The sequence below is a fragment of the Aulonocara stuartgranti genome (genome assembly GCF_965226115.1).
Source record: "Aulonocara stuartgranti genome assembly, chromosome: 6".
Classification (NCBI taxonomy): Eukaryota; Metazoa; Chordata; class Actinopteri; order Cichliformes; family Cichlidae; genus Aulonocara; species Aulonocara stuartgranti.
This window is the reverse complement of record NC_138944.1, coordinates 32409366-32481454: the sequence shown is the minus strand read 5'-3', so window position 1 is coordinate 32481454 and position 72089 is coordinate 32409366. Positions and strand designations below refer to the sequence as shown.

Sequence of the window (72089 nt, the reverse complement as noted above, 5' to 3'; positions counted from 1 at the left end):
GCTATAGAAAGCTTTGCAGACCTACATCTATGTTTTATAGCGGTCTATGCTCACATAGGGGCATTGTCATGAATATATGGAATTACTGGTAATGTGGGCTGTTTATGCTCATGTGTGTGCTGTTGTTGGTCAAGACTTTTTTTCCCACTTTCTTCTCTGTAGGTGAAATTTTTACTTGTCAGCTAATAAATATTCAGCCTATGAGAAGCAAAAGCTGTTGGCTGTGTTTGTTGAATTTTCACAGCTCTTTGCAAATAGCACCATAAATCTCTAACAGTTTGATTAGTGTTAAAGTGAGGGGCTTGGGTTGAGTCACCTAAGGTTTTGGAGCCAAGTGTTGCTTTAAGCCCGGTGGCCCTGTGTGGAGGTCCTGGCAGAAACAGAATAGAGGTGAGAGCCGGCCCGTCTGTCAGGCTGCTTGTCTGATTAAAGTTGTCAGGGTCATGAATTGCCTTGACCTGACTGTTTACCTTGACAGGGTCTACTGGGGCTTGGTCCTTTCTCTCAGATTGAAATTGACCCATACTTTTGTAATGACTGTCTGGTAAACAAGCACAAATATCTCTACACACACACAGATAGACACAGTTAAATGTGTTATGGCCTTTTTGGCTTTCCATTTTAGAATTCAATTTAAAATCTTATTGTTTGCTTTTAAAATTTTACACAGCCTGGCAAATGGGAAACTTTATGGGATGTACACAAATTATCCCACAAAGATCTCTCAGATCAGGTGAACACCACTCCTCGTGGTGCCCATGTGGAGACTGAAACACCGAGGGAAGCGAATTTTGGCTTTTGTGGTCCACAAATTATGGAGTGAGTTGCCCCTTCATGTTAGGCTCTCCATCAGGTTTTTAAATCACATTTAAAAACACACATTTTCTCCATGGCATTTTAGGAGTAGTGAGTTAGCTGTCTCTAATCAGTTTTTGTCCATTTTTATCACTTTTAATAAAAAAAATGTATTATTAGTTTTATTTACTGTACATTTTATTGTCTATTTAATTTGTGGTTTTCTAGTTTTAAGCTTTGCTGTTATTTTATTTTTATTTTTACAGTTTTATTAATGTTAAGTTTAATAAATATTTCTTATATTTTATTGCAATATTATAACTAGAATGTATTTTGGTAAACTATGCTGTTATTTAAGGTATTCTTTATATAAAGTTTTCATTTTTCCATTCACAAAGTAATAATTTACAGAGAAAGTTAAATGAATGAGAAAGAGCACATGTGATAAGTCAGGCCTCAGTGCACTGATAGGGCACTCTAAAGTTTTTGTTTTCCAGTGGAGAGCATCACTAAAAAATATGCATTCTTAAAGTGCAAGGTCTTTCCCAACTTTTCCTTAATATCAGTCTATCTCCTGCCAATCCCTGTTTGTGACTGATCAGAGTCTATTGACACCACCCTTTTCATGTGAACACAATCAGCTTTGTGTGACTACTTAGCCTGATTGCCACTGTTAGGCTAACTAAAGTCAGACAGCAAAAAGCTGTCCTTAGTATTTCAAACTCCCTCCATAATACAAGGTCACCAAGGCCAAATAACAAACAAAAAAGGTGCTATTTCTAAAAAGACGAAAGATGAAGTCCTTCCTCACACGGGGTTTGAGGTCTGATTGTTGGGGTTGAATCTCTATTATTGTTGACTGTTGCTGTGATTTGGTGCTACTGAAATAAAATTGAAGTGAACTGAACTGAATTACCTAAGCAACAGTTAAAGACTCTGTACTCCCTGGCTATCCAAAACACAGTGGGAAGGGTAATTCAGAATGACATATCAGAAACTCCCTAATGAGCATCCTTTATGTTGCAGGCAGATTTAAACAAATACAAAAGAAAAACAGGAGCACATGGATCGCAAGCAGCATTCATTTTGATTGATGTAAAAATTGTCAAATAAGTTTTTGAAAAGTTTTTTTTGAAAAGTTTTGGGGTTTTTATTTATATTATTGACAGTTTGTAAAGCTTTTACTTTACAGATATTGGAATACAATTAGTCATATACATCATATTTTCAGACTTTATGACCTTTCTCCAACTGTGAGACCTGAATGGACTCTTAATGTAGAATGCATTAAGATCCACTTGTTTTACCAAACTAAAGAGAAAAGAAAAGTGATGTTTTTGAATTAATTTAAATATTATACTAGTACTAATACTATACTAATTTAAAGACTATATAGTCACTGAATATAATTATAACTTAATTATAACTTCTTTGTACATGTGCTGAGATTTGACAAAGCATATTAACATGTAATTCTGACTCACCACCCCATAATCAGGCAACAGATTACATCATTTAATGCAAGAAATGAGAGTTTACGTATCAGTCTTAACTTGTACTAGTATATGTTTAGTTTTTCAGGAAACCAGAAATACATGTTTCACCGAGTGTTTGCGTGCAGAAAATATACTCATATACTACGATAAAACAACGGAAAGAAAAATGTTACAAGCCTTGAAAAGCTAAAAACTGTACAGCTGTACATTGTAGAAACTGTATATCATTTCAAAAGATCCACACCAAAGAATCCAGTGTGTGTCCACGTGAGAATGATTGAATGGTAAACAAGACTGCAGCGAGGCAGAAACTGTAGCTTTTACTGCTACTGTTGAGCAGTAAAAGTTATGTGATCACATGCAATAAATAATGAGCAATAATTCCATATTCCAAGTAACTTTGCCCACAGGATTGTGGAATTTTTGCAGCTGACCCATAAATAACCATGAAAAGGGGACAACTGTGTATTCAGTAATTTAGCCTTCTTGTTTTCTCTGCAGCTTTTTTTCTCCTCAGTTTTGTTCTTGTGACTTCCCTCCCTTCTCGCCCACTTTAAATTACAGACAGATGATGTCTCTCCCCTCGGGCTCTAACAGTGGTGAGCCTTGAAGAGAGCTGTTTATGTTTATTTATACAGCAAAACTGCAGAGACGCACATGCACACTCATATTCAGAGCTCATTTTAACCTCTTTCTTTAAGCTCTTTTAATATGCTTAACATGATTTACTGGAAGCTCTCTAGTCTTGAACGGCTGCAGAGGTTTAGGAGGGAAAAATTCAGAGGAAATTTCTACAGGGGGAAAACGCCCAACCCAGAGAAGGCATAAAAGACTTTTGGACTTGAAGAACATAGAAATGTGAGTTTTGGGTTATGGACTATAAATTGAAGAGGAACATGTGTCAGATCCAGGAATTGTTTCGTCATCTCTGTGCAAAATCTTCCTTGAGATGAAATAAATTTTGCCAAGAGCTGTGGATCACCGTGCTGGGCTACTGTAAATTACACCTTAGATTTACAGCAGGAACACTCAGTGGAAAACCATTTCATCGACAGCAATTTTCAGTGCACTCCTTCTTTCCAGATTATTAAGCCAAGTAAGGTTTTCCTTCATGCTTAAACAGCCTTTGTGCTTTCACTCTTGAGTCACTGTGGTGTTGCGCAGCAGCAGTTCTTTAAACACAGCTTATTTAAGAAAAAAATTGAATACACTAAATGCACAGATAAAACTCAACTATAATTTCCATATCTATCATTTCAAGTGGTTTAGTGTCAGTTGAAAGAAACATCGTTGTAATGGGAAAAAATTCGCGGCTGGTCAGTGATTGAATTTTTAGTTCACAGTTGCAGTGACCAGCTGGTCTTCCCGAGGTTGAACTTGCGACACCCTCAACATCTGGGTCAACTGGTGGGAGGCAAACTGTCTCCCAACTGTCATAGTCCAACTCACTAGGGTCACTCTCAGACATACAGAGCCATCTAATGTTTAAATGCATCAGTGAGTGGATCTCTAAACCAACTAGTTGCCAACTGTTACATTCTGGTTATACTCTTACATAAAAGCAAGGTTACTAAGCAGTTATACCTGCTTTAGTTAGCCCTCCTATCAACTGAGATCTGTGCAGGCCACAGAGGTATATGTTTTTGTCATATCTCAGAGTTTAACGCAGCTGTGAGACATGACAACATTCATCATAATCAATTATTTAGTTTACGGCTATGTCGGCCAGTTTGTTCCTAATGCTACAACATCATTGTGTCACGGTCTGCGGAGACAGGCCGTGCGGTGGTGTGTGTGATGGACCCAGGTGCGTACACAAGTGAGTAGACGGGAGTGAACTTAACAGAAAGCGAGCCTTTATTATGGCCGAAGACAAAGTGTACAAACAAAGCAGGGATAGCGTGACTAAACTAGAATATAACTAAAGTGGGAAAACGAATACTGTGACAAACTAAGAAGACTCAGAGACTATGATGATCACTGCAAAGACTGACCGTGAAAACATGGAGGTGAGAACACAGACGACGCGACACTGAACACAGCAAGACTGAGGACTAAATACACACATGAGGTGATCAGGGGAAGTGGAGACACATGAGGACACAGCTGACTAGAATGAAACATAATTACAGCCAGTGTTGGTCAAGTTACTTGAAAAAAGTAATCAGTAACTAATTACTGATTACTTCCCCCAAAAAGTAATCCCGTTACTTTACTGATTACTTATTTTCAAAAGTAATTAATTACTTAGTTACTAAGTTACTTAGTTACTTTTTAAAAACACGATTTACAACCTGAAGAGGTGATAAAGCGATAGAGCTTTCAGCCCAATTCTACTTTTTCTACATAATCCATCATACAAAATGTAATCAAATGGAAAAGTCTCTTTTTTTTAACTTGTTTTATCAGTTTTAATCTTTTAACTTTATGCATCAAGCAAAAATTTAATTATATGCAACATTCTCTGACTTGAATAAATTAGTTTAACATTGAAACCTATTTTCTACACATTCCAGCACATAAAATAAAATATTTTTTGTGTTTACACTCACTCTTTCAAATAGATGCAAGTAAAACACAGCAGAAAATAAATAAAGTCAAAGACTTAGCGGTCCTGTTGCTCTATTTTCACCTGTAAAGCAGTACTAGGGTAGGCGGAGGTTTACTCTGGTGTAGGTGTGCCGCGGTCAGTTGAAGAATCCGCGAGTTTCTCTGTGAATTTCCCATTACGTCGTTGCGCACTCGGTGCTTGCTCGGAAGTTTAAGGGTTTTTTTCGCTGTAAAAAGAAGTTTTCTTCCCACGCACGATGGACGCTAACGTTTTTGTCACTTTTTATGGAATCAAACTCAAAGTAAGGTCAGTACTTCCACGCTTTAAACGCTGCACGCTCATACTCTCTCCCGCACTCGATATATGATCCATTGTTGATCTGCACACAGCTGTTGTCACTAACGGCGCACTCGCTTACGTCACTGTCGTGAGACATTCTCTCAAAAAATCACGGTTTTAGTAACGCAGTAACGCAGCGTTCCTAGTAACGGTAATCTAATTACCGTTTTTGCAATAGTAATCCCTTACTTTACTCGTTACTTGAAAAAAGTAATCAGATTACAGTAACGCGTTACTGCCCATCTCTGATTACAGCACAGGGGAGAGTAAACCTAAATGCAGTGAACAAAGAACACCAGACTCTTTCAAAATAAAACAGGAAACCCAGAGACATGAAGATAAATCATGACATGAACTTAACATAACCACACAGACATGAAACATGACAGGTAGACGCACGAATCAGGGAGACTGAGTACAGGGGGAGATGACAGAAACGACTAAGAAATAAAGGACTAAATAGCCACCTAGAAATTAACTAAAAAATGGATACAAAAATACACAAAACTCAAACACTGGGTCACACGACCCAGCCCATGACACATTGTTTTCTATTGCTGCTTTGATTAGTGCTTTATAAAAATACAAATGTTTTGGAGTCAAAAGCACCCAAGTCTGCCTCTGCAGTTTTAAAAAAGAATTGGTATTTCTACATTTAATGTTTGCCATAATGCACTAAGTTAAAGTAACACAAGGGGGGAAAGGGATATTCTGTCAGTCATCATAAAGAAGAAAGACTCAGATGCTATCACTGCCTTCATCATTTGGATGGGGAACTTCCCATTTTGGCAGTTATCGGAATATTAGAGACGCCTACCTGAGGCAGGTGGGGCATTCCCTGTATGCCACACATGAAGAGGAGAGCTGATACAGCTATATCTGAGCAATGAACCTCCTGGGAGTGAAAACTCCATCTGCTGACGTGACCATCCGATACCCAACTGGAAGATCTACTTGAGAAGGTGCTACCTTTGCTTCTGAAACACAGACACACAGAAAAAAGCATCTGTTTGTTCCTCCTGTCACATACCAGAGTGCTCTGAGAATTACATTGGCTAGTTGTGTGCAATAACTGCATGCAGTATATTTCATTTTAGTTGATTTTAGTTGTTTTGTGTGTCTCTACAACCATAGACAGAGCTAGATCTACATTACGTCAGAATGCTGGGTGCTGCTCAGTACCAGGGCTGCACTTTTTCACCTATTCTCTTTATATTGTTCACAGACAGAGGCCACAGCAGGGGGTTGGAGAGTGTCTGGTTTGTTGGTTTCAGAATCTCATCTCTGCTTTTTGTAAATGATGTGGTTTTCTTGACTTCATTAATTCCTGACCTCCAGCTCACACTGAAGCAGCTGGGAGAGAGGAGAGGAAATTGACATATGAATTTGTGCAGCATTTGCATTAAGAAGGACACTGTGGCAGTCTGGTGTGATGACGAGACTTGAGTGTGGAAGTGAAGCTGAAGGTTTACAGGTCCTACCCTTAGCCATGGTCACAAGCTGTGGGTAGTGAGAGAAAGAATAAGATTGCAGATACAAGCAGTGGGAATGAGCTTCTTCTTAAGAGTGTCTGAGTGATAAAGATCTCTGTCATTTGGGAGGAACTCAAAGTAGAGCTGCTTCTCCTTTGCATCAAATAGAGCCACTTAAGGTCATTCAGGATGGAGGTATTTTGGTCATGACCTACTGCGGCCCCGGGGCAGACAGGATGGGCTGGAGAGATTACATTTCTGGGCTGACTGGTTACATGTTTCTTTCAGTGGTTTTATATTAGGATTAAAATGACACAACCATTCTCTTAATGAAGCAACCATTTCAAAGGTTTATTGTATGTTTATTGTAGATGGTGACAAACATTTTGCTCATGCCAACAACTGTTTTCCCAAGCATGTCTGTAGCATAACGCTATATAAGAAATACTTGAGTCTCTGAGTCCGGTGTCTCTACGTATTCCTGCCTCCCTTATGTTCCCTTGTCTGGTCAGGTGAAATGGTTGGTTCTTTGTTTTGTCTTGTATGCCTTCGTGTTGCATTCGTTGTAATTCTTCGGTGTTTAATCCCCTTGTTATCCCTTTCTCTCTGTGTTCAGTGCTTTCAGTTTTTGGCCTTCTTAGTTTTACTTTTACTGAGGTTCTGTTGTCAGTTAAAGTTTGCTCTATTCTATCCACCATATTGTGCTTCCTCTGTGTTTGTCACGTTTTTGTCTGTGATGCCATGTTTAGTTACGTCCAGTTTTAATTTGTTAGCCCTTTGTCTTGCATGCTCTGTGTTTAGTTTTTTTCCCCCCTAATTAGTGTCCACCGTGTTCCCAACTGTTTCCATTCTCCTGGTTGACTTCTGAGTATTTATTGTCTGTGACACCCTCTGTTCATTGTCAAGTCCTCTGTCATTGCTGTGTGTTTCCTTGCTCCATGTGCTCCCTTGCTCTGTGGTTTTCCCTAGATTCCCCCAGATCCCTAGTGTTTGTATTCCTGGCTCCTACGCTTTCTTTATTTTGTATCTTGTGATTTTGAAAAGTCTTATACATCAAAGCAGTTTTTGTTTTCACGTCTTGCCTCTCGAGTCCCACATACTGGGTCTTCAAAACATGCCTGCTGCACAGTGTTACATGATAGATGCGTTACAATAGCCTAGCTTTCCTATCTTCTCAGAGAAATATTTAAAGCAATAAAACATCCAGTTCATAATCACTGACTTGCTGACTGCTGCTTGCTGTCTTCGGTCAGAGGTTTAGGCCATTAGTACCGTTTCTTAATCACAGGGTGGTTATAAACGATGGGCCACCGTGATGTCATCCATTGGTTTTTAGCAATGTTCTCTAAATCGTCAGCTAGTCTAGCAAGTCACATCTATAAACTGTGATTTTCTAACACAGAGACACACACATCTAATGAACAAAATACACAAGTTTCGCCCACCAGCTTTGGTGAGTGAAATTCACCAATTTTTGGTGGGTGGAAAGCCAAATCATTTGCAAGGCAAATCAGAGTAAAACCCAAAAATTAAGCCTAAAAAAACAGACAGGTGACATATTTAAAATATTCACCCTCATGTTTTGACTTTATTTCCTAACTGCCATGGAGACGAAAGAAGGAACTTCACGGGTCAGAGTTGAGTGTCTTTTTGGGTCTCACCATTCTGAACCATGTTTCGGTTACAGGGTGCTTTCTTACCTTTAGACTATTATTAGGTCACACAGAGTTTAAACTTAGGTTTGTTTTGTCCAGAATTCTTTTTTTTTTTTTCATTTTCAGTTACATATATACTGTACTTTCATATGACCTGGAAACAATTAGGAACAGATAATCATGTGTCACCTAATAAGAATGCATCATCCATCTGGCTGAACAGTACCTGTTCCAACTTCCTTTGTTTTTTCTGGCAAAAAGCTGCATAGCTCCAGCTTTCTCCCGTGAAAGCCTGCATGCATTAATTAAGACCTGCAAAGGCTTCTGACGCCCACACAATGATTGCTGATCCCCTCCTGGATAGTGGGAACGCTGGACTGATTTGACAAGCTTAGAAGGAATACAGAGAAAGTGAAGGTAAGAGAGAAGGGGAACTATAATGTAATTTTCAAAAGGGAGTTTGATTTTATCCTGCAGGTATTTGGAAGGGACCAAGAGGCAGTCTCCAGGGATAAAGGCTCTCCTTTGTGCATACTTTCCGCTGTATGAAAAAAAGATTGACAAAGGGGAGGGAGAACTACTTTAATTTGTGTTTGAGAAGGAGTCGGGGCAAAGTCGGGGGCAAAAGCTGGGCATGGTTTTCATTAAATGTTATGAGGTATTGTAGGGAGAGCTGCCAGAGTGTTTGCACATTGGTAATTCTGGATGTCAGTCAGCACTCAGTCGAGTCGTACCTCAGAGAGGGAAAGACATTAAATGAGAAAAGCAGATTGGAGCTTTAGCTAAGGAAACATGATGCATGCAATGAATTCATTGGTGAATTTTAAGCAACACTGGTGGAACTGTTGAGCAACTGTTGAGCTTATATGTAACTTTTTAGATTATCCAATGCTAAAAAAACAAACAAAAAGAAAAACAAAGAAACACTCCAAAATGTGCTGGATACCTATACTGATATAGATTGGGTAACTGGAATGACAGGATGTTGCATTATTTGACTGAAGAGAGAGTTATCAACCCACAGAGGGCTGATAGATAGATGCTAAGTTATTATACTTCAAATGGACAAGATACAGAAATAATTCACACTGTATACATTAACTATATATAAAAGAAGAGGAATAAGCTATAAAGGCCTATTTTTTGTTTCTGTTATGAAATTGGATGTTTTATAAAGGGTGTCTGCAGGGATTTATTCACTTTTGCAATCGGCCTCATTAAAGGAGCCACAGTTTTGCTGCTTCTGCATTGGCTGCATTTAAAAAAAAACCCTCATCATCATTAGATTTTTGTTTTCTTTCCTTAACGTGGAGGACTAGTTTCCAAAGGATTTGATAAGATTTGTTGACATAGACCAGCAGTCTCTTCAGCTGTTTCCATCCAAAACACCACTTTGGTGACAGTCAGTGTGTCGACAATGAAAAATGGCAAGTTGAGGAACAATGGCCACTTTTTAATGTTTTTGGATAAAGAATAGTGATTCAACATTGCATGGAGGTGGACGAGAATGAGTCACCAAATTAAATCCGCTCCTGTTGAAGGGATTAGTTGAGAGATTATGGTTTGGAGCTTCACTCCTCTGAAGAAAGTAACAGTCAGTATACAGTATCCAAAATCTGAATTGACCCAGTGAGAGGCCGAGGAAGAAAGAAAGGAACTTTATTCAAGACTGAAAGCAGGACAGAGAGTGTAAGACGAGAGCACAGGCAAGACAAATGAGTCAGCTGGGGTTTTGTTTTATGTTCACTGATATTCAAACGAGCTCTCGGCCGCATGAGATTGCGTCATGGCATTTGGGAGTTGGACCAGGGGTTTTATGAGCGTGTGTTGTGCAACACCAGCTCATGTTTTTCTGTAATCCATCTATTCATAATGTCATTTCAACTATATTAAATGTTGCATAATGCACCTTTTATAATAAATACTGGCCAAGTGTGGAATAAAAAAAAAGGTAATTGTCACATTTGTCATTCGCTAAGACTGTGAAATCAGAAAGTTCCACTAAGAAGACTGGGAGAATATTCGCAGCAACAAAGTCTCCTTATCCCTTTCCTTTTAAGAAAAGGGAAATAGAATTTTGTTATTTAATAATTACTGGACAAAAAGCCAACATATCCCAGCTGTCTTAAACCTGTTTTTTAATTTGAATATATGATCATTATTACATGAAGCATGGACTTTCTCACAACGCCATCATAAAGCCAAAATATGTTGGATTTATATTTTTAATGTACATTTTTCTGTGGTTTATCATTTAAGTTTGAAATCTGTGATCACAAGTCTGAACGGGTTTCTGGATTCACAAAAAAGAAAATCATTCACAGAGTTTTAAAATCAGATTACAAAAAGCAGCAATTGCGTTACAACAAATCAAATAAGCCCCATGAGTCATTCCAATAACATCTCCCTGCACCAGTATTTTGAACACTGAATTCAACCAGAGACCCATTTGCAAAGAAAACACCAAAACGTAATTTTCATTTATATATTTTTGACAGTATCAAACCCAGATTTAAACATTTAAAGGAAAATAAACAGATCACACTGTGAAAAAAATGTTTTAGCATTTAATTTAGAGACTCTGTGGCACCAGGACGAGTAAGGAACTGCTTTACAGGAGCTGTCTTGGACTCAAAAAATCACAAACTCATGCGTGCGCGTTGCATGCAGCTTCATGATTGTGCAGAAGTGGTCGGACAGGCTGACTTTCAAAGAAGAAGCGGGAGCTTTGTCAAAAGCCTGAAGATTAAGTTGTCATCGCAGGTCTAGTTTTAGCCTCTGCTGGAACTTACTTGTGTTTTTCCTGTTTGACTGCTGCAGCTTCTTCCACTGTCTGTCACAGCTAATGCACACATGTCTGACATTTTGAATGACAGGCTTATGAACAGTGGAAATTTTTCCTCAGAGACACTTAACTGTGTTTATATGAGTCTCAGCAAGTTGGGGCTTTAAAAGGGGTGCTCAAGATTAAACAAATACAAACCCCTGTATGAGGTTAAACTATAATTATTAAATAGATTATTGAAAATGCAGACATTTAATCTACTGTCAGTTTTTAAGGAATGATGACAGCTAAATTATAAAGGAAGGATAATTACTCACATATTAAAAAAGACTTATAGACGTGTTTGTTTTGAACAAACATGTTCAGTAAATTCTGTCTGTGATGCACTCATAATGCAGTGTCTACTCTCTCAAACACCTCTGCTCCATGTCCTGTTTTTGTTGCTGGTCACCTCCAGGGATCCTATCAACACGCTGCGGTAATTTCTCAGTGTTTCCTTCTCTCATATCTCCTCTCAACGGGCTCCATATGACCTGCAGCTGAGTTTTAATATTCGATCTCCCGCCAGCGAGCTTTTCAGTGATCACACAGCTCACTGCTGGTCTCACACAATCATAATCTCCCTGTAAGATAGAACAAGGAGGACAACAGTGTGTGTGTCTGTGTGCGTGTGTGTTTGTATTATGTTTGGCACAGCAGTTGCAGTGCGGGGAGTTCCAACTGTTTTTATGAAGTTAAAATTAAAATAACAGAAGCGCTTTTAAGCGTGTGTGTGTGTGTGTGTGTGTGTGTGTGTGTGTGTGTGTGTGTGTGTGTGTGTGTGTGTGTGTGTGTGTGTGTGTGTCCTTTCTATGTGGAGCTTGCATGCTCTCTCTGTGTCTGCTTGGGTTTTCTCCAGGTATTCTGGTTTCCTCACACTGTGGTTCAGATAACTGGTGGTGGAAAGGTGTGAATGGACGCTCTCTGTGTTAGCCTGGTGACCCGTCCAAGGTATACCCTGCCTCTCACCTTATGGCAGCTGAGATAGCTGTTCTAAAGTGTTTGATGAAAAGTTTCTAAAACATTTTTGGCATGAGATTAATTATGTAAGGGTAGCACTATCAGTTCAACAGATTGCTGAAGTTCTAACACTGGATTTTAGCTAAACTCCCAAAAATGATTCGATAATTTGTAAATTCTATATAAGTGTGCTGCTCTTACAGAGAAACAACTTGTTACCCTGTGCGAGTAGACATTTGAATATGTGCAGCAAAATTCAGGAGACATGAAAAAATATTGTGATTCTTTGTCTCTAACATAAAAATAACATAACTTTCCAGTGAATGTGTTTCAGGCATTTACTGGTGTGTGAAATGTATGAAATGATGTATGATGAAATCACAAGGATAGCCCCTCAGATTTGAACCACAACTTGTAAAGCATAACCTACATTGATATACATAACCAAGGAGAAAAAGCAATTGTTATGGTTGGCACCTTATATTTTGTCGTAAAAATATTTCTATTTGCATTTAATTTCTAACATTTACCAGATGACCTCCTCTACCTCTAGAGCAATAGCCACACTGCTGTCTTCCAGGTTGCCTCTAAATGCCAACTTGAAGGCACGTAAACATACTATAGTCAGAAGATTTACTTTCCAAGTTTTAAAACAGATCCATCCATGAGGCATGAGTGCACAGAGGCTTACACAGTGTACTTGTTGGTTTTCATAAAGAAAATAATATAAGTTATTAATTTACCCTCCATGTTTTGTTTTTGCTTTTGTTTTTTACTTTTTGTCATTATTTCTGTCTGACTGATTACATTTTTCTTTTCTTTTTTTCTGTGACAAATTGAGCCTTGCTCTAAAATTGAGTTAATCCTCACAAACCAAATGAAAATCAATGAATATGCGTACAGCCTGGTACAAACAACAGTTAGGCATTTACAGCTAGTTTTACTCTGATTTTTCATCCAGCCCAACAGATGAAATAGTTTTAATGCTTAATTTTGTGTATTATTAGCGGTGTCCATCTTTTATCTACAGTTTATCACTTTTAACATTGCAACTGTATTTTCAGATGGAAGTTAGTAATTACTTTCCAGAATCACAATAAGCCTCATCCAGCCACTCGTCAGCTTGACCAACTTTGGATGTGTGGCATTAATCCTAACAAAGATCGCTTATTAACATCTGAATGGTTTGACGTGTTACATGATTTTATGAGCGTTGCTTGACAGCCTTTGGGAACATGCAGTCTAGCCTGTGTCCATGGGTTTCTCTCAGAATGGGCGCATAGCTGACCTTGTCTGTCTGGTCTCCGAGGTGAAGACATTGTGTCTTCTCTCTGCTGCACCTGCTGATCAAGTCCGTTCTACACGCAGAGTGTAACAAGATTAAAGATTTCATCACACTCACAGTTATTTGAGTCGAAGGAGACACAATAATGTCTTTTGTTGGCGGAGCAAAACCTCATATCTGAGAGTGGAGGTCAGTCTTTTGTTTAGAGACTCTTGGGGACTTATCTGTGTGAAAGGAAATGAACTGGTGTTTGTCAGTCAACAAGCTCCAGGCAGCCAAATATGAAATACAAAAGCTACAAAAAATGTATATAAAACTCAAAGAGTCTGTTATATCAACACTGTGGATAGCTTAGACACGCAGCATTTGGCTGCAGTTCATCTAACATGGAAGGATTCCTTATAGGAGAGAACAGATTTATCTCTGCTGACAACTGAAAAACTATTTCAAATCTAATGAAGAGAAGTAAAAGGGCTTAATATGCTTATAAAAGTGCAGAAACAATATGGGTTTTATGAAATATTGGAGACTTGAGACAGACTACACCCTATATGAAGCCTAATGTTTCCTGCTCTTGCTAACTGTAAAGTTGCAAACAGTCTGCTCACAGTTCATATTGCTGACCTATGATTCATACTCCACAGAATTTAGAAAAATGTCACTCATTTGGTTTCCTTTTTCTTCCTCACCTTCATAAACCGTCACTCACCAGAGTCACAAAAACAGGCTTAACCACTTTTGGTAGGAAACAGTGAATGTGAATGCAGAGAGGGCATGCTCAGAGGCGGGCTGCCAAAACCGCAATGGAAAAAAACCAACATAATTCTCCTTGAGTTAAAAACATATAAAGGTTATGATGACTGCCCATCTCAACAAGCGTTCATAAGCTCCTTTTTTCATTTATCTGCTGCTGTTGAAAGAACTTGAAAAAAAGGTCTACATATGTTTGCACTGAAATCCAAAAAGTGCCTCCAAATCGTACCAACACATTCATTATATCTTGATTATAATTTCTCGTATTTAACTGGTAAAAAATGGAAAGCTGTGGTTTCACAGAGAACTTTGTGCTTGACTATTTGGCTGAGAGCAGAGACTTCCAGGAGTCTCTGTTGATTACCTGTAACTGTATCCGTCCAAGAAATAATCCACCTTAATAAATGTACCACATATTGTCATATTTCATGCTTCTGTTTTTGTGCAGATTAAATCAGAGCTACAACATGTACTTACCGGCCGCTTTTTTAGGTATTATATCTTGAACGGATTGTTAACACAGAGTTGTTCTGCTAGGATGTTCTCATACAACTATCTCTAAGGTTTATGGAGAATTGCTAGAAAAGGTGAAAATATCCATTCAGCAGCAGTTCTCTGGTTAAAATGCATTGTTGATGCCAGATGGCCAGCCTTCTTCCAAAAGAAACTTCAATAACCACTTATTACAATCGAGGTATGCAGAAGAGCACCTTTGCATGCACAACAGCTTGAACCTTGAAGCAGCAGAAGACCACACCAGGTGCCACTCCTGTCAGCTAAGACCAGGAAACCGAGGCTACACTTCACGCAGGCTCATGAAGATTAGACAATAGAAGATGAGAAAAACATTGAGTGGTGTGATGAGTCTCAGTTTCTGCTGCAAAATTTAAGATGATAATGTTGTTGCTAACCATGTCCATCCCTTTACAGCCATCTTCTGATGGCTCTTTCTACCATCATAGCACTCCAGGTTACAAATCTACAAATACAAAATTAGGGAAAACGTGACTACTTTGTGTTCTTGTATCAATTAATGGCATTTTTAGTTTCAGTGTTAATGACTGGAAACAGTAAAAGAAGAAAAATGTTTCATATCTGGTCTTAACTGGCAGAGGGAGAAATGAGGGACCTACTGTATGAGCCTCTAACAGGGAAATATAAAAAATGCAAAGTTTCCGTGAATACTTAACTGGCTTGTATGTTTCTTTTTTTTCTTTCTCTTCTCTCCCATTTGTCCTCCAGAAAGTCTGATGGGAGTTGGAATTTGAGAGTTAAGGCCACTAACATGTAAAAAATGGCTTTATATGTATTTTCAACTACAAGGTTACAATTTTGTTAGAGCAGAGCTACAATTATCTGATTCTTGCTGCTGCATCCCACTTTCCAAAAACATCTAATCACCATGGTTCCATTGTGGAACTCTTACAAATGTACTGTATTTATTAAAATGAATAAATGCCATGTCACGAGGCATTAACATGTCCAAATTTGTCGGCATATATTCTCTTCTCCCACCTCCAGTTCACTGCTCTCTTTTCCCTCCAATTTCTCCCACCCCCTTCCTGTTCTCCTTCCTGCCAGGTCATGTTAAAACCTGCTTCACATCTGTCCTGACAAACACCAACCAAACAAGGCTCTTTGTTACCCGGGTGGCAGTTCAATAACTCAATTGGTATCAATTTGAGGAGAGGAGGAGAAAAGCCCAGAGGCTTGCAAGTAAATTCTTTAAAATGGGAAGGAACAAACAGAGGCAGGAAGAAGGATAAGATAATGACAGCTGACAGGTTAAAGCAAAGAGTTGCTAGAAAAGAGCTTGGATGTAACTTATGGGTCATGCTGTAGTTGAGAGCCTGGATGGCAAGAAGACAGAAAGGGAGGCAAAGAGGAAGGAGAACGATAATAAGCAAGTAATTAAAGTTGACAAGTAGATGAGACGTGTTACTGAAAATAGCCAAATACTCTAAACACACCCTTTCATATATGAGTGGCTTTAAAGAGCTTGGTTATGCCCTATTTTTGCCCAGGGTGAAAGGTCACCTGTTAAGAGGTGAAAGGTCAAGGGGAACAAGCCCTGCAGCAGTAAAGTGTTTATATAGGTGCTTTCTGCGGGAAAGCTGAGTGGCAGCAATGGTAGAGTAGATCTGAGTGTAGCAGCTGGAAACCAAATTATTAAGAATTGCACAAATAAACTCTTGGTTCATTATCTTGCCTAAAAATACTTCCGCATGCAGACTGGATCAGCCAGGGATCAAACCACCAACCTTGTGGATTAGTAAATGACCTGCTCTACCTCCTGAACCACAGCCGCCCCAAAAAGAACGTTGCTTGCTTTCTCTACATACTTCAAGTTTCCCCCAAAGTCTAAAGACATGTTAGATTAACTTCCCTTAGGACTGAATAGCTGTTGGTCTCTCTGTGTTAGCCCTGCGACAAACTGGTGACCTTTCCAAGGTCTACCCTTTCTCTGACATCTGGGATAGACTCCAGTCCAACTTCAACCCTTAATTAGATACATGGATGCATGGATGCATTGATAGATGGATGAATGGATGGATTTCAGTCAAGCTTTGTCAGCGCTGCATCTGCTCTCTGCATGAGCACATGTGAATAGGCCGTTCTCAGAGAGAAAACTAAAATTCAGTACAAGATCTCTCAGTAAGATTTCTTCTTTGTCCACTCTTTTTCTTCAAGACATCAAGCAATATATGAAAAAGTGATACTTCTTAAAAGTTCCTCTTAAAGCCATTCAGTCATGTCTGAATTATAAACAGATTTTCCTTGCAAACAACAAGGGTGCATGACAAAACTTTCTTTGGAGTTCCCATCCTCCTGTCTGATTTATGCCTCTTTCACAATGTATGCATGTTTGCAGCATGTATTTTACAGCCAGTTAGTGCACTATGGTGTGGAATATTAGCGTGCTATTAGTCTTGCTTGTTATGCTTCACCGTGAAGGCCTAAAAAGTGCAAGCCTCTTCTAATCTCTCCTCTGTGCAGTCATGTCATCTCCTATCACAACATGACCCTGCCTGGCCCAGAGGGCCTATTGTTGTGCCGAGAAGTAGCTGCACTGGAGCCCAATAAAACCTCAGCTGCTGCCCCAAGGCTCTGAAGTCCTCCCCTCATACTGTCTACCTGGAAGCTGCCTATGCTGAGTGCACGTTCTTCCCTTTTGCTTCTCTCTGTCCATGGTGGTTAACTTTTCTCTTTAATCTTCTATGGATCCAGCAACTGATGTACCAAATGAAAGAAAGAAAAAAAACAACAATTTCTGATTTCATTTGACAAGACAATAATTTATTGGCACACAAATTCAAATTCCTTTCCCTTTCTGCTCTCTTTTCTGCTTTCTTTGTCATCATCACTTCATTGCATTTATTAGTTACAGCAGAGATGGCAAGATCTCCAGTTTGCATACTTTTACAAAAATGTTTTTAGCTAGCAGATCCAGCTCTCTGTGCCATGTCGGGTGGTCCTGTGATATGCAGTGTTAAAGACTTAAATTTTAACTTCTGCCTTAAAGAACATGGAAATCATTAGGGGCCCTGGGTAAGAGGAGACCTTTGGGTTCTATGAGCAGATGAATGGCAATTAAAGCTAATTCAATTAAATGTTGTATTGCATTTCAGAGAGGGTAAGAGCTATTCACAGCTTTATCCACTTTGTTTTGCTCATGAGAAAAGGAACTTGAGCTTTTAACCAAGGCAGTGTGGGAAGCCATTTTGAAGGCAACTACAAAGTGAACCAGCATTGCATCTCTTTAAGTGATGCATTTTATCGAATAGCAGTGCTGTAAACACTGTTACCATCAGTCTGTTCCCCATGAAAAAGGTAAGTTTCCTTAGAAATAAGGAGAGACTGTTTTTAGTATAAGCAGTCAATTTTTATTTTTGCTGCTTCAAAAAAGTTTGTTACAAGTTCATTACAGATATTATGTTCCTCTGAGGAAGATATCTGTTACCTTCAGTGAACAGATTTGCATTCATGTATGCCAGCATGGATGCTGTGTGCCTACATGCATGTCCGAGTGCCAAGAGTTAAATGTCAGGTATATGCAGGTATGCTGACATCTGAAACTATGGCAGGACAAATGGAAATCATTGTCAATTTAATGCTCAATTTAATGTAATATTAAATAAAATACATCCTTGATTAGCAAGTGATTAAACAACTTCAGGTGTGAAACAACTTCAGGTGTGAAACACAAATATTAGCTTGCTAATATTTGTTTTCTTAGAGCAAACACACCCAGGGCAGAGCACTGCATGGGTTTCACTAATTCTGAAAAGCTGGCCAATGCAAATTCATCAAGTTTCACCTGATCAAATGTATTTATTCAGTTCAGACCTGAAGCACAGTGGATTTTAGTTTGGAATTTATTTTTCTTGTTTTGTTTGATTTAGTTTTTTACATTTGCTTTACATTAAAGCCTACAAAATTCAGAGATTGTAATAATTATTTTTAATTTTTGGAGTGCATTGTATCAGTGGGACTAGGCATTTTAGCAACTTGGTCCCTAATGATGTGAAAAAACAATTAAAGCAAAACTAGGGTGTTCCTGAGAGGTTAAACACACTGAAACCTAGAAATAAAAAATAAAAGCTTTTTTTTAAAAAAAAAAAAAAACCAAAAAAACCCCAAAAAAACAAACAGTGGAAGTGACTTGGGGGACACAATGTGACAAAACAGTTTCTGAAGTGACCGATAGCAATTCCATTCTGAGTACTTTTGCAGCATTTTCGCAGTGCAGGTTACAGTGCATTTGCCCTGTCAGAGCCACTGTACATTTGCTTAACCAAAAGGATTGTCTGAGTCTATCCCCCAGAGCCAACCTGCCATTTCTAACATGATCACCTCCTACACTACAGTACATTCTCTTCTCCTCTTTCATCATGGCCATTTCTTTGTGAGTTATTTGTTCACATAGGACTGGCATCCTCCAAGTCCCCACACTATTCCCACTGGCACACCTGTATCTCCTTGGCAGTTACACCAGCTGTGATAAAACACCAGTCCTTCGTCACACTCATCACCACATTGTTTCACTAATTAAATGCTAGGCTTGCTTGGGCTCTTTAGCTGCTTGACTTCAATGTGCTTATACTTCATGTATTGGACTTAATCTTTCACTCTCCTCTGCAGAAACTCTGACTGTTGGATCACATTTTTACTTTTACCCCCATTGCACGGTTAAAGAAATAAACTTTTGAATTTACTGTATAAACCCAACAGAAAAAGGGAAAAGTAAGTAACAACTAAATACAACAAACATCATGAGGTCATGTAATGCCAACAAAGGTCAATAGAAGAAAAATGACCAAAAAAGTTTGCTTGAAGTGGTTTGCTTGTAAATATATTTAGCTGTAAGAGAATGGATTTGGGGTTGCAGAGCAGTCTGGTACATGTCTTGTTTCACATGTTGAAACTGGTGAGCTAATTTAAGTCCAAATTTCCAGTCTTAAACTCTACATCTCGTGCTTGAGGGCATCAAAGATTAGTCCTAGAATATTTTCCGATTTAAATGCCACAGCATTAATGTGGCTGCCTTAAATAACAGAATGGCAATTTAACAGTAATGTTATGAGTAATGACAGACAACAGCTGGGTCTTTTTATTTTTTTGTTATCTGTCAAACTAGTCAATAACCAACCAATCACACAGTGGAGTTGGTAAGGCAGGTGAATTGGTAACCAAGACATTTGTTTAATAAACTGCAGCTCTGCCTAAGGGAACTCCAGTGTGGATAATCAGCAGTCTCTGGCCTGGCTACAAACCCTAAGACATAAAGTTGAAGTTGCAAATTTCCCTTCAAAGATTAGAAATGCATTCCAGAAAAAGACCACAGATCTCTGATAAGAATTCTTGCCAAAGTGTTTAGCGCATTCAAAACAGATTTTAAAACCTATGAAGCGTGTGAATCTTTTTGAACTGAGATATGTAAGCTTGTTTGTGCCAGAATTTTCTTTGTCCTAAAGATATAAAGCAGTGTCCAAGCAGCAGTAGTAAACATCTCTCTATCTCTGTGTGGTACTTACTTATATATTACACAGGTATGTGAGTACTGATAGGAAGATATATTGCAGCACAAATGAGCTGCGTGTGGTATTCATGGTTGGAAGTTATGTGCAGTATCTACACATAAGTATGCATGCACATTGAAGCAGTGAGTTGAGGGATTTCTGGGGTCTGTTCAAAACATTATCAAGACCAGCGATCTGTCTGCAGTTGGATTTCACTTCATTCACTCTTCCCTCACCTCTCTTTTCACCGCTCACTCCATCTATCCACCCCCAGCAAGTCATGACTGCTTTCATTACAACCAGACTGTTCAAATAAATCAAGCCTCTCCCCCATTCCCCGCCTTCTTCGTTCTCTCTGAACACCAAGCACATTAAAAAACTAATGAGGGTGACAGACTCTGAGGTTAAGGTTTGTTTTAATCTAAGGACTTTTAGTAACCTTAGTTAATATTTTGTATGGACTGGCTGTTAACATTAACTGGTTTTACTGGTTCATTTTAGTAAAAAACATAGATACCAGATAGGGCTGGGTGATATGACCCAAAATTCATATCTCAATATTCTTTAGCTGGATAGTAATATACGATATATATCTTGATATTTTTTTTAAAAAGCCATAAAGTAAGAACAAAAAGAGAGTTCTTAGTCAAAGCTGTGTCCCAGATCTCACACAGGCACTTTTATTAACATACAGTGTAGATGTACAAAAATTACTCAGAAACGAATTATCGGCATTTATTAAATAATAATGCTCCATAAATAAAATAACATTTTTTATTTTTGTGCATAACAAAAAGCTCAAAATGTAAACTAAAAGACGCTGAGCATAATAACAAAGACAGACTGATTTTGCAGCTGCTCTGTTCCCAAGTTCTACTGCGTGACTGACAGCCTGGAGTTTGAAATCCACTTCGTAAACATGTCTCTTAACAGGTGCCATTTGTGGTCCTTATACACACACAATACGGTAAATTACATTGAAGCAAAGTATGTATTACTCCACGAGGCTCCCGACTTTGGTAGCCGTCATGCTCCAACAATGCATCAAGTGGTGCGCTTTGTAGCTTACCAAAGTTGTACGAAAACATTTTTTGACAGATTACTGAGCGCCGTGTACCACATAAAATCGGTTCGCGGTCAGTAAGCACAACCAGAATTCCACGGGGCGACCGTGGCTCAGGGGCTTGGGAAGCGTATCTGTAACCGGAAGGTCGCCGGTTCGATCCCTGGGCTCTCTGTCCTGGTCGTTGTGTCCTTGGGCAAGACACTTTACCCTACTGATGTTGGCCAGAGGGGCCGATGGCGCGATATGGCAGCCTCGCTTCTGTCAGTCTGCCCCAGGGCAGCTGTAGCTACAACTGTAGCTGCCTCCACCAGTGTGTGAATGTGAGAGTGAATGAATGTAAAGCGCTTTGGGTGCCTTGAAAAGCGTTATATAAATCCAATCCATTATTATACATAAGGCGCACTGTTGATTTTTGAGAAAATGAAAGGATTTTAGGCCGTGGTGTCAATTAGGGCTGGGTATCGTCACTAATTTCTAGAATCGATTCGATTCCGATTCACAAGGTCCCGAATCAATTCGATCCACGATTCGATTCAATTCGATTCGATTTGAATCGGGGAAATTTTGCCTCAGACAGTCAGAAATATTATAACTCAGATCATGCATCAGTACATTTCCATATTTTTATATCCCTAAAAAGAAATCTGACCCTTGCGAGACATAATCAAAGGTGTAAGCATCACAGCAGATGCCTTTGTGACAAAGTAACTGAGGATAAAACACAGGAAAACATGATGGTGATTTTCCTGGCCTGGGATTTTATAAAAATATTCTGCAGTAGATCAAAAACAAAAGAAAACCATTAATGAACATGTGAACATTACCTGAGACTGCTGAAGTGAAGCAGAGCAAAGTTACAGAGGTTTTATTAGAGACACGGCTAAGCGTTTTGCAATTTTGCATAATTCTAAAAAGTTTAAATTTGTTCAGTAGCCTATTGAACAGCAGAAATGAGGCTTTCTTTTAGGAAGTAAGTAAAAGGAAACAAACAGCGGCCGACAGCGCTGCAACGGTAGACTTGTGCGTAACAAGCAAACAAATAATGCAGAAAAAAAGATTTTTAGACGGGAAACTGTTCTTGAAGTATACAGAGAGAGCAAGAGAGAGAGAGAGAGCTGTGCGTGAAGTGCGATTTTATCGTAGTGGAAGCAAAACAGCAAAACTAAGAGTGAATTCATGACAATGTGTCATGATCCTGGGCCATGTTGGCCCAGTATTCTTAGTTCTCATGTGTCCTGTTTAGGCTCTGTTTCCTGAGTTGCCCTGTTGTGGTGTTCCCTGAGTGCTTTCCCTTTGTGACTCTCACCCCCTGTGTGCCCCTCTGTGTATTCATGAGCCCTCGTCCCCTTTCGTGTTTATTCCGTGTCTCCCCTGCCCGTTATGTTGGTGTTCTACTCGTGCTCTCTCTCCTCCTGTCTGAACCTCTGTACTTGTGTTCACTCCTGCCATGTCTCGTGATTATTATCAGTGTCACCTGTGTTCCCCATGTGCTCCCACTCCGCTCGTTAACCCTTGGTGTATTTATGTCTGCGTCTCCCTCAGTTCTGTGTCGCGTTCTCCCTCATGCTGCGTGGATTTCCCCGTGTTCCTTGGTGAGCTTTATGTTAGTTTTTCCCAGTCTAGTTTTGTATCGCCTATCATCTTCTGTTAAGCAATAAAGCTGCCTTTTGAGTTCATCCCTTGAGTCCGTGAGTTTTTGCGATTGGGTCCTCATCCTGCCTGCCACACAGCCGTATCATGACACAATGTTTATGTGAAGCGTAGTTTGCTGCTTCTTTTGCTGCTGGTTTACTAAATATTGTTTGGAGAGAGATAAAACCTGCAGCTTCAGAATCATCGCAAAAAGGACGTAAACACAAAGCACGGACCCGCCAAAACTTCAGAATCAGTGAGCTGTCGGCTTTCAGCCCCGACCGTGTCCGTGTCGTCGGGTGAGAAAGTCACATCTCACTGATTCTGATGCGTCGGCGGGTCCGTGCTTTGTGTTCACGTCTTTGTGCAGAATCCGTGTTCAGTTTTTTACTGTTTTAGCTGTTTGGTGGTTGTTGAAATTTTGTGAGGTTTAACCTGAGATTCTGGCATTTCGGTCAAAATAAATTTATATTGAAAAATCGATTCAGGATTTTAATGAATTGATATCGCGTTATCCAAATGAGAATCGATTTTAATCGATGTCTGTGAAGGTTCTCAGTCATCCAGGTCATCGTAGTCAAAGGAGCTTGCAAAGAAAAGCGTCTGGACTTCTTTAAGTAGCTTGAAGATTTTAATCGATAAATCGATAATCAAAACCCACCCCTAGTGTCAATGCTGTTGTAGTAAGGAAACCTCTGGCAGTTACTTGAAGGTTCTGTAACTGGCTCGTAGCCGGCAACCAGCTTACTATACAGGTCAACTCCGCTAGCAAAAAGATCGAAGGAGGCGTAGGAAACTGCTTTACCGAACTTTATTTCTTCTCCAAGGCACGAACACCGCGTACAGTGGGCTGAAACAGTTTACTCACAGCGAGCATCGCCGACACAACTCTGGCTGTCGAGGGAGTTATTATATTCCTTTTATTTATTCTGTTTCCGTCTCTTCTGTAGCTAACCGTTACTTTTCCCCTTCCCCGCTCTCTCTCTACACACACACACCAGGGCAGTCCCACTACACACATCCCGAATACATTTCCCATCAGGCTTCACCCTTAAAGGGCCATGCCTGTAACAATGCGTTAGCCCGGTTAGCTCATTAACACGTTGACGCCGTCCTGCCGGCAGTTTCAGAAAACTGAAGGCTCTCTCTCCCATCTAGGAACAACAAGTAGGCCTGCAGAGCGAGAGCGAAGATTTAACAGGGAGCCAATGAAGGGAAGCCAATACAGGAGAAGTCTGCTCTCTCTTTCTAGTCCCTGTCAGGACTCTTGCTGCAGCATTTTGGATTAATTGAAGGCTTTTCAGGGAGTTTTTAGGACTTCCTGATAATAATGAATTACAGTAGTCCAGCCTGGAAGTAATAAGTGCATGAAGTAGTTTTTCAGCATCACTTATTTAAAACAACATATAAAAGCACAATCATAAATATCAATGTACAAATATGCTAAAAAAAAAAAAAGGGTATTCAGAGCCGAGGCTTAGCAGTGGAGGGGCAGGGATGCAACGCACAAACTCAAAAAAAGAGAAAAGAAAACACACTAATACACAAGTGCAGCACACTATCACACACTCACACTAATAAACAAAAAGAAGACAGGTGTGTAACACTCAAAAGTTCCCACCACCAAGGCACCCCCAGTCTCCTCCACGTCAGCTCTCCACATCTGAATAAAAGAAAAAAGAAAATTATAATATATTACAACAAAACTTACATGCAGTGCTGGGGGGGGGGGTAACCCAACTGCAGGACCACACTGGTGATCTGCAGCTAGAAAAAGGGCCTCCCACCAGTGGTAACAAAAATCAAAACTACAAATCAAAACAACAGAAAACAACATACAATCTAAATAAAACTTTAAAATCTGGAGCAGACGGAATCGCCGTATTATTCCAACTTTCCGTCTGCCCGACTATAAGTTAATCATCCAGTCAATCAATGTGCACGCCAGCCGACTTCCGTAGCCAGCATGCATATGGCTGCTGTCCACGCCGATGTCCACTTTAAAAGGCTGGCAGCAGCAGGAAAAGAAACCTTGCAACAGGAACAGACAGTAAAAGCAAAGGCCCACACTTCCTGCAAAGTATAATAAGCATTTACTATAAAAGAACAATAAAAGGCAGAGATCGTAACAAACTGAATTACGTACCGAGTAAACAGCGTCACGAATCATGAGGACAGTGGCTCATTGGAGGCTTCCACAGCTACAACTTAAAAATAATATCTGTTTACCACCAAGTAAGGTAATGTACGCACTACACTGAGTAAACACCTACCAGCTGCGATGGAGGCTTCAGAAGAGTGACCCGCAGATGATCTCTGCAATACCAAGGGAAGTCAGGTGACCAAAAAGGAGATCACAGGTAAGCAATCCAGGAATGCTCAAATGCGGGGCGGATCTAGAGAAATTTTCTTAGGGTGGCAAAGAAATCAAATGGGGTGGCAAAATCAAAGCACCCCCCCCCCCCCCCCCCCCCAAAAAAAAAAAACAAAAACACATATGCAGGTGGTTACATATGGTTAAAATGATTCAAATGCGGTAAGTATACACGTTTTTCATATAAATATTTTCTATAATTTAATTATTCTCTGTAGCCCACATAATTACACACTTTAGTTAGAATCAAAACACATGTTTTATGTATGTACTGTATAGCCTGTATAATAAATAAATATTTAGCCCAATAAGTATAAAATCCAGAAAGCTACACAACACAGGGCGGTTCATTTAAAAACACAAGTCTAACTTAAGTTTCACACTGTTTTTTGTTAGAAAACAATCAACTCATATGGCTCCTACAGTTGCGTAGAGACAAAAGTGGACAAAAGAGGGGCAAACTTGTGGCTCCACAAATATAATTATAACGTAACATATACTATATCAATATAAACAATATTGTCACATCTCATATCTCGTATAACAATATATCAATATATATTTAAAGACTCGATATATCGCCCAGTCCTAACACCAGACATAAAAAAGTAAGACTAGGTGTTTTCATGGTCCCTGTGCCTCGCTGGCAACATGTTTGTTTTGGTTTTCGCTCTCTCCCTCCTCCCTCTCCCCCTCTCGCTCTCTCTCTGTCGCTGCGGCGATGCTCATTGCGGGCTCCCGCTGCTGGCCCACACACCTGCTCTCATCACCACACCGGCCGCTGATCCCAACTGATTGCAGTACTACTGAAGATGGCGAATCTACGTTAGTCTTCGCTGGATCGTTGAGCTATCAGCGTCAGTCAACCTGTGCATCTGCAAATCTGAATCTGTAAGCTTTTGTAACTATCCCGCTAACCTGACCTTTTTGTGTGTAGATTGTTTCTGGAACCCGATTACGAGAGGAGTGGCAGAGGAGGAGGAGGACTTGGAGCTTTTGTACAGAGAGTGTACCTTTTCCCTGATCCCTGTTTCCCCACGGACCCTGGCTACCTGGACCCCCTTTCCCCTGCACATTGTATATAGCCACTTGGTGTTGTGTTCACTGTAAATAAACGCACTGTCTTTCGCATATGGGAAACAACTGGCCTGCGCCTGAGTCCCTGCTCGCTGCTGAAGTCAAAGTAAACTTTATTGTCATCTCCGCTACATACAGTCCAGTACATAGAGAGACGAGACGATGAGGCTCCAGTTACAGCAGTGCAAGTAAACAAACAATAAATATAAGAAGAGTAAGAAAATAAATATGCACTTTAGGACTCGGGGTAAAGGGATCAATAACAATTTAAAATTTATATTTTATATTTTGATGATTTAAAGTCTCACACACAACCCATGGAAAGGGGAGGGAGAGGGGGGCACCAGAGGGAGTCTTCGCCCAGGGCGCCAAACAGGCTAGGACCGCCACTGCATCAAAACATCACATATTTGCAAAAGTGCTCTAACGTTTTCGGAGATGCCTGTTGCCCACAAGATGACCGCACAACATTTTTATTCTTGCTTGTTTTAACGGTATAAACAGTGAAAGGTGGTGGATTAGCCACTTGGTCATGATCAACTCTGGGCTGGACCAATTACAATACAGCCATATTGAGGTGAAAAGGAACACGATTCGTCTCGTACTTCAGCTAGAATGAAAAAAAGACACAAAGCTGACGTTATTCTGTGTTTTTGCTGCACAACTGGCTGTTCTTCTCTCATTCTCTCTCCCTCCCTCTCCTGTTGCTACTTCAATCATGAAACTGATCAATGATCAGCTGATCGGCTTTCCTCTCTTGTTTGTTTATCGCCCACTTTGCGCCAGATATATAACGGTGTACACAAAGAGTTGAACGCACGGGCAGAAATGTTGAGAGCGCAAGCAACACATTGCGAGCAAGCACAAGTGCAAAAACTGAGCGAGAGGGGCTGCTATTGTGTGTGTTTATGGATAATAGCAAACACTGAAATACATTTTTTGCACACAGCAATGAATTTTGTTCACTCAAATTTAGTTTTTCTTCACTCAAAATAAATTTCTTCTCAAAATGCAACACTTGCACCTGCAAATGTTTTTTTTTACGTGCGCTCAGAATAGTGGCACAAAAATAACACCATATTTGTCAGGCTAAAACAAACTGAGAATAAAGGTGTTTGTTGTTTCTTAGCTTCCACTGACTCTCCTCTGTCAGAGTCTGTTAGAAAATGCCCTTGAAAATTTGCCTTCTTTGTAAGTTCATCGCTGAATTTTACAGGTTTTACTGTTGATCAGACATTCCCAAACTCCCTTCCCACAGCTTATTTTGGTCTTCCAGCTCATGTTGCTCTTTTTATTAGGTTAATTGAGTGACTTCTAAAAAAGCAACCCATCTTTTCTTACCACAGCTATAGAATGCCATAGAAGGGTTCACCCATCAAAAGTAGTTGCAGCAAACACACTAAACACCCAAAAAAAAAAGTTTACCCTCCTAGTAATTTTCTGTGGAATTTAGAATGATAATCTATAAAAGCCTGCTCCCCAAGCCACAGTGGCTTCTGTCAGTTCTCCAGCTCTTTCAAAGAAATCTCCTTAATGTTAATCTCTTCCATGTTTTAGATTCCAAAAGGCTATAATCTTTACCATGAATATATAATTAGGTATTTGCATTTTTATAGAGACTCCCTGCCTTTATGTTCAGCGGGTCAACCCTTCATGCAAAACTTTCACGCAGTGAAAGTGTATTTAGTTTCAGTCTTGCTTTTAGTTCTTCTCTTTTAAACTGTATCCAAACAGAGCAGTTTGTAAATGTGTAACTTGTCCCACAAAAATTGGATAAGCAGAGTAGGAAAGATCCAGTCAGTGATATCACAAAGCTAAAAATAGCAGAATAAGTCTAATTAATAGCATTTCGGCATTTTGTTCCAAGACCATGGCATTTTTGCATGAGACATCTGAAAGATAACTCATGTTTCATGAAGAACATACCTGAAGAGTGAGGTCAAGATTGTTGCTGTTTGCTTGGATCAGCAGGCTTTTTGTTTACCTGACCTAATAATCTAAACTTCCACATGGTTATTATTAATACCTTGGCTACCTGGATTTTCGTCAATTGCTTGGACAACCGGGATACTAAATTGTCCATGAATAGCAAGTCCTCAAAGGTGCAGTTTTTTTTTAATTGTACATATAAACATACATTGTTTCGTTTTTAACTGTCTTCCAACAAATTACTGCATTTTTGTAAATGTAATTAATCCATTAAAAATACATAGGAATGGGACGCCGGATTGCACACGCTGCCATGTTGCCTCTCCATCAATACTTTGGCCGAGATGAACAATGCCCTCTTGCCCAATTGCAGTTTATGTATATGGATAGAAACAGTCCACAGTACATAGTACAACAAAGTGGAAAAAAAATGTGAAGAAAAGCAATAATGTGACCCTCATCTGGATAAAATCTCTTCCTCCTCTTCTCCTGAACTGAAGTCGGGGCTCTTACACATGAAAATGGGCATTAACATGCCTCCTACAGAGTTAAGAGCCATGGACGTTCCTTGAGCTGCCATACACTCCTATTTTAAAATATTCAACTCTGCAGCTGAAAGAAAACACATTTCCAGCTGTCTGAGAGAAGTGAACAGGGGTGATATTTTCATAACTTAAAGCCAGTGTGAGTGTTTGAGAGATGCTGACAAGACAAGGTCAGTCAATGGCACTTTGTCGTCATGTTTGTCATTTTGTGCTTTCTGTAGCATGTTCGAATGCTCGAGATTTGGTGAACAAAATGGTCATTTACTTGTGTGGGACCGCAAATTAGCCTCTGTGGAGTCTGTGTGAGACACCCATACATAGTATAGCTGAGGTTTGCTAACAAAGCCTGCTAGTGTTAGCTGATAAACTTGAATGTCTGCTCCAATATCTATGAAGTAGCAGAGTCACTTAACATCTGATTCGAAACCTGTTTGTTAGTGTGTAAAATTTTCCACTGGCATCTGTTCTTCGCTATTAGGGGAAAAATACTTAAAAAGACTTCCATCCACAAACCAACACAACGTCACAAAGTAATCATGTTGTGGTTTAGGTTAGCTTAAGCGTGTGCATGTGTGTAATGAGGTAATAAGGAGTTACAGGCTGCGTGTAATCAGCTCCTGTTGTTAATGGAAACCCTTTTCCCAGTTGTTTACCATATTTCTATGACGACACTCGCGTTCATTTAAAACTAACATAAAGCCTCAAAATGAGCTCGAATTCTTCTAAACCACACTGGCAGGATACACTGCAGTGAAAGATCATATAAAAGTATCTTCAGGCCTCAGCCAACACCTCTTGATCAAACACAAAACCACAGTCGTGTTATCATCAGAGCATTTTAATACTGTTCGTTTTCTCAGCATTGCTTTCATGGCAAAAAAAAATGTACACAGAAATGCTATTGACAGACAGAAGAAAAACATACAACAATGACAAAAATACAAGTTTCCCTAAATAAACAGGGAAAGTAGTGTAACAAGCATGTTGAAAATATTTCAAACATTTCCTTCTCCTACGACTGTCCAAAGCAACACAGCGAGTGTTTCAGCTGATATGTTGGGATAAGGGGAAAACATGAACATCTGTGGCTTTGTTTGGACTGGAGAATTGACAAAATAAAACAGTGAAAACTGAAAATGGGTGCTTGATTTTGGACACTTTGGGAGTATTATATAAGGACAATATGGGGTTGGAAGCATAAAAAAGGGGACACAAAAACAGCCGTGAAAACACACACATATACACATCTGAACAATCAAACTCATGTAAGTTACTGCTGTTAGATAACTATGAATCAAATAAGGCCTTTTTTTTGTCAAAATCCTCACAAAAATTGATTGCATGGTGCTTCATTTTTAGTTTGTAATTTGATGCAATGCCATATGTTGTGAGACAAAATAAAGGCTCTATTGTTCTCGAAATCCACATCAGCATGTAATATGACACTAAAAGATGTCGGTAAGGCTCGGGAGCAATGTTGCTTAGGCATTTCTCTGTAAACCTATTATACTCAGTGATAGAGTATGAATCCTTTTTTTTAAGGAAGAAGATATAAAAAACTGCAAAAAATTATTTAATCTCTACCCCAGACAGGAGAAAAAAAAATAAAACAGATACATTTCATTGCTTTTAGCATTTACATTTCACAGTCTGGTTGGCAGTAAACAAGCAAAACTACACAAACCAATAATAGTCACTGACCAAAAACACACAATGATGATGATTAAAGTCAAGTGGCAGACAAGTAAGAGGGTAATAGCAAACAAAAAGCTAAAGGGGCCACTGTCTAGACGATATCACTGGAACGATACAGTCAGCAGCCCCAGGAGAAAACTAGTGCCTAAAACTCTAAATCTTTGAACTTCCTTTCTTGGCACGTGTGTGCTGCTTTATAGGAGTGAGCTCTGAGGCTGAAGGCCTTTGAACAGTTTAGGGATCTTTACTGTTCAAAAACAGTCTGAGCCTTGTTTAACTATGTCTTTGTGGAGTGGAGGCAGACCTGGCAGAGAGACTAAAGTATCTGACACTGAACTTTTACATTCAGTTTAAATTTTGGAAAAAACAAAAAGCAGTCTGTATTTTATGTAAGAATGGCTGAGTTTTAATTAAAGTAGTTTTATGAATCAGCTTTTAGTAGATATTTAATTACTCCTCGCTGCTTTTGGATCTCATCTTTGGAGAACTTTAGCTTTGATTTACTTCTCCATTTACTTCTCCACTCAGGACAGTCAAAAATCCACCATTTATGCATGGGTTTATAGGCAGGGACAATTACTGTTTAAACTCATGTTAGCAATACTGCAAAAAAAAACAAAAAAAACAAAAGACATGCTAAAAATACAAAAATACATGACAAAAATGGAATACCATAATATCAACTAAACACTAATAATCTGCCTCTGATGGCACAGAACAATGCAGGCAAAGTCCGTTCCCATTTACCTTTCACAGCAAATATATTTCCCACAAAAAACAAATGATGTGGCAGAATTATGGTTGATGGGTCAGAAGAATCCAAATCTGCACAAGACACTTGCATGTTTTTGTTTCAGATACTGTCCACAACATAATATAGAGTTCACACAGCTCATATGGTCTTCAGCTTAATGCTGATTTTCAAAATATTTTTATTAATTCCACTTCCTTTTGAGCATTAACCTTGTGACAGTCTATAAGTGGAACATTTGAAAGGAAAATCCAAATGTTTTTTTCAGTGCAAGATCTTTTTATAATCCTTATGGTGCGGTCAGAGTTGGTTGAAACTCCAGTTTGTATTGGGACGTGTGGTCCAGATGTTTTCATATACACCAGTGACGTGATCCAGTTCTGTAGCTCAAACACTCAGGCACTTTCCCCATACCATATCTACTAAATCCAGCAACAGGATTACAACTCAGTCACATTGTTTCTGTTTTATAAACAAAAACATTTTAAAAAAGAACTGTCAGTTACAGCTGCGTCAATGCAAAAGGCACTTCCGTTTTCAGTTCGCTAAGACCTTTCTAGTAAATTGCACTCAGTTAGGTTTCACCACCATCTAATCCTGCTTGATGACTTTTAAACCACTTACCATTCATTTTGCAAATTTCCAATATGATGTCATCGTAATTTTACCATTCACTGACTCTGAAATAAATCATCCACTTTGTTGTGCCACCTTTTGACCTTGAAAGGATAGTAAGTGCCACTTTTTGAATTTTGGATGTTTGGACTGAAAATTCGATTTCAATCACTAAGTGAGCGATATCAGGATCAGAAACTATGGAAGGGGAGTCTTTACAAAATCTTCCCAACAGTTAGAAATAAGATGGTTTTAGTGACGTAACATTGTTATTTGAAGGGCAGTGGCCTTGCACTAAGAGTGCTACATAGTCCAACCCCCCGTTTTGTTGCATGTATGGAAGTGGCTGAGGAGTAAAACAATGATCGATCTCCGGCTGTTTGAGGGGTGTTGTACCGTTTCCTCCATTCTCCAGACAAGGTTTCCCCTCCAGTTCCATGGGATCAGGATCAGTGGGGCCCAGTTCAGGCTCCAATCCAGAATTGGCCTGCTTCCTTTTCCTTAGACAGATGATTGTCCCAGCCACCACAGCAAATCCCAGCACCAGTGCAAGAGCAGCTAAAGCAGGTATGAGAGTATATGTCATAGATGGCTGTGTCTCCACCCAGGGCTCTGAGGATGTCACTGGAATCCCTTCGGTACGAGCCTCTGTACATGACCCCATTTCAGCAGAGTTGTTGGCCCGAGAGCTGATTTTCTCTCCCAAAGGACTAGCACAGACTGAATAGGTACAGTTTGGTCTCAGACCACGTAAAGTGTATTCAGGATAGTTGGGTGGAACATTCAGTGTAATGGATCGGCGATCAGGCCCTGAGAGGTTACGGTAGGTCAACTTGATGCCACGAATATGCGGCTGTGACTTGATAAACCGATGCAAGTCAAGAAGGATTGATGTGGAGGTCACCTGACGTGAACTGATGGCATCAAGTTTATCAGGCATCTCGGTGGTAACTATAGAATCTTCAGTTGCTGGTGGTTGAGGAACATCATCCATATTTTCACAGTAGAGGCCAAATGTCCCTGACAGACACAAACAGCCGAGTTCTCCCACTGGGTCAAAATAACAAGTGCCACCATTAAGGCAGATGTTTGGTGGACAAAAGTGCTCATATTGCCCACTGGTGGAGCTTGGGAAGACTGGAGGTTCTGTTTTTGGAGAAATAGTTTCTTCACTAGGTGGTGGAGGAGGAGGAATAGCATTGGTATGGGTTGTTCTTGGAGATGTGTATGGCAACTGTGGAACAGAAGTACTTCCAATGGGAGAGCCCATTTGCAATGTTGTGGTTGATGGACATCCAAAATCTTTGTGATCCAGTTCTGAAAGCATCTTCCCAGCATTAACTAGAGGAAAGTGGCATCTGGTCTCTTCATGTCTCTCAAGAATCACTTTCTTCTCTTTTAGCCAGACAGGGAACCAGGCTAATGGGCACAAACAGTCAAATGGATTCTTAGCTGCTGTCAGGGTTCTCAACTTGGGGAAAGTGTGAAAAAAATGTGGTGGGAATCCCTGGAGATTTAGACTACTGAGATCCAGTTCTTGAAGCCCAGATAATTTATCAAAGTCCTCCACCCTCAGATCCCCCAATGGGTTGCCAGCCAAGCTCAGCTTGGTCAGCCCTTTTAGGAAATCATGTTTTAGGGCCCTGGGCACCTCAGCTAACTGGTTTGATGAAATGTCTAGCTCATGAAGATTCTTCAGGGAGGCTACGAGATCCTCATGTAAAGTAGTAAGCTTTAGAGAGGCCACCTTAAGTGTCTCCAGGTGGGGAGTCTGTAGGTCTGAGGGACTCAAAGTTGGAATATTGTTGTTGCTGAGGTCTAAAAGGAGAAGACTGGGGAACTGAAGTGATGGGAGCGAGGTTAGCTGATTCCCTTGCAGTTTTAGTTCTAGCAACTTTTCTAAACCTTCAAAAGCTTCCAAATGAATGCTCTGTATGCGATTTGAATGAAGATACAGCCTCTCCAGTTGTACCAAGCCAGAAAAACTGCCTTTGGATATATGGGTAATCTGGTTAGTGGACAAGTCTAAGTTCTTCAGTTTTGACAACATCTCAAATACACCATCTGGAATCTCTGTAAGCTCATTCTGGCTCAGATCTAAAAGCTCCAACTCCATTAGACCTTTGAAGTCTTCTTGAGCCAAAGTAATGATGGCATTTTGGAAGATGTAGAGATTTTGTGTCGTTGTTGGGAGACGAGGCACAATGGGGGCAGGAAGATTAATGCAGAATATAGACCCCTGCATTGGGCAGTCACAGCTTGCTGGGCAGTCAGATGATAACACCAGCCCAGAAGACAGGACAAAGAGCAGGAAGTATTGTATCATGGCGATGAAAGGCTTGCAAATCTGAAAGACATAAGTGGAATAGAAAATGGTTAGTGTCAATCATTAGTTGCTTGCTAAGGTGCCCATATTTACAAGACAAATTGAAACATAAACCCTGGTAATTTATAAATAGCTCTACAGGTAATATAATTAACTACTCTATGAAATAAATGAATATTATTTAAGAATTTTGTCAGCCTCGTACTCAAACTTAGATTCGTTTTGTCTAATAACAAATGCAACAGTTCCATAAAACATGTCCAAAGGAAGAAATTCAAGTATCAAAGAACACAGAAATATAGAAAAGTACAATGAGGTGGATACACACATACTTATGCTAGGGCTGCTCAATTAATCGAATTTAAATCTAAATTACGATCTGGGCTTTCAAGGATTAGTAAAAATGACTGAGCCGCGCTGTGTGGCAAATCGAGCGCACCTCTCTGCATTTCGAACACGCGTCACAACAATTAAGAGGACCCGAGGGAAGCTCGGAAAGCTAAGCAGAAGTTATTTGGAGAGGAGAGTGACTGCTGTTGGTTGAAAAGAGAGGTAAAAAACTTCAGTGGTGCAGAAACATTATGGGTTCGCGGAGTCAGACGTGGATCAAGTAGACATAGTGTGTAAACTTTGCTACGGTGTCGTAGCTGCACCACAGAGCAACACTGCAAAGATCATTAAACATAGATGTTTACATTTTTTTTTTTTTATATTGCAAACATTCGCACTGTTATCAGTATTTGCACACTATTTTATATTATTTTTTGACAATCTTTTTAAAGTCATTATTCAATACATTGTTATTGTTAAATAAATATCGTCAAATAATCAAGATCTCAATTTCAGTGAAAATAATCGTGATTATCATTTTTGCCATAATTGAACAGCCCTAACTTATGCTAAAAAAAACAAAACTTTATTTCCATAAACACAAATATGTATGCAAAATATAATGCCTAGAGCCTCATTATAGTGCCTTTGCTTTTCATGTCTGTAATGATCATCCTCCCCAGGGATAAAGGCCCATAGGTTAAGTGAGAGGTTAGCACAGGCCACCCAGGGTGACTATTTCTGAGTAGATAAGAAGTCAGTTCAGCCACTTCTTTGTGTTTATGGCATCGTTTTTAGCCCGTGAAACCCAGTCTGCTGCAGTGAAGCATGACATGCACAGCCGCAAGTCTCCCATATACAAACATATCTGAGGCGAATATGGTTTGCTGACAGACACATTACACTATTGTTTTATAGTGCCAAAAAACACAGGACAGTAGAAAACTGTGGAAAATTCAAGCATTGCATTGAAAATTTCCAACTAATTTTCCAGTGGATGTGTGAATGTTTTTTAAATCTCATCCCGCTTCCCTCTTAATCAGCACAAGATTTTACAAGGTAGTGTACAAACAGTGCTCTACAAAGAGATAATTGTGTCATCAAGCGTCTTTACTTTGCCCACTTTTATTGTTTATAGTCACATGTCTTATAGGAAGAATAAAAATAAGCCCCATGTATGCAGCTCACCCAAAAAGAAAGAAAAAACACAAAAAATGCACTTAAATGTATAACTGCTGTGTAGTGAGTAAAGAAGTTTTAATAATGTGTCTGGATTGAGCATAAAAACAGTAACAAACTGTTCTGCTGTGGAATAATGAAAAATGTAAAAAACAATTAACTTACAAATATGTTGCTGTTTTTTTATAATCACATGTTTAAATGTTCCTATTATGGTACACCATTTATCAATGTGCATTTCAGTCACCATCCTTAACATTACATCAGCTCTTTGTCTTTCATCTTCCTCTCTCTCCCCTCCACTCCCTTGGCCTGGTTTCTATTTGTTAAACTCTCACACTATTGCCCTTTCCAGGACTCCTGAGGCGGAAGTCAAGGAGAAACCTAAGATGTTTTATTAAAGTCAGGCGTGCACACATAGGGCCATACCTCTATTCCCTCCCTGCCCTATTTCTCCGCCATTCATTCCCTTCACCTCATAACATGAAAGTAGGAATTTGCAATATTCTGGGAAATTCTTTATGTAGTGACAGGAATGGAAAAAAGTGGTGCTGACAAGTGTTTTGAACACAACACAAGATTTTTTTTAGATGAATTAATATGGACGGTGCTCTGACCTGCTGCTCTCTTGATTCTCTGTTAACCTAAAGACACACTTTTATTTAACTGATCTTCCAGGACCAGTTAGAATGTTTCTAATGCTGTTTTATACAGATCACAGCACACTGTCTGGGAATTAGAATCTTATCTCTGATTTTTGTCTCTTGATGCCATACTGTATCTATGTGGGAAACTGGTCACTTTGCTAGTTTTTGCCAAAGAGAACAACACTGTTACACTTCATGTCCAATAAGAAATAAACACGGACACTAAATTGAACAGCTTTACAAACCTGCAAGTCTGCATATACTAGTAATTTTAACTGGTGTTTGAACTTTTAGGTAAAAAAACAAAACAGCAATGCAAAGACATGTTTTCAGACCCAAAGTTACTGGTGTGAGTAACATTTTGTGGCCATTTATCAAAGCAATATATCCATCCATCATTCAGTTTTTTTCTGCTTGTCCAGAAAGGTCACCAGTCTGCTGCAGGGCTAACTTTGCCTGGCATTACTTTGCTTTAGTCACCAAACCAGTACTAGTGGGGAAAAAACAAACAAAACAAACAAAAGCTACAGACACAAACTACAATGCACACCCTAATGCATACAATTAAAAGATCTAAGATGACAGCGTGCTCCACTGAACTATTCCTGCTATGACGGGCTTTTGTTCAGGAGAATGTCTTTATTTAAAGCCACTGCACTCCAGAGTCTGGAGCTTTCTTCGTGTGAAGTCAGTTGTTGTTTACAGAACATTATAGCTGCCTTTCAGTTCTTTAGGGTGCTACCTCTGACACACTTGCTAAGTGAATAGTGTGATGAAAGGAGAGGAACGACTGGAATATGAATGGTTGGAGTATTACACTCTTAAAGCTAGCCTTTATAGGCTTTTATAGAATATGTTTGCAAATCCAAGTGTGTAGGTAATCTTGAGGCCTTGCGCTTGCCAACTAACCACTGTCAGGACATGCACGTTTACAGCCTCTGTGAATGTTCTAGAATAGAATAGAATAGCTCTTTATCCGATTGTTCAGTCTGACGTCACTAGCCGTGTCTGGACCTAAACTCCGCTGCAGGTCCATATATCAAATGATCACTATGCCATTACTGAGAGTTGAAAAACTGTCTAAAGTCTTTCATCTTTAATAAAATGATCAGCGTTCTGCTCTACTAGGTGTAACAATTGAGTTTAACATCCAGGCATCCATGAAAACGGAATTTAGGACATTTAACGGAGTTAGAAGTTAGCAGGGAGTTAGCTCGCTAGCTTCTATCTAAATACAATATAGCATGTCCTGACTGCGGGGTTTTGGAAACAAATTAAAACGTACAGCTCTGTTATCACTTCCAACATAAATGAAGACAGAAAACTAAACAGCAGTGATGTTTGTAGGGTTACTGAAGTTTGGCTAGCTGGTATATAATGATGTGCTACGTGACCACTAGCGACACAGCTATGTTAGCATAATATAAACAAGCTAACTTTTTTTTCCCACTCGATAAACGTTAACGTGAGTGTTCTCGGTGGTCAGGAACAAATGTAATCGCATGGCAGGATGCTGTAAAAGGACCAAACTTCAGCCAGGAGAACAACTGAGATAATCCATCCACAATACGAGGTTAGTCATTCATATACTGCTGCATGGGCTGGGCTGTAGCTACATCCTAAGGTTTTAAAAACTGAGCTTAAATAAATGATTAGCGGTAATAAAAGCCGAGGGAGGTCAACAGTGATCACTGACTGTTTTAGGAGCTTTTTGAGATCAAATAGAAGAAAATACAAAACATTAAACATGTTAACAACACAAAAGCCATATTAAACGCAGACTACTTTAGGCCCGGAAGTAGGATTCATCGCGTCATCACTGAACAACCGGATTGTGACTGTTACAAGAACAATGAAAGGCAGTTTGGTATCTCTCCGTGTGAAATACACAATAGCGTAAGCAAGTATTTACATAATAACACAGACAGATTTACATTTACACAAGACAGATATGTACAACTTATTCTTACACCTGCATACATACAGATACACCCATAAAGACAGATATGTACAACTTATTCATACACCTGCATACATACAGATATACACATATATATATATACACACGATATACACATATATATATACACGATATACACATATATATATATACACGATATACACATATATATATATATAAAAACACCCAGCACGCCCCTGCGGGCGGTTTATCCTTCAAGCTCGGGTCCTCTACCAGAGGCCTGGGAGCTTGAGGGTCCTGCGCAGTATCTTAGCTGTTCCCAGGACTGTGCTCTTCTGGACAGAGATCTCCGATGTTATTCCCGGGATCTGCTGGAGCCACTCGCCTAGCTTGGGAGTCACCGCACCTAGTGCTCCGATTACCACGGGGACCACCGTTACCTTCACCCTCCACATCCTCTCGAGCTCTTCTCTGAGCCCTTGGTATTTCTCCAGCTTCTCGTGTTCCTTCTTCCTGATATTGCTGTCATTCGGAACTGCTACATCGATCACTACGGCCGTCTTCTTCTCTTTGTCTACCACCACTATGTCCGGTTGGTTAGCCACCACCATTTTGTCCGTCTGTATCTGGAAGTCCCACAGGATCTTAGCTCGGTCATTCTCCACCACCCTTGGGGGCATCTCCCATTTTGACCTCGGGACTTCCAGGTTATACTCGGCACAGATGTTCCTGTACACTATGCCGGCCACTTGGTTATGGCGTTCCATGTATGCCTTGCCTGCTAGCATCTTGCACCCTGCTGTTATGTGCTGGATTGTCTCTGGGGCATCTTTACACAGCCTGCACCTGGGGTCTTGCCTGGTGTGATAGACCCCAGCCTATATGGATCTTGTACTCAGAGCTTGTTCTTGTGCTGCCATGATTAGTGCCTCTGTGCTGTCTCTCAGTCCAGCTTTGTCCAGCCACTGGTAGGATTTCTGGATATCAGCCACCTCCTCTATCTGCCGGTGGTACATACCGTGCAGGGCCCTGTCCTTCCATGATGGTTCCTCGTCTACCTCCTCTTTCTTGGGTTTCTGCTGCCTGAGGTATTCACTGAGCACTCGGTCAGTTGGGGCCATCTTCCCAATGTATTCTTGGATGTTCGTTGTCTCATCCTGGACTGTGGTGCTGACACTCACCAGTCCCCGGCCCCCTTCCTTCCGCTTAGCGTATAGCCTCAGGGTGCTGGACTTGGGGTGAAACCCTCCATGCATGGTAAGGAGCTTTCTTGTCTTTATGTCAGTGGCTTCTATCTCCTCCTTTGGCCAGCCTATTACCCCAGCAGGGTACCTGATCACGGGCAGGGCGTACGTGTTGATGGCCCGGATCTTGTTCTTACCATTCAGCTGACTCCTCAGGACTTGCCTGACCCTCTGCAGGTACTTGGTGGTTGCAGCTTTTCTAGCGGCCTCTTCATGGTTCCCATTCGCCTGCGGGATCCCCAGGTACTTGTAACTGTCCTCTATGTCTGCAATGTTGCCTTCTGGTAGTTCAATCCCCTCAGTTCTGACTACCTTCCCTCTCTTTGTTACCATCCGACTACACTTCTCCAGTCCGAACGACATTCCAATGTCATTGCTGTATAGCCTGGTAGTGTGGATCAGTGAATCGATGTCTCGTTCACTCTTGGCATACAGCTTGATGTCATCCATGTACAGGAGGTGGCTGACAACTGCTCCGTTCCGTAGTCGGTATCCGTAGCCAGTCTTGTTAATGATCTCACTGAGGGGGTTCAGGCCTATGCAGAACAGCAGTGGGGATATATATATATATATATATATATATATATATATATATATATATATATATATATATATATATATATATATATATATATATATATATATTAGGGGTGCAACGATATTCGTATCGATATTGAACCATTCGATACAGTACTTTCGGTTCGGTACGCATATGTATCGAACAATACAACATTTGTAATTTTATCAATTTTCCTTCTGACGATGCTTTCTGTGTGGAGCGCTCAGTGAATCTGTGTTCGACTACTCCGCCTAGGCTGCACTGTCGAGCGCAGATCCACTGAGCGCTCAACACAGACAGCATAGTCAGAAGGAAGAGCACAGGGCAAGCTAGCGAGACAGAAGTTAAGCTCTCCTTGCAACAAGCAAATTGAACCTCATTCAGATCTGGCGTTTGGAATTATTTTGGTTTTCATGTGACGTATGACCCTGAAGGTAAGCGAGTCATGGACTAAAGTAAAACAGTATGTTGGATGTGCCATGCAATGCTCAATTACATTGGTGTGAACTAGTGTGTTAGCGCAGTTAGCTCATTAACGTGTTGGCCGTCTAGCCCCATGCACGGAGCGATCCGCGGTAGCTCGTTAACGGAGATTTGCCGTGTTGTGGCGTTAAGGTCATTTCAACGAGATTAACCTGAAAGCACTAGTGGTAACACAACGAATATGACTGCACATTTATGCCGACATCATCCTAGTGCAAAGACAAGTGGAAGCAGACAAAAAAAAGCAAGCATGCTACTAACTTTAGCCGAGTCATTTAGACAGCTGTTAGCACATGATTCTCCTTATGCTGCTGAGAATATAGCTCAGAAGAAGCGTATTGGAGCGGATGATGCCGTCATTCACCTCCTACATCGTTCCCTCGCTCACCTGGAGACCGCTGGAAGCACTGTGAGAATCATGTTCTTTGATTTCTCCAGTGCCTTCAACACCATTCTTCCCTCGGTTCTAAAGGACAAGCTGGTGAACTCTGGAGTGGACCATCACCTCACTACCTGGATCCTGGACTACCTCACCGACCGACCACAGTATGTGAGGACTCAGGGCTGTGTGTCGGACAGGGTCGTCTGCAGTACGGGGGCCCCACAGGGAACGGTTCTGGCTCCGTTCCTCTTCACCATCTACACTGCAGACTTCTCCCACAATTCCACCCAGTGCTTCCTGCAGAAGTTCTCTGATGACTCTGCAATAGTCGGCCTCATCACTGATGGGGACGACAAGGAGTACAGAGGTCTGACCCAAGACTTTGTGGACTGGTGCCAGCTGAACTACCTCCAGATCAACGCCAGTAAAACCAAGGAACTGGTGGTAGACTTCCGCAGGCACAAGCATTCTCCACTGTAACCACTGAACATCCAAGGTATGGACATTGAGGCTGTGGACAGCTACAGGTACCTTGGTGTTCATCTGAACAATAGACTGGACTGGACTCATAACTCAGACGCCCTCTACAGGATAGGGCAGAGCAGGCTGTACCTGCTGCGGAGACTCAGGTCGTTTGGAGTGGAGGGCCCACTCCTGAAGAAATTCTATGACTCTGTTGTGGCTTCTGCTATCTTTTATGGCGTGGTCTGCTGGGGCGGCAGCATCTCTGCTGGGGACAGGAAGAGACTGAACAGGGTGATCCGAAGGGCCAGCTCTGTTCTAGGATGCCCTCTGGACCCAGTGGAGGTGGTGAGTGACAGGAGAACGGCGGCTAAGCTGTCATCCCTGATGGACAACATCTCCCACCCCATGCAGCAGACTGTGACAGCACTGAGCAGCTCCTTCAGTGGGAGACTGCGGCACCCACGGTGTGGGACGGAGAGATTTCGCAGGTCTTTCCTCCCCACTGCTGTCAGACTCCATAATAAAGACTTTAACTGATAAAACACACACATCCATACATATGCAATAATACTAAGTGCAATAATCCTTTCTGTCATCGTTGTATTTTTACTCAGTTGTATATAGTATTTGTATTTGTATTCTATTTTTATCTTATTGTATATTTATTTTATTTTATTCTACTGTATATAGTATTTTATTTTATTCTATTCTGTACAGTTGTGTACTGTATTTATTCTTGTTGTATTCTAATTTTTGCCTCATAACTTTTGCACTGTCCACTTCCTGCTGTGACAAAACAAATTTCCCACGTGTGGGACTAATAAAGGTTATCTTATCTTATCTTATCTTATAGTATAGCTTTTATTTTGGAAAGAGCCATTTCTCTGTAATAAACTCTCTTTTCCAAAGATGAGTGATTCCTCAATCAGATACAGGGCTTGCAATATCGCTAGCCCGACGTCCCGGAGCTAGCGATTTTTTCAGTCGGGCTACCAAAATCTATCTCTTCCCTGCCCGTCGGGCTATTGTAGGAAAAATATATGTCAATGCTTTTGCATTCTTTCGGAAATGTAGCTGGGTAATTATGTCATTGGCATCGGTGAGCCACTGTCAATATGTGACATATTGAAGTCGCGTTTGAATTTGCGCTTGTTTTTTGCTTTCACTTTGCAATCGTGCGAACTGTGTATAGAGAGCGACAGCACTGATCTGTGAGTGATGATAATTTGTGCACCAATTCCTCTGACATCGTCTTATTAATCGTTAGCTTACTATGCAAACATGACAAGTGAAATCTCCCGCAGCAAGCTTAAACATGTGAGAGGTTGATCACGCAGAGAATCGCTGAGCTTATGTGAGTGCGTGTGTAAAAGCATTTCAGTTCTGCTGAGCCAAATAAGACAGGTCAGGGTGAAGAAGTGACAGCCAAAGAAAAGCTTACCACAAAACGGAAAAGTTATGACAAATCAGACTATAAGGCAAAAAGAAAGTGCAGCTTTATGGTTTCATGGACAAAAGAATTTCCGTGGCTGCAATATGATGAGCTAAATAACCAGGGCTGCACATAAGTGGTCCGCAGGTGCACATTCGCTGTCAAAATAAAAAACACGCACAAGGGTTAGGGTTAGGGTTAAATTTAAAAACTGTACTTTTGAGTTAAAATATATATTTATAATTTTAATAAATGACAAATTAAAAAGGCATGAACATCTTTTTTTGTATCGAAAAAATATCGAACCGTGACACCAAAGTATCGAACCGAACCGTGAATTTTGTGTATCGTTGCACCCCTAATAAATATATATATATATATATATATATATATATATATATATATATATGAGCTGAACCTAACAAGCTGCTTTAAGTTACTCACGCCCTTATTCAGACATCCCAACAGTAATGGAAAGAACCATGTCACATGTGATATTTATCTTAGATGGTGCACAGAACTGTCCATGTGCTGATTCCAACATGTAATCCAAAGGCATACATGACTTATCAGCAGTAACAGTAACATGCGTACATGTATAATTAAATGTGACTTTTAGTTGCCCATATAAGTATTTCATGAGCTGTTTTTATTCTTCATGTTTCACAAAAAGAAAAAGTACAATATAAAATAAACTGCCTCTTTGTCCCTGTTTACTAAATAACTTTCAAAATATCTTTTAATAATGTTGTCACAAGCTGTAGCTACAATACTGTAGCTGTGTGTTTGATATCAACACACAGGAGGTTGGGAAGCGTATCTGTAACCGGAAGGTCGCCGGTTCGATCCCTGGGCTCTCTGTCCTGGTCTTTGTGTCCTTGGGCAAGACACTTCACCTACCGCCTACTAGTGTTGGCCAGAGAGGCCGATGGCGCGATATGGCACCCTCGCTTCTGTCAGTCTGCCCCAGGGCAGCTGTGGCTACAACCGTAGCTTGCCTCCACCAGTGTGTGAATGTGAGAGTGAATGAATAGTGGCATTGTAAAGCGCTTTGGGTGCCTTGAAAAGCGCTATATAAATCCAATCCATTATCAATATCAGTTGGTGTAAATAATTTTCAGTCATCTATCAAAACCTTGTCTCATTATGTCTTTTGACCTTTTTGACCAGAAATATTTTTCCAAGACTTATAAAACTTACCTGATGTCAGACAGCAGCAATGTAAATTATTAAAACTTGTGTATGCTTTACTTTCTACATCTTTGTTTAATCTTGACCATTGTTAATTTCAGTCAAGTAAAAGGAAAATAAGTTGGCAAGGCTTTTAGATAAGTGTTAAACACCACTGTGGCAGGCCAAATGAAATGCCTTAAACATAATATTTTCAAAGAGCTTACAGGAAAGCACATTTATTCTTAACTTTCTGCTTCACAAACACCTCATCTATTTTGAAATTTCAAAGGAATGACAGGATAAGTAGGAGGGGAAATAAGGAAAGCTTAAAGCTCAATCTCAACATAAGCACTTTAAGTTCCTCTGTTTCTTCTGCTGTCTGATATTAACCGGGTGCCAACATCATAAAGCCAAGAATCTGCCAAGCACAGCACTCCAAAAAAATGGACATACACAGTGCACGCAAGTAATCCTGCATTACGCTGCAGTCACAGAACTTGTTGCAAAACCAGTTCTCTTTATTCTTTCGTACGTGTATAATTAAATGTCACTGCTTTTTGTTGTCACAGTAGGACTTAATGGCACACAGCATATCCTTAGCCATGGAGGCTGTGTGTTGAAAGGGGAACGTGCTCATCAGAAGATGAAAATTAAACAGTTCGGCACACACCCGACCTGCAGAACAGCAACTCACAGGCCTCTGAATGTATTCACACAGGCACGCACACATTCTTGCACATGTTCACGCCAGGAGACACACACAAACACAGAGTCTACAACACAGCTGGATTTTGTTACCCACAATACACTGCAGCCATCTCTCACTGTGAGACAGAATGAAAGGCCCACATAAACTTTACTCCTCCCCTGTGATAAGAAGTGGGCAGCAAGAATAAATGGAGATGGGGAATTGCAGAGAACGAGTGTGAGAGGCAAGATGTTTAAATAGCTGGTTCGTTGACGCCTGCCACAGTTCATCCACAATTTGCTGTATACAAAGACTCACTCATCTAAACTTAAAGTGCATGGCAAAACCCAAACATGATTGTGTTGTGTATTCTCTCAAAGCAAGGTGCAAGGAGTCTTGGTCCTGTAGAAGCACAACTATGGTGACTTGACGACATAAGAAAGAAATTCCGCAGCATTATGATAAGTTGAACCTTATTTTGAAAATCCGCAGAACAGTTACATGGCTTAAAAAAGTCATAACAACAACCTCAAGAAACCTGAGCAGGCTTGTACAAAACATTCTGCTCTGCTTTTGGTTTGTTGCTATGACTTCTGGTCCATCAAACTTTATTGGACTGATGTCACTATTTTCCCAAATGTCAGCAATGAAATTAATGAAAAATAAACCTCAAATTGGTACTTGCTATGAATTATAATTTACCTCAAAAAGAACATATGCTCTCGCTCTCTCTCTTGCCCTCTTTCTCCCCCTTGCTATGGCTGGCTGTACTGTATTGTACAAAAGAGAAGTATACCACTGTTAGTTGTCAAGAATAGGATCATAAGAAGATCAACAATGGAAACAACACTCTTTGCAGAAAGCTTGTTATCTGACGCATGACCTTAGGGGGTTTGCACTGCCATTTCTCCCACTGAAAACTATCATTCGGTCACTAGATTGTAGAGGTAGATGCTGCTCTTATCAATGATTATCATGATGACCCTTGAGATGATAGTCATATCAGAAACTTTACAAATAGCAACTGCACTAGAAATATTCCAGAGACGCACAAGGAAACAACCATGAAGGGGAGATCATCCAAATGTCAAACAACTTTTGTATTTGATCTTATTATTTGTGGAGTTGTGAAACTTTATAATGGCAAATTTTATAGTATGTTGAAGGTTAAAGATTGCTCGTGTTGAAAGCTAATATGCAAATTACGGAAATTTGCATTGTTCTTACTGCTACCAAAGGCTGTGCTGCGTTTCCCTCTTGGCTAGAATATCCAGATAAATGACCAATGCAAAAGGGCAGAATAAATTTAGAACATTGTTGTTTAATTATTGAATAATTATTGTCTTTACTCTTTATTCCTATCCAGTTTAAGTACTTACATGTCAAAGAAAGTAGGACAGCTAGGTGGTGAAGGCTACCTAAAACACTGGTATTAATTACACTTCATACACAGCAAAATCTCCAGTGTTAATTTAACACTGGAGATTTTGCTGTGTACCAGCATTATGAGGATTGGTAAACAGAAACTGCTAAAAAAAAAAAAAAAGAACCAACTACAACGGCTGTGTAAAAGTGCAAATAATTGAGCAGTCATTTAGATAAATTATGTAGAACACAAATGCTTTTGGTAGCAAATTATTCACATTTGTTTTTCTCCTGACACTAAATTGGATGATGGAGAGACTGGCAGATGTGAAAGAAAAAACATCAGTGGTGAGGGCACAAAGAAGTAAAGTGGCGATCATAAATTTGTGTTAAAAAGTTGTTCTGCAGGGAGGTTACTTCATTTTCTTTTAGAAAATAAAGGAGTCTTGATTTAGTGGTGCCAAATCTTCCAAAGAGGAATATCGTGTTACCTCATGCTTGAAAAGCTTACCAGTAAAATCAGTTTAACAAGGTCTTTCTTTCTAAAACTCTTACCCCACAACTGTTTTGTAAGAAGATCAATTATAGCCATGCACTGTATCTGTACTGTACTGGGGTTGCACAGGAATGTGAAAGCACATGGACAAACATGTGTAAGGATATTATAAATAAAACAGATTAAGGCTTAACACACACAAAGTAAATAGAAATGTTATTCTGATGGGCGTGCTGCATGAAAGTTCAGTTGTGTAAAGGATTTTGTGGTTGAGCAAGTCTCTTTATTTTACCATGACCTCAAAAGTTATGATGACTTCTAGGATTAGTTTGTTAATCTGAGCCTGACGTGACATCTTTTCTTTCTTGCCTTAGGAACATATAACGGAGAGTTGCATCAGTCTTATCTGGATAGAGTGTCAACAAGCTGGATTTATGTTGCATCACCTATTCTCATAACCCAAGTATCAGTATAGTAAAAAAAATTAACAGAAGATTAGATTAATATATACCATTGGGTGAGATTAAATGAATATATAATCAGGGCTTTATGGTCTGAGATTACCAATGCAATGACTGTGAATACAAATCATCCAAAAACTATAAATGACAATCCAAAAATTACAAAACGCAAAGGAAATGTTTATATATTGTATTGTTTTCCCATTGATTTGATTTTTACTCATGGGAGTAGTACTTTAGTAGTAGTTTTCCTCTACAAATATAATTAATTAAGAAGTCTTCTGTGTGAAAAAATAACAGAGAAAGATAATCAGCTGTCTCCGATGAGCCTCTCATTCTCCATATGGAGTAGTCTTGTACTGTAGCTAGGATTTTTTACTTTGCACAGCAGCTGTGAGCTGGCACAGTGCAGCAATCTGTTGAAGTATTGAGTCTCGTGCAGTCCTTTAATGTGAAATAATACATTTTAATGATCGAAACTATAAAAGAAACATTCCCACAAAGTTAGTCATTGCCTGTGAGGTTTTTGGCATCACATGTGCTGACAATCTATATTAGGATGAAGAAGAATCGCATGCACAATGAGCCACATGAAAACCACGATAAATAAATTACATTAAAAGCTTAGGTACAAATACAATTTATATTTCTTTGTCATTCTCTTCAACTGCATTTACTCCTTGACTTGTTCTTCTGTGTACTCTTAATAGAACCATTGTTTTTGGCAAAGTAGCAGCTCCACACTTAGAGACGTATCTGTGACTCCTCTTACTATGTTCCCCTCTGTCTCTCATTAAACGTACCTGCTTTTGTACTGTTAATAGAAGCAGTTACATACCAGCTAAATTGTATGATAGGACAACCTTTCTGACACTGGTAAGGGTAGCTTCAGATATATTATGAGGTTTGAAATATCAGATAAATGGCAATTTGAGCTGAAAAGCCAGAGTAGGGATCCAGTATCTGCCCTCTAGTAACTTACAATGGGTGAGTTGCAGTATCCTGTAAACAAAAATCTATCAGTGAAAGTATTATGACTTTAAGTCTGCCAGCACATAATGACAATTAACCTGGTTATTGCCTTGTAGATATGAGATTCGTGCAGAGGATGTGTAATTACCAGGAGAAGCCATTATAGAAGCACTGAACAAAGTAACCTCAGTCAGCTTTGTGGATGGTTTTGGCCTCTGGCGGTTTCACCAATGCCTTGGTGTGGTGTTTTAAGGTGTGGAAGTGTTCCAGTTATGCTCCTGCTATGCTGAAAATGCAGAGCAGTGTGCTGCGGCTGCCTGTTAGACCTTGAGTCCTATCTGTGGGTTTAAGGAACATTTCCGTAAGGAAATCCAGTCCCCTTCCCAGTAGAATACTAGAAGGTAAGCTTAGCTTGAGGTATTCATGGGCAAATGTATACAGAAGAATATCTGAACAGATTTAGATTTCCTCCTGAAGTAAATCCAAACAGAGCTGTACTGACAAGTACTTGACAGTAGAACAGTGTTAGTGTTGTTGTCGTTTTGTATTTGATTGGACTTTGTTTTTAAATAGGTGCAGATACTTTGGCTAATCTTACAGGGACTGAATGATTCTTAAGAATTGGTTGGCTTTATTACTCTTCATTGCTATCTACTTTTTAAAATCAGAATCTTAGCCATTACCAGGACTTACTAGGACACAATTTCTAACAAGCACATCTGTTATGCCCCAGATGTACCTTTCAACAATGATAATTGCTGAACTGCATTTTGGTCTCTCTGTGCCAGGGTTTCTGGCAAACCTTAAAGAGTCGTTTTTTTCATCACGTTATAAGGTAACGTGATGAAAGGTGTTTACCAAGGTGATAAGGTGTTTACCAAGTGAAGTTAAAAGCAATTATGTTGTTTTTGTGTCTGATCCACCAGCATAACAAGAAGGTGCTATGGAGCTATTTGCTGCTCCCTTTAGGGTTCACCAAAGCAGATAATCTGCCTTCATTCCACCCGATCCCTAGCATGTCCTCCCCTCCTCCATGAACCTCTTTTGTGGTCTTCTTCTTTTCTTCTTCTTTTCTGCCAGCTAAATCCTCAAGATCCTTGGTCCAGTAAATCCACTATCCCTCTGCAAATGTCCAAACCATTTCAGCCTTGCTTCACTAAGTGTATCTCCAACCTGATCAACCTGAGCTGTACTAATTTCTAATCCTATCCACTCTGGTCACTTCCAGTGAAAAATTTAACATTTTCAATTTTGTCACCTCCATCTCCTCCTGTCTTTTTATCTGTGTCACTGCCTCCAGCAGATCTCACTATCAACTTATAAACCTTCCGTTTCACTACTCCTGTCACAAATCACCCTTAACATTCACGGTTCACCCCAGGGATGTAAACTCTTCAAACTTGGGGTCAGCTGTGGCTCAGAGTGATTCACATCCCAGCTCCTCCAGACTGCATGTTTGAAGTAAAGCAAGACACTGAACCCCAAGTTGTCAGAGTACAACTGAGTTCACTTCTGTGAATGTGTGTGTAACTGTGTGAATGAGGCTTATAGTAAAAAATACCTTGATTGCTCAGTTGAAGTAGAAAAGCGCTATATAAGAAAATCTAGGGCAGAAAACACATTTATTGTGCCTTGCTGCTATTAACTCATCAAACAGCTCTACACCACACTAACAGAACACAAACTGAACTTTCATTCATTTTGCTAACTAGAAGAATATGTCTGTGTAAATAAATAAATAAATAAATTTTTATTTATATAGCACCTTTCAAGACGGAATCACAAAGTGCTGAAAGATTTTTCAGCCTTTCAATGAGGATGTGGTGGTCAACTGTGTCGAAAGCTGATGTTAGGTCCAACATGAGTAGAACAGAGCATTTTCCTGCATCATTATTTACCAGGCTTTCACTAGAGACCCTAAGAAGAGCTGTCTCCGTGGAGTGAAATCGACGAAAACCTGACTGAAACTTATTGTAAATGCCATGTTTATCTAGAGCTGCCATAAGTTGCTTAGCCACAACCTTTTCTAGAAGCTTAGCAAAGGTTGTGTATCTTGATATGCTTTTGTTTCTTCTTGATGTGTTTACTTGTGGTACACTGGCCACATGCCTGCATTCAGGGTGAATGTTGGTGACACCGGGTTTTCCACAGAGTTGAAGCCTCAACATCAGCAATGAGGCACCACAAGCACAGTTGGGTATTCTGATGTAACAATTGGAGCAGCAAACAAGTCACAAAATCGAAGGTTGTGTGCATGTCTTCACGCTCAAGTGCTTCCAAATCTGTTTTGTCAATCAACAGTTGTAAATAAGCCTGTCACCTGGAGTCAGCTTCACACAGGTGTGCCAGCAGGCAAAGGGCAACAGGCACAACCCATACAAGCATGCCTATTCTTTCACCCACCTTCTCTTCTTACTATTTGTAAAAAAATTTCTAAACCGTCCCAGTGAGGTATGTAATCCTCCAGATGCTCCTTTTGTGGGTATTTTCCTTATAGCAAGAGTAAGTGCATAAAAACAAGTCTGATATAAGTAACGCACACGTAACTTGCTATTGTCTTTTTGAAATGTTTGTAGAGTCACCCCGAAGCAGTGAGCCTCCTCATTCACCTTCCTTGGATCTATCACTTCTTGGCCTGCAGTCACTTTAAAGCACTGTTCACTGTAAACAGAATCTCTGCAGCAAAGACAGTGATAGAAGTCACAACAGCAATGAAGACTTTTGAAAAAGAGCCAAGGTTCTCTGAGATTTTTACTGTCATTTTTCTCAATTAAGTAAGCCCGCCCCATCTTCATTTCTATTGCATCCTACAATCATTATTTTATATGACAAATTACGTCTTTAATGTTAAACACACGTGTGATGTAACTGTTCCTCCTTCATCTTTCTCCCTTACCTCCACCCCAGTTACTGACTGATGTTTGCCTGTTTGCCAACAGGGCGCCCTCATGTGTGTTCAGCCCTCTGGCAGGGTCCCTGTTAGGCATGACTGTGAGGGAAAAGTCGGATGGTAGAGGCCTGTTCTCCGGTTTGTGCAAGTTTAAGACAGATAGCATCTTCACAGCTTATCTGCACTTTGAGACATCAAGCTCAGGTTTGGTTCAGACTAATTTCATTTGTTTGGTTCATCACCGCAAACATACACAGAGACAGAATGTTAAGAAAGCAGAAACTCGAACTGAAGCTTATCTTAATTGGCCGTTTACTGGTCCACATGAACCATCTGTAACCATGTGTACAGAGTATCCCATTCATATGCACTCAACTAACTTTGAGTTACCAGAACCCAACAATAAAATTATCTTGGATAATTATTGATTTTAGGGGTTATAATCACTTTTGTGTTTGATTGTATTGAACTAGTGACCTGTCCAGGGTGTACAGCTGCCTTTTAGCCTATTTCAGCTGGGGTACGCACAAGTCCATAACTTTAAATCTTCCCCCCCATGAAAACTACATTTAACCTCACCTGTACCCTGATGAATTTTGACAACTCAATATACATCAATAAATGACAACTTGATTTTCGTTTTTTCTAAGGCTAGGTCTAGTAAGCCAATCGCCCTCACTAACTTCTGATGCAAACCCAGTTATTTTGTCCTGGAATCAGGCCTAATATAAGACAAAAACTGCTCAATTCAGAAAAAAGAAACAATAGTTACTCCTAGTATGCTTAGAAAGAGTTTAGTTGGATAAGCAGTTATAAAATTAATTCATCCAACGATTTCCTCAACCACTTATCTAATTTAGGGTTGTGTTGACCTCTTTTTTGTTGTAGCCTCACATTTCATAAATTTGAGGATGTGAAGTTAGTTTGAGGATGTTAACGTAATACTTATTCAGTCTAATTTAGAAGAAACTGGAGGTCTCATTTCCACAACATTTTTAGCTTACTGGAGAAAGTGTATTAAAAACGTGTATTCAGGTTTTTTCACCTGACTTTAAGTCAGACCCCGGTTTCTGCAAACGTGCAAACGCTGGGAATTTATTTATTTTTGGCTCACGCTGATTATGTTAGCTTATCCAACTAATATTCTAGTTAATAATCTTTTATACATATACAAAAGGGCTGAAATAATTACAGAAAAGCAAAGAAATGTTCTTACTATATACTTTCGTTTACCTGCATATAGGTGATATGCAACCAGCTTCTCTTTTTCCAGCATGTTACACTATATTTATTCAGACATTTCTTTATATTATGTTATATTTCTTTATGTTTTAGTGTTCAAAATATTACATAGAACCAAATTTGTTCTGTGAACATGCCGGAACTTATTTTCACCACAAGCTTCGGATGCTAGAGCACCGCTTGCGCAACTGTCATGGGAGTTCTCGCTTGACCAAAATGTACTCTGTAATTTGTGCGGAAATTTCACTGGGGTGGTGAAAAATCAGAAGCAGTGTTGTTGTTTACAGTCACACATCTAAAGATCAAATTTCACCTTCTGAAAAACCCATTAATATGAGGCACAAGCGGTTCATGTTTGTATGTAGACGTGCATCACTAAAGAACGATTTTGGCATCGATGTGGGATGAGTGTTTACTTTGTCACTTATCTATTTACTTTACCTCCTGACAGATGCTTTAAAATAAACACACGCACACATACACACACACACACACACAAGCCCATTCTTGTCCCTGCTGGAAGGGGAATCAATTAGTGCAAACTGAACTGCGTGTGTGTATGTTTGTTTGGCTCAGTTAAAGCCACTGACCTTGACTGGTTCATGACCCAGAAACAAAGGCTGCATTTTACACAGGAACAGATTTTTAACTCTTTGCAGTGCTGTTCAGAGCTAAACCAGGCCGTCTGTTCTATCAGCTTTACAAGACCAGACCTGTTCCCTGCCAGCATTTCCACAGTGTGAACGCAGCTACAGACACATAAAATGTGTCCTGGGAGGGCGACTTTGCTGAGAAGCCTTTGTGTCGGTGAGAGACGGGAAATATATGCGTATGAAACATACACACAAACAAACACACTCTCTAAATTACTCATCTTCCCAGCACACCATTTATAATGGCAGGAACCAGGTTTTCTATCTGTTTGTGCTTGCCTCACTATCAGCGCTCACAGATAATCAAACTCATCATCACATACCTCGAATAACCGGTAACTGCCTTCCAGTCAGTCTGCAGTAAAGTGACTATAACTTACTGTGGTGCACCGCAGAGTGTAAGATTGCGAGTCGAACAACTTAAGTCGTCCAACGAATGATGTAGTGTCACGAGGTCAAAGGTCATGTTAACAGTCTGTCTTACTTCTTAGGTTTGTTTTCATTCAAGAAGGAATGTGATGGATGTTAAACAGCAAACTATACAGAAAAAGGAATAGGTTAAATCAGAAATTTGCCTCTGTGTGCAACCGATTCATTTCTGTTATCGCTGCTAGCATGCTTTTTTTTGATGGCCCCACATTGCAAAACTATGACTTTAGTATTATAGCTAACCAAAAATATGTTGATTTCAGTGGTGAGTAAAGCTGTATCGTCTCTTTAACCGATCGACTGCTTGAAGTAGAGGAGGATGTACTGTAAGTGTTTAAATCAAGATTACCTTAATTTGCTACAGCATATATAGTGCGCTCAGTGTTGGTGTTGTTTCTTCATCATCATAATAATGTTTGTCCAGGATCAATATTACAACAGACCAATCACGTTGTGATGTCATATCTTTGGAATGTGGAGGAAAAAGGAAAAGAAATGCCTTTGTTTACATATAACACCCTTCTAAAATAAATGGTAATCATTCCAAGTGTTTTCTTTATTCCTTTATGCTTTAGAATATATAATAGTGCTTTCAGCGTTAGCACGGTTAGCTCATTAACGCTTTAGCACCGTGCAGCCCCACGCACGGGGTGATCCGCATTAACTCGCTAACGGAGATTTGCCGCGTTAATGCAGTTATGGCGTTAACGTCATTTTAATATGCAAATGTTTGCAAAGTTTAACCTCACATTTGGCCCATTCGTTTTTAACAAGGTGTTACTTAGATTGGTGACAATCAGCAAAAGTTCAGTAAACACAAACATAAAGTTTGCAGGTGCTAACAGGTTTTGGCACTTCCACAGAACTCAAAGTAAAGGGTGGTTTCAAAGGTTGTTTGTTCCTCCCGCTGCCAAAAATTATTAATCTGACAGGCTTTTTATGTTCTCCCTTATAAAGTAATGCTCATGGTTGTCTGTCCAGTGAAAATAGATCGGATGAGAGCAGACTGACCTAACCATCGACCAGCTGATCCTGACACTATGTCACTTGATGTCAAACAGAGTCCAAGAAAATTGATTTCCAAACAATAAGAGAGTCAATAAAGAATTTAGCTTGGAGGAACGACTTCTAATACCCATGCCACTGAGCAGCTGTAGCTGTGAAGCAGTCAGACAAAACTACATAGTTTTAGCACTTCACTCAGCGTATCAACAGGTAATTGCTACAGCCACTGGTGTGTGGAAAAGGAAGCTTATTAGACATTACAAAAATTGTGACTGGCTGATTATCATCACCTCTTTTGGCTGTACTGTACTGTTAATAGCAGTAGCCGTATGTTTTTGTAACAAACTGTTTTTGTAACAAACTGTTTTTAAGGAGTGTGCTACAGAATCAAATCAAACTGGTTTAATTTAACTTGTGGTGCAGAATGACAGCATGTTGATTTAACAGCAGTTACACAAAAAGATCCATGAAAGCAAAAAAGTGGAAAATGCTACAAAGTCATTAGTTGAAGCTAAAAATATGAATGCTGGAGAGTCACATGTCACACTGCTGTGCAATAGCAAAGAACACTGTAGCTGCTGGAGAATGGTGAACAAGACATGAAAACTTTTATTACATTTAAATTCCACATATGCTGCCCTATCTGCGACAAATCCAGTGCTTCTTTTTTGTTTTAAATAACAGACATGCCATTCTGCATGTCTGCAGTAAAATGCACAGCGTGCTGGAATCAGACTCCTGGGAAGACAAATGTGAAGGAGCAGTGCTGACACGCTTCACTGCAGGCCAGGCGTTGACACACGACTCAGAAAAGCCTCGAGGCTCGGAGGGATGTTTGGAAAAGGAACAGGAAGAAAAAATGGTGTCGTGTTTATGTAGATGGATGGAGTGTGAATGCACAATTGCAACACATACACACAGACTCCCACTGAAGCCACAAGTAACCTCCTTTGATTTTGCACTGATGGGATAAATAAGGCTGGCTTTTTATGTATGCCAGCTCCATTTAATAGCTAGACTTGATATATATTGTAGGTACCTATAACAGTTAATTTGCAGAGTGTTAACTTTTGCAAAGCAGCTGATGGTATCTGCTTCACATCTCTGTTTCACAGAAGCTGAAAGAGGCCAGTGATAGCAATCAAGCGTAGTACTCTAATGCTCAGGTTATTTAAAATAACACTATTTTAGTTAGGAAAGCATCAGTTTGTAGAAAGTACGACAACAAGACAAGACAAAAGTTCCTAAAATACAACATGTAAAGCTTCCATTTATAAAAAAAATTGTTTGTTTCAACTAGAGGAACAAGGCTGAGTCAATGTGCACTTTTTACTTTAATGTGCTCTGGTGTCTGCTTATTCAGCTGTCCTGTGTTGCTATCTCCAGCTGACAGACTACACGGAGTTTAAAGTCCTTTGGATCCTGTATGAACTCTTAGATTTCTATCTACAAGTCATTTTACATGCAAGGCATGCAAAGAAAATCTGTAGTAAGTTTATTTGGTTTGTCTCTGATCTTCTTACTGGTTAGAGGGGGTAAAAGCTCAGTTTGAAAAACATGAAATCACTCCATGCTACAATCAGTTTAATCTCAGTTTAACAACTTCTAAATTAGAACTGGCAGCTCTTTATAGTGTTGCAAACATAGTGACGTTCCCTCTAGATCTGGCAACTTCTGAGGCCTCTTTAAAGATCCCTGCATTAAAAAAAAATGGTGAAAGTCGACTGTTTTAATGAGAACAATTTATGTTACAACATCAAGAATGTGCAAATTATTTTGAAAAATCTAGCAACGTTTAGCAACCCTTATAGATTAAGCTTTAGTTTCTTAGTGTTTTCTCACAACTAAACTCACTGAAGCAGAATAATGAAGGAACAAAGAACACCTAAAGATCTTTTGCTCTTTCTTATTCCTCATTTTTTAATATTTTGCTTGGAAAATGGGTGCAGGGATTTAGTCTTTGGCCTTAAAAACGTTTTTTTGTAGAGTTGTAAAAAACACAGTTTGTACAATTCCAGTAAGCTTGGAAGTTTTTCAGGAAATGTTCTACAGAAAAAGGCGACAGTCTTTTCAGTGGTGGCTCCTAATCTTTGGAACAATTTATATTTGTCAAACTGTGTTATGTTCACAATTTGACAAATAAATGGGGACAAACTGTGTTTGTGCAACAGGGTACAAGTAACAAGGTGCCTAAAAATCTAATTTATGACAAAATACTAGCTTATTCCTTGAGACAGGCGCCTTTTTTAAGTTTGAATGATTCATAGGTCAGTGTTGAGTGCCTTAACAAACAAAAAAAACATTCCTCTGAAAATATTCGTTTTCAAGGACTCGACTGAAAATGAGTGAAAAGAAAGGCCTTCAGAAAACCTGGAGAACTATTGCTCAAGACCATGATTAAAAAGCAATTACGTCTGGCTCCTTGGACACAAAATATAAAGAAATAAAGGGGTGGACCAAGACTTTTGCAGAGTACCATATATGAAGACTAAAGAACAACAGCTAACGTTAATGGTGCGTGAGGTTATCTATCACCTTCATTTACTGGCAAACTCTGGGTTTAGCAGGACACATCCCATCCTGAACCCCACCATATGCACACTTTTTCTATCCCTTTGAATAATGGCAGCCATCAAATTTAACTAAGGAGGGGGTTTAGTGAACGCCAGAAGTCTGTGAACTGAACAGCAACCCAATCAAGACTCAGCACAGATATATTAAGACCAAACTGCTGCAATTGAGCCTGTGAAACTGCTCCATCAATCCTTGCAACCTCAGTCTGTCTAATATATCCCATCTGTTCTGGGGAAGGGAGTCTGGTGTGTCTTGGCCTCATCCGTGGTATGGAATAAGGTTTCTGCAGTTGCCTGACCTGCTGACTGCTTGTTTTGGACTTTGCATTGGTCTGTCTATGTTTATGGAGTGTCTTATCCAGCAGTCACAGCTAATGTAGAGCACATTTGACGGACACTAGTAAATCAACACTGGCTCCTATCTACAAACTTAAAACAGAGTCTGCCACGTATCTGAGAGCAAATTTTAGTTAGTGCATCCTAAAGATTAATAAAACGTGTCGTTATTTGCTGTCTCAAAATCAAGCACAGCATTAGTTGCAGCAGTCCCAACAGATCAGCTCACCTTTACTCATGGCTCAGCTGATACTTAATGCAATCCATTTGGATGCAAAGACGTAAGGCACGGCTAATCCTGCCTACAGTTGCGGCACATCTGCAGGCTGCTTTGCAACCCATCTCCAATTCCACGGAATAATTGATGGAACAGCTGCTAATTTGCTGCTAACAATTCACTAACAGACCCCAAAGCAGCAAAAAGTGTGGATAATTTTAATTTTAGGGGATAAAATTATCAAAAGAGTCCCATCTTAAGCATACACTCTAAACTTCAAAGTTGAATTTTCATATCTTATACCATCCGTGTTTGGCATCAATATGAATACACTTGAATACACAGGCTACATTTCCACTATGAACCCCTCTGCTTGCCATTGTTGTTTAAGCTGCTAAAAGCTAACTCTTGATCCACCTCTGCGCTCTTTGAAGTGGAATTCATCTGTGAACAAGATGTCCAAATTAAAAATACCACAGGCTCGCCCACAGCCACATTCTGCTATGCAGGATTTAGCGAGACGGCAATGTGTGTAAAGTGCCAAGTCAGATGCATGTTAGACTACAGTAACTCAGACACACAGCTGCTGTCAGACACCGGGGGAGTTTAAATAAAATGTGATTGCCACTTTTTACCCAAAATGTTGTTGTACCCAGGTAAACATTGTTTGTCTTGAAAATAAAAGCAAAGCTGAGTCATTCTTGACCAGGAAATAATCCTCCTCATGATCTTATCCATGTTACAGATAAAAAGAACAGCTTTAAAGTGGTGACGTGCACAGACATTTCTCATGAACAATAATTACTTGGCGTAATTCTTCTCAGCTTTCTGCTCAATTTAAAATCCGAATTTCCGTTTTACAGCAAACACAGTGCTGAGTCGATAAAACACGCTTTGGCCTTTGATTTTTTTTGTCACTGCAGTGTGAGACATAAACATTTACATATGTAAATACTTTGATCTTTTTTTCGTTCAAAACCCCAAGATGCATTGGGCATTGTAAAGCAGTGAAGCCAGAAAAATCTGAAAGATATATTATCATCTTGTGAAAAGCTTACTTATCTTTTCCTTTATATAATAATTTCTAGGTTTTATATTCCAGACTTAACTGCAGTCAGTTTCACCTTTCAGAATGCCGCACACCTTGGAACATCGTGACCCTAACCTGCTCTCATACTAATAAGCAAGCAAGTAACAGTTGCACAAGCCTCTTCAAACTCTTTTGTCTTGCTTTGGTGTTCCAAGTATCACCACAGGCTCCTGGCGAAACGGAAACCAGTCGAGTGAGTTTCTTCCTATTTGGATCACCTCTATTGCAATTTTGACTCAGACTCAACACTTTTTTTTTCTTTCTTTTTTTTTGCCTGTCCTTCTTCTGCTTGGTCAGTTTCTTGTCCCAGTCTTCTGGTTGACTGAGTCCCCCTTTAACTCCTGACCCCTTAATCCCCTGCCAGCTGCAGCGAGGCCCCCAAGGAAGACCTGTGACTGTGCGTGCCTGTGTGTTTCTATCAGTATGTATGTGAGAGAGGCAACAAAAGTTCTATGCAAGATATGAATGAGCACTAGCATGCACTTCTGTACTGATTAGCACTGTCTAAAAGCTTTTTTCTTTACACATCATCATTGTGGATTGACATGTGTATGACATTTATCCTCTTACATGAAAGAATTTCTGTTAATTGATAACAGTAGTCTTGCCAGTTATGGTAACTTGCCAGTTACAACATAACTGGCAAGACTCAACATTCATACAAAGAGCCCATAAAGTTGCTACTAATCCACCCGAGGCTGTTATTGAACAGCGAAGCAGTGATTTATGTTATTCACAGACACTAAGTGTCTGACTGTTGAATTTCTTGGGTAACAAGTGTAGCATCACACCTGCAGTCATGGATGTGATTCAGCCGACTTTACAGTAACTTTTGTTGATATCTTTTCACTGTTGCACAACTCCTTTTACCCCCAAAGGGATCAATTATGCCTCTTCATTCATTAGTCACTGTTACACTCCGTCTATCTATTGGAGGCCATCCCAGCTGACATATGACTAGAGGCAGGGTACAACCTGGACTATCCAGCCCACCCCAGTCCATCAGCAACCATTTTTACTCACATTCACACCAACGTCCAGTTAACCAAAGACTATGTTTTTCTTCCGTTTGTGGGAGGAAGCTGGAATACCCAGTTTAGTTTCACCTAGCATTTTAAAAAGAGGAATCCTGAAACTAACAACCATTAATTAGTTGGTTTGTGGGTTTTTTGTTGGTACTCCCTTAACTTACACCAAAGCCTGATCAACCGCCTAGAGATTATCCTTCCAGTACTCTCATGTACCAACTGACTGTTCTGTTGCTATCACAGGGAAACTCTAAGGTCTTATTTAGAGTTAAGATATCAGTCTCCAAGTTAGTAATTTAAAAATACAAAATTTAAAACCAGATTCCTACCGAAAAACAATGGCCTGAGCCCAGCTCTAGAAATTAGGTACTAAACTTGCTAGCAATCGGTCCTAAGAATACTCTTGACTTCATTCTGCCATAGCAAGCTTTCAGTAACTCTTCACTGAGTTAAATGTGCAATCCTGACAACACAACACCAAAGAAGACTGCAGAATGCTACCAAGATAATGCATGCTTTGAGAGCCATTGGTGCACTCCATTTGAAGTCGAAATGTCTAAGGTCCAAGATAGAATTTTCAACTGGAACGTCCCCTCAGGTCAGACTTCCAGCCTTACACCAACACCCGCACGACCAACGCACGTAATGCATGTTAACATTAGTAAAACTGTACAACTTGCAATCTTTAAAGTCACTGTTGTGTATTTGTGATTGGCTAAATAAGTGATATCAGGGCATTGACCAGGATCTGCCTTTCAATGTGCTGCAGCTGTGCTTTTAAGCCAAAATAATAACCATTACATTGCATTGCTAGTGATGCATGGATGCCTGTACCTTCCTAAGGGGCTAAACAGGTCCTGTTTTTCCTTGCTTTTCCAAGTTGACTACTAAAATGCGCTCAACACAGGAGTGATGTCACTCCCAGCACCGATATCTGACTTCTAAGGCAAGCATTAAGCAGCGTAATATTGTGACAGACCAGCATTAACATTTTAGGAAACATATAATAGAAGATTTACCTCACATCCTCTCATTATTTCTCACTATACGTCTAAAAGCAAAAGTTTCTGTAGTTTGCAGAATTCTGTTGTTTTATAAGACAATGTAGAGCAGGAAAGGCAACAGCAAGTCGAGGTATTGCTGCTAAAGGTGCTTCTACAAGCTACTTAATCATCTGTAGTCAGCTCTGTGCAGTCTCACAGAGCTGAAATTTAGAGGGTGTTTAATGTAACCGAATAACTGTTTATGTTAATGTGCATTATATTCTCTATTTAAAAAAAAACCTCACTCATGAATTGTGCAAATAGGCAAACGGAGATTTGAAAACAGACAAAATCAGGTCTTACCTGTCTGAGAGTAAACACGATACTACACATGCACCTCTATGCAGACTTATAGAGGTCCCCTAAAGTAACACCTCATCTAACAATGGCTCAGCGATCTTTCAAAAGTCCTGATGCGTACAACTAGTTAGGCACACACGTCAACTTTAGTGCACGCGGCTGTATTGAGCAACAATGCCGGTTTGTCAAACGGCCTCTGTCCTCACCTGTTGTCTGTCTGACTTGTTGAAAATATCACAGGTCCAGACCTCTGATCTTTGAAATGCTTTGTGAGGCCCTGCAGTCCCCAGGCCATGTGTGTTTGTGTGTGTGTTGACTTGTGCTGTGAATGGGAATGAAAGGGTGTGTATGCGTGCAAAGCAAGACTATGTGCCCCCAGGAGGAAAAAAAAAGATGGAAAGGGGCTCAGAAGAGGGGGCTGGAAGCTGGGCTTTCTCTAATCTACTACACTACCCCCATCCAAAGACACACACACACACATATACATAGATACACACTTGCCCTCAGGTATATCTCCCACTGAAGGACAGGGTGGTGAAGTGTTATCTTAAAGGCAGATTAAGGAGCAAGTCTGAATTTGAAAGCTTTCTTTATATGGAACAGAGACTGATTCTCTCAGCTCTCAATTGGCAAGGAAAATGCTTACTTGCTTAATGGTCATTGTCATTTTTAGAAGCTGATTTTGCAGTTTTATTAAGGTCTCAACCCCAAGGGGAACTTTTGTTGAATACTAAGATTTTGTTCTTAAACTCGTCACACATTAAGTGCTATGACCGAGTGGAAAAATAGGTATTTTCAAGTCATCAGAAGGTTGACTGTCCTGCATTCTGCATAAAGCAACACAGTTGTTCTACTGGAGGCATCTTACATCTCCTGGTGTCTCCTGGTACCACGCAGGAATGTTACAAGGAGCATGCATGTGTCACGCTCTTTACCTTCCTATTGACTATTGAGCCGCCAGTGTTTATACAACACACTGTGAGGGTGGGTGTTCGGGGGGGGGGGGGGGGGGGGGGCATGCTTCACGGGTTAGTAAAAGGAGTAACAACTCCTAAACCATCCTTGGTGGTGGAAGGGGAGTAGGCAGGGTTTAAACTCAAGGAGGTTCCCCTCTGGTGAGCGTGTTAAGCCTCACGTTGTTATGTGTTGTTTGAGTCTTGAATTCCTCGGCTGTCAAGGAGGCTTGTAAAGATGTAACGTGAGCCTTTTTTTTTAATGTTGCTGAAAACAGAGACCAAATTTAGCAATATAGCCCAAATCCTGTCATTCAAATGAATGTTTTAGTGGATTTAGGCAAAAATTAGATGCATAACAGGCTGCAAGAAAAAAAGAGGCATCCACTTCCAGTAACTGAAACAATCTTTGTCTCGATTTTTTGGGGTTTTTTTTAAAGTAAATTGAGTATAAGCGTATTTTTTAAGTGGTTGTGTGTTTCATGACGTTGCAAATTTGCTGTCTTAAAGGTTTTGCACAAAACAATTCAAAGATGTTTTTTGTGACTGTGGAAATTAGGATACTTCAGTCATTGAGATAATAACATGATACAAGTTCCTCTTTCTGACACTTAAATTGTTTAAATTTATCACACTAGTTAAGTTAGAAAGAAATGCATTCATCAACTGCTAAAATAACAAAAGGGAGCAAATCCAGAGCAGCGTAATGACCCAACTCGGCAGAATGATTTATTAGCAGTCGGAGGCTTGATGTTGGACGTCTGCTCCATCAGCGTAGCCCTCACTTCCTTAAATGTTCTCAATTGAGCTGACAAGCAGCTCAACCCACCGCACATCTGCAACAACAGCAAGAGCGAATTCTTCCCTCTATCTTTACACTTTGTGCTCAAATACCAATGTGATGGAAATGACAGTTGCAACTGAATAACAGCAGAATAACAGCTGATGATACTGATAAAGCGTTTGGTTTAAAGATACAATGTGAAGACATATCTATGTAAATATTCAACTGTTCAACTGATATGTTTTTTTGTAGAAAATGTAACGATTCCAGGAATGGATTTTTCCGAGAGAGGAGATATGCTTTAAAATTTCTTACAACTATGAACAACAAATTAAACACACATAAACTCAGTATTGGACTTTATTTGAGATTCAGACACGTATTTCTATGTTATTAGTGTATACTGAAACAAATTTAAGGCTAAACACCAGAACAGCACTAAATAAACAAGGTAGCAGATGAAAGTCAGTTTCAAATGAGGTCTCTTACATTAATTTTTTCCATTGCAAGGCTTCTGTTGAAAGCTTTTTGGAGTTCTAAACAGACTGAGGGTGTTTTCGCACATTCGCTGTTGAGTCAGTTAAACTCGAACTCTGTTTCATTTCCACCCTTGGTGCGGTTCACTTGTGCAGATGTGAACATGGTAATGGCACTTGGGTGTGGACCAAAATGACCACCCCTGATAGGAGGTGGTCTCAGTCCAGTATCAGGCGAACTCCAGAGTGGTTCGTTTATGTTGAGAATATGATCTGAATGTGAGCTCGCGCCAAGCCAAACACCATGTGCACGCTGCAAATTTGAGCTAAACGCTGTGCATTCTGGGATGCAGCAGTACCGCAGATATGCAAAGTACACAAACTGTAACAACCAGAAGTAAAATGATTAAAGTCACCCAGATAAATACAAATGTCAAGAGTAAAAATTATCCACTAGTTCAGGCTACAGCACTTTCTTCCTATACTGAATTTGATGCTCCCACCTCAGACACAATCTGACCTTCAGGCCTGAATTTGGTCAATAGCTGACTAAAGTTTTTATAGGCAATATAGTATAATTAATATAATTGAGAGTATGTACTGTCTGGTGCCTGTAATAAGGTAAAGTTTCCTCCAACACTGTGCTATTAATATTTCCATTATTTTTTCAGCTTCGATGCACTGACCTCACACTACTTCCTGGTTTCTCAAACCTCCTCACATGGTTTTGTAGTGACGCATTTCAGTTCACTTGGAGTTTTCTCTGTTGGAAAAACATACAAGTTTACAAACTCGTCAATTGATTTAGAACAGAGTGTAAAAAAAGGTGTGAAAACGCTCCAAAACTTAAAAAAGTGTCACTGAATGTAAACAAATTCTGTTACTGATTATGATACAGGGAGGGTGGTTATCACAATTTACCTTGGATTAATTGGGACTTTCTGTTCCACATAAAAGAGAAAGCCACAAAAAAGCATTAGTCTTACAGAAAAAAACAAAGCTGGATAACAGAGAAGAAGAAACCAGAACAAGGGAGCAGGAGGGTGAGGCTTGACGGGAGTCTCTCTGCAATGTAAAAATGTCACATCTGCACATGTAAAACGCAGCGGACGCAGAGAAAACAAGAAAGGAATGACAGGATGGTAAAAGTGTCAGGATGAAGTAGGGAGGGAGAAACTTTTCATTCAGGAAAGCCAAGAAAAACAGTGCCGCCAGCTCATCGAGGCTTACAAATCTACGGAAATATAAATAGCACGGTGTTGGAGGGAAGTTCACTTCATTACAAGGGCTAGAAAATAAGTACCGCTTTTTGTGTCACTAATGTTGTTTACCAATAAAAAGCCTACTCAAGTTTGGTACAGTGACCAAATTCTAACCTCAAAGGAGGGGTGTGTGTGTGTTTGTGTGTAAGAGCTAGGTGTTATTCAACTTATGTGGATGTGAATGCATTTGCAAAGTCACATTATGGAAAGTCTACCTAGTGTTATATACCTAGAATATATAAAAATGAATGTACCGACTATGACTTCACCCATCATTTTGTGGGCCTGGCGTTTTGGGTGTTGTCATCTTGGATTTTTGAAAGCAGACGATCAGGAGTGGGACAGTAACGAACTGCCAGTCAAAATCACAAGACAGCCACACCCTAAGGCATAACCCTGCTCTATCGCTCAAAATCATAATTTACAAAATGAACATCAGACTGCATTGACTAAGATTTTTAAACTAGCACCTGAAACCATGAACTCGTTAAGAACGGGTTTACTGAGGTCAGAAATAAAGGGAGAAGTGGGCTCACTACTGTAGAACGTGGCTGGTGGGTCGCCACCTGTTGGCCATTAGTAAGAAAGGATCAGTCACTTTTTGGATCCACAGGCTATGTTCACTCCTTTAGTAAAGAGTCAAGATGTTAAGGCTAGGAAAGAAGTCAATAATGTTGAGCTTAGAGGAAGACTCGTGGAAATGCAAATAAATGTAATGTCTTCTGTATAAATGGTTACTTTTAGCTGTGAAACATCTGAGGACCACAGGGCTCATTTAAACTCCACTAAGGGGGGGGGGGGGGGGGGGGGGGGGTGTTAGCTGGTGTGGCTGATAACAAGTGAAATCTCACACACACATCCATCCAACCAACCCTCTTCACCTTGTACCTCTTTACTTCATTCATGAGCTTATTAACTCCCTGATGGAGGAACTTTCCTTCATGTTCCCCCTTATTTAGTTGTCATGGTGGCTCGACCTGAACACTTATTAGCTGACCCCTGGGATTAGTCCAAGCTTGAGATGAGGAGAGTTGAGGTTAAGCCTTCACCTCGAGGTGCTCGCTGCAGCATCTCACCAGAAACCTTAATTAAATTGCTGAGACACCGCGTCAGGAATGTTTGCTTTACTCTCCTGTATTCACTTCTATCCATCCCATCTGTCTCCACCTTTCTTTGCTTTTCCCATAGTCATACTCCACGCTGGGTTTGTTATACTACCCCAAACTCATCACGGAGCAGACAGTGAAGGCAGCGAATTGCAATATAAGGAGAAGACGGGAGGTCAGATTCAGCATATTGCTGTCTAGATTTATTAGATCAACAAGTCAGCCATGCATTGCAGGCATTCCTTCTACATATTACCACTGCAGTATCAGAGAGTTTAGACATGAATATTGATGACTAAAAGTGCTCTTTTGGATGGATGAATCGAAAAGATAGAAGGATAAGGATGGATAAGATATAAATATTGTTTAGAATAACTGTTTATTTTTCAAAAGTTAGAAAAAACCTTTGTACCCTGCCTCTTGTCCTATGACAGGCTACCCTGAAGTGGATGACTGTAAAACAGTAAAATGCCCAGCACAGCTTTCCAAAACCCCTAGAGGAATCTTTGACTCCTTGCCTTCTATTATCAAGTTCAGAGGTTTATGCATTTGTGTTCTGTTGCTTATTCTATAAAATGTCAGGGGGGAAAGTGAGAAATCCACACCACATGATCCCAAAAATGACAGCACCTTGTTCAACTTACAAAGTTTTTCATTGATATCAAAAGTTTTTTTTAAGTGTTCAGTTTACAGAAACATCAACCAAAGACAAGCGCAAAAAAATAAAATAGTCCTTAAACTTGAGTTGGAATCTGTGTTTTCGATCATCATCATACTTTTATATTTAAAATATAAGTGAAGGCAAACTCTTTAAAACAGCCACTAAATAAAATGTGCATATATATATATATATATATATATATATATATATATATATATATATATATATATATATATATATATATATATCCAGGCTTGACAGGATAACATCACAAAGAAAACAAAATGAAATCATCACTCTGAACTGACTGGCGGTATGTTCCAGAGGTGATACCTTGATTTGTCTCTGGGGAATCAACAGCTAATTGCGGAGATTAAAGTCTCAAGCAGCCAGAGGTGGGAGAGACAGAAACGGTGAAGGGGCAGATAACGAGTTCTAATCCGATACATGCGACTCCAACACGGTCTGAAGCAACGACCAAGATAAGAGCTAATCCTGTTTTCCATGTATCTCTGTAGGAAACGGTCCTCTCAGCGTCTCTTCTGTTAAGTGCGTCTCCTCTGAGCGCGTCTGTCCAACAGATCCTGACCCGAGATACTGACCCGTATATGCGGAGAGGAATGCGAGGATATGCTGACAAAATCACAACCACAAAGGAAGCTTTCACGTCCGGAGCTGGCTGAGTAAAAGGTACTAGAAGGAGCCGATGCTGGATTAATTACGAGTGTGCTTCGGAGCGTCCAAGTTTGCAGAAGAACGGATTAACTCTGCACATCTAATCGATATCACAGCACCCAAACGCATGAGCAGATTTTCTTTAATACAAATCGCTTCAATCCAAAGAATTAAAGGAACCACAACACAGTTCACTGTGCACACAACTTTCAGTGTGGCTATCAAAAAGGCTTACCTTGGCAAAGAAACCCAAAGTCCGCAGGAATACGCTGGAGCAGCTTCTACCCGGACGTTTTATCCACTTTGTTCCTATCAAATGCAAAACCCTCCAAGAAAAGTTCAGAAACCTCCTCTTGCAGCGCAGCGTGGTCGGCGTGTGCACGGAGTTCAGACCAGAAGGTGTCTCACGGCACTGCAGCGCGCAGGCTGTGCTTGAAGACTGTGGTCCGCTGGCGTTCAGCGGCGCACTGACTTTTCAACAATATTGCTCATTGAAGTAAAGGAGGCGAGCACTTAAACAAGCTGGGGAAGTGGGAGGTACGGTGCAGAGCCGGAGCGCGCTGCCGTGCGCGACCTCGAGGCAGGCTGCACCTGCGAGCGCCATCCATTACTCTCCACCTCACTTTATAATACGGCCTATTTTATTTTGAAAATAAATTATATTTACATACAAATATAATAAACACCAGGAAACAAAGAAATTATTTTACCCTATAGGTCATTTTCAGTGCTGCGTCATTTCTGGTCATTTTAAAGAAAAACAATATTTTGGTGTGACTTGACTTTTTCACAGCGTCATTTTTTTTACATTGTTACTTAATATTCGTTATATAGATCAATGTGATTATGTCAGTGATGGATTTTCTATTATTCAGTTGTCCTTGTTTACTTGCGTGTCTCCTTTTCGGTAAGTTAAGCAAAGCAACCCGCACCCTGAGTACGGCGTCGTACTAAGTCAGATGGGAAAATGGTGTTTGTTTTTCTGCTAAATTACCAGGAAAAGGCAGTACTTAAAATTACTCACGCACTACTTCAATGTATTAAAAGTTGTTTTTGGGGATTGTCTGTGTGTGTGTGTGTGTGTGTGTGTGGGGGGGGGGGGGGGGGGGACTTTTTACCCCCTATATGTACCTACGTTTAAGTGTTTAAATATTTGCATCTGAATATGGTTATATTGTCATTTCAAATAAAGTTAATTAAAATTCCATTTAATTACAGGGTAATGACACCTTTAGTCATGGGTCATACTATTTTATATTTATTTATTTATTTTTAAAGTTGTGTCTTTGAATTTTTTATTCATCCCTCTTTTTCCATAGGAAAATTTGTAGCTTTTAGATTCCAAATCCTGCATCCTCAAGAAAAAGCAATGAAGCTGAAACGCAGACTCAAGTGAGATACCATGTCTTCTCTTCACCCCTCCAAGCTAACTGCAGGGAGATTTGACAGAAGTGAGAATTTAATCTCTAATCAGCTACAGGAAATGATCTTATAACAGGAGAGCTTACAGGCTTACAAGAATCGGGTTGTTGACATCTGAAATCAACCAGTGTAATCTGTCCTTAGATTTCTCTGTTGTTTCCTTTAGTTTCACCCAGATAGAAGACAAATGAAGGGCATTTACAACACATAACAAATATGTCTGTCATGTTTAGAATGAGTTACAGGTCACTTTTGATGGTTCTCCCAGCTTTCTCTCAGTGTTTTTCCACAAGCCCCCGTTTGCCACAGTTACAGCTAATGAACACATACATAATGTAAACCTCTTTTTTATTGGCTAGGCATTTTGCCTTAATTTTTAGTTAGTTAACACAAATGCTGTAAGGTCAGCGATACCTTTATAAATGCTTATTTCTGTCCCTTCTACAGTGATGAAAAGCTTGAATCCTCGTGCAGAGTCCACATTTCCTGTTGAAGTGATCTCATAAACATTATGTAGGTAACCTGCTAAGTCATAATTAGCTGCTCTGAAATCATTCAAACATATATGCGCCATTCATGATAAAAGTTTGGTCTCCCCAATAAGTCTCTCCATAAACTTCAACTTCTTCAGAATTCTGCCGCTCGGGTCATAACTTGGACTCCCTTAAGAGACCATATTACCCCAATTCTTCAACAGCTTCACTGGTTGCCCAGAAGCCAGGATAAATTTTAAAATCTTAGTTCTCACGTTTAAGTGTATTCATAACATTGCGCCTCCTTATCTCTGTGAACTGCTTCATATCACCATTGCTTCCCGCTCTCTCAGAGCTTCATCTGCCACTCATCTTGTTGTTCCTTCTGCTCGTCTTATCACTATGGGGCACAGAGCTCTCAGTCGCTCTGCTCCTCGGCTCTTGAACTCACTTCCTTCAGCCTTAAGAACTATAGATTCCCTTCCCTTATTTAAGTCACAACTCAAAACCTATTTGTTTAAACTAGCTTACTAGCTTTAATGCAGATTTTACTTGCTGTCACACCTGGTTTATTTGGGGGGTTTGGGTTTTTATTTGTTGTTTTTTGTATTTTGTTGTTTTTGGTATTTTAATTTATTAAAATCTAATAATTTAATCTACTGTTTTATTGATATCTTTTTCTCTTTGTAAGGTGATCTTGGATTTTAGAAAGGCGCCCTCAAAATGTATTATTATTATTATTATTATTGTTATTATTATTATTATTATTATTATTATTATTATTATTATTATTATTATTATCATTAAAAGAGGGAAGTACAATAAATCTGCTTTACTCTTGTAGACATTTCCATGACAACTGCATTGCAGAACCTCAGCCACCTATCGCATTCCTCTGTCTTTCCAAGTTTGCATTGCCATATTAGGCCTGTATATTTATACACGGTCTTGGGAAAGCTGCTGCAGGTGCACCGCTAACCAAATACTTCCGCCCGTCACTTAAGCTGTAAATGAGCTGTTGGATGGAGAAACTATATTCAAGTGCAGAGCTGCACTGTGTGGACGGGAACCCACTGAAACCTGAAACTGTCGTCATGGTCACCAACTCTCAACCTGGTAAAATGTGTTTAACAACATCGTTGATAGTGAACCATGCTCACTGGTGTCACTAGGGTATGCAGCAAGGAAAAAATTAATAATCCACCAAAGAGAAGACAGAGGAAAAAGAAATGTTTTTAATACAAAACTTCGGTACATGTACAGCTGCTCCCCACACACACATGCCTCTCGCACATTAACACATTCTGGGAGATCTGACAGTCTAAACTGAGACGGTCAGTCAGACAAGCCGGGGCATGTGTGAGCAATGTCCAGATGAAATCCATCTATGTGACACACGCACAATAAAAATATAAAGTTAGCCAGAGACACGGCTGATTGTGTAGAAGATCATTTTAAATTCTCTGTACAATCAGTTTGTAGAGCTTTACGCCTTCCCCAAGGTAACCCATGACCACCTGTTAGCAGTCCACAGCATGGGGCGCATTTCACTGAGTGGATCATGCCATACCATGGGATGGCATCAGGTACAGTACGCTTAGTTGGTTTTATAATTGCTTTTTACTTCTCTTTGGCAGCTATAGATAATTACTCATCATGTACATCTTATATTATCTGCACTGCAGCCTTGAAGGGTAAAATTGAAGGTCCTATTGTGCGAAACCTACTCCAGACTAGCAATAAAGGCACACCTTTGCCATCCTTTTTTTTTATTTCATATTTTACTTCTTATGATGATATTTTCTTTTTGGGCATTTTTACCTCCACCAAGGAGGTTGTGTTTTATGTAGCGTTACTGTGAGTGCTTTTTAAATGAATATCTGAGGTTTGTAGAGTGGCTCATGTTAATAATCCATTGCAATTTGGCTTACATCAAGGTTCAAGGTCAACTCAGTGATTTCTTGGTAAAACCTGACAAAATGCCTTGTAACTTAGAAAATATGATTCTTACAAGTGTGCTGTGTATTGTCAACATATAGGAAGAATTGTATAAAGATATAAAATATCATGTCACATTTGACCTCTGACCTTTTTATTCAAGGCCAACAGAAGGCCAAGGTCATAACAATGCTACGTAGAGCATTTTAAAATTATGTTGCATACTGCCATTGTTTGTACTGACAACGTATAGATATATAGGTAATGATATGTGGGTATTGTAAATTCTTATTCTAAATTTACTTTATTATGATATTGTAAAGTACATTATAGTAACAGGTCATAACATTTAAATGAGTAATATTTTAAATACATGTACAATGTTCCTGAAAAAGAATTTTTTTTTTTGGTAAACAAAATAAAATTGTGATCAAAAACTTGTTTCACTTGATATTTATCACAAAAAAATGAAATGTATTTTACTAAACACTGCAATGATGTTTCAGTGTTTAGTAAAATGTTTAAACAGTGTGGAAAACAAACAATGCCTGCACTTGGCACGTGGTTTTACTGCACTACAAACCTTTTAAAGTAGGTTTAAAAAGAACAAAGAAAAAATTAGTTTACAAAAAATGCAATAATATTCCACTTAGATTAAATACTGCTCAGATAGTGAGCTGCCTCGGTTGAAGTTTAAACGGTCTGAGTGCTTCTTGTTTTCTTGTCGTTGTAAATCATAACTTCGCCTTTGTGTTTTTCTACTTTGACTCCCATGTGATACAACATCATCTAGTGGTACTCTAACAAAATCAGATGCGATTAATCATTTAACCTCCATTCTTCATCTGCTGTACATGGAATCAATCCGTAGCCCCGAATCTCTCACGAACATCAGCTGGCTTTTGTTTGATGGGTCCCATCACAGAGCTGCTTTGCCTCGTGTGAGCCTGTGCTTGGGTGTTTGTGTGAGCGCACATGCGAGGCTGAGAAAGAGGAACAGATTTTGACAGGAGCGCGAGAAAACAAACACAGCAAGCCAGATCCTTTGCAGCTATGTTTGATCTGCTGCTTTACAGCACAACACTAATCTGGGTTGTTCTCAGGGGAAGAAATCAATACAGCAAAATGACTAACCTAAAGGTAGGAAACCTAGTAATGGCTAGTATGGATGAGCAGGGTAATTAATTAGGGCATAAGAATAAATGTCACATAATAATGTGTTAGTTTTTCCACGTATAGATTACCAGATTAAATCTAGTAACATTACTGAGCCTGTGAAAATCTATCTATCTATCTATCTATCTATCTATCTATCTATCTATCTATCTATCTATCTATCTATCTATCTATCTATCTATCTATCTATATATATATATATGCATGTATGTATGTATGTATGTATAAGAAGTCAATTTTTGAACACCATCAGACCATGAATGGACACTGAAGACATGCAACAGCACTCCCTTCCAGAAACACTCTTAATACCACAGCACAAAGTGGTGTGTGCTGTAACAGGCTAAGTGTGGCTCTTGCTGTGTGAGCAGAGTAGGAGGACTGCAGTCGGGTACAAAGC

At 39.8% G+C, this 72089-nt stretch overlaps 1 protein-coding gene across 2 annotated transcripts; it reads right to left on the bottom strand.

Annotated features, from left to right (window-relative positions):
- Window positions 1-29590: 29590 nt before the first annotated feature.
- On the bottom strand, window positions 29591-67154 carry vasna (vasorin a). 2 transcript variants are annotated; one of them, XM_082536026.1, is made up of 3 exons: window positions 66916-67023; window positions 63663-63739; window positions 29591-34181 (listed from the first exon to the last, which is right to left on the bottom strand). In XM_082536026.1, exon 3 carries the CDS (start codon window positions 34158-34160, stop codon window positions 32070-32072), a length of 2091 nt encoding a protein of 696 aa, XP_082392152.1. In that variant the 5' UTR covers window positions 34161-34181; window positions 63663-63739; window positions 66916-67023; the 3' UTR covers window positions 29591-32069. The 2 variants fall into 2 exon arrangements, with proteins under 2 accessions (XP_082392152.1, XP_082392153.1); XM_082536027.1 differs by lacking the exon at window positions 63663-63739 and having other exon boundaries at window positions 66916-67154.
- Window positions 67155-72089: the final 4935 nt, after the last annotated feature.

Coding starts and splice junctions, on each gene's coding strand:
- vasna (XM_082536027.1), bottom strand. CDS start 34,160: ATGATACAATACTTCCTGCTCTTTGTCCTGTCTTCTGGGCTGGTGTTA.